The 72,089-nt window shown below is 43.1% G+C and overlaps 1 protein-coding gene and 2 pseudogenes across 4 annotated transcripts in view; all 3 read right to left on the reverse strand.

Moving 5' to 3' along the window:
- Positions 1-38,066: 38,066 nt before the first annotated feature.
- Positions 38,067-38,692, reverse strand: LOC147438986 (uncharacterized; annotated as a pseudogene).
- A 10,798-nt stretch (positions 38,693-49,490) lies between these two features.
- On the reverse strand, positions 49,491-53,794 carry LOC147438987 (uncharacterized; annotated as a pseudogene).
- Positions 53,795-66,413: 12,619 nt separating this feature from the next.
- Positions 66,414-72,089, reverse strand: part of LOC147438988 (auxin response factor 6-like) — a 15,801-nt gene continuing 10,125 nt past the window's right edge. For all 4 annotated transcript variants that reach the window (XM_086484921.1, XM_086484922.1, XM_086484923.1 and 1 more), the window contains 7 exons: positions 70,832-70,996; positions 70,617-70,739; positions 70,357-70,432; positions 70,159-70,282; positions 68,060-70,044; positions 67,796-67,983; positions 66,414-67,426 (listed from right to left, as the gene is read on the reverse strand). In XM_086484921.1, the coding sequence (XP_086341047.1) occupies positions 67,258-67,426; positions 67,796-67,983; positions 68,060-70,044; positions 70,159-70,282; positions 70,357-70,432; positions 70,617-70,739; positions 70,832-70,996 (2,830 nt within the window). In that variant the 3' untranslated portion in view covers positions 66,414-67,257. The remainder of the gene's footprint in view (positions 67,427-67,795; positions 67,984-68,059; positions 70,045-70,158; positions 70,283-70,356; positions 70,433-70,616; positions 70,740-70,831; positions 70,997-72,089) is intronic.

The raw sequence follows: 72,089 nt of genomic DNA on the forward strand, positions 1-72,089 counted from the left end.
GAGAAGCTCGAAGCTTTCCGCAAAGCTTTGGGCTTACTCCCCTTTGTGGACTAATCATGTCCTCAAGGCATGGCACTTCCCTTCCTCATGTGCCAGCTCTCGTTCACCGCATCACTCCAGGGGGGATTTGTTATCATATACATATGGTAGTGATGTGTGTGAACGCACTAGGACCGTCGGGGCATTTTTTCCCTCTTTAGGAGGTTTTTTCCCCCGTGCATTATATATACGTCCATCACTCTAGGGATATATATCTTTTCATAGCACACTAAGTAATACACTCTCAGTTGTGTGCCTTGAGCTTCCTTCGTCTTCTCCAAGCTGTGTGCGTTTCTCTACAACCCTAATTCCAACAGAAGCTTCATGTGCTCGGTGGTCGAAGTCGGCAAGTGTTGTTCGTGAAGTGGCTCGAAAGAGCGAGGGCTTTGTAGAAGAAGGAGCCAATGGTGGATTTCCCATTGAGGTGTGGGCCGGCGGATTCGAGTGGCAAGGGAGGTGTGCGTCCCTCTATGTGAAACAGTGATGGCCATGGTGCGTCCTAGAGCAGACTGTACCGATCTTGTACATGGTGTTTTTTTGTTGAAGGAGATGCTATCATTGCCGATTTTTGCATCGTCTCTCCGCCCTTCCCTCCTTTCTTCTTTGCTCGTCTCCAGGGTGTGGTGCCGGTGTGTGTGAGCGTATGCGCCTCCTGGGGCCCCTATGTGTGTGAGAGAGAAAGAGAGAGAGGTGTTGAGTTGTGAAAGAGCAAGAAGAGGGCAAGATTGGTATGATCACTGTCTGAGGATTGTGCAGGGCGTTTGTGCGAGCAAAGTGCAGGCGGGGCCCTGCTAGTGTGAGTTGTCTTTTGTGAAGGTGTTTTTCGAGAGGACAGGGGTGCTGTGAATACCCTGAGCTATATAGGGGTAGTTGTTTGTGTGTCGGGTGTGTTCCCCATTCCCCCACTCCATCTTTTGGTGCCCCTACTAACGAGCACACTGATTGCTCCTTGGTGATCCAATTGTAAGCGAAAATGCAGTAGAGTGCTGGCCCAATATTCAATGGTGATGAAGATGTGGATGAATGACTGGCAGATTTCAAGTTATTTATGCTCTCATTGCAAATGTGGAGTGATGAAGAAAAGCTGGAGACAGTGTCGTTGGTGCTGTGAGGTAAAGCAAAAGCCTAGTTTGATGGTCTAGAAGCTACGAATAAGCAAGATTGGGCTCGTTTTCGAGAGCGGTTTCTAGACAGGTTTTGAAAAGTGGTGTCGGCTATAGAAGCGAATGCAAAGATTAAAGAGATGCGACAAGAAGTAAGTGGAGATTTTGATGGACTGATCTGGTTGCTGCCACCCGAGTGGTCAATGCAGATGGTTTCAAGCTAGAGAAATTCCTAGCTTGCATGTGTCCTTGAGTTTGAGATAAGGTGGATTATGAAGAGCCAAAGACTTATGATGAGGCAGTCAGAGTTGCCAAGGTGAAGAGCAAGAAACTGAGAAAGAAAGTGGAATTGGGCTTGCTTAAGCATGTAGATTATGTGCTTGTTGAAGCAGCAGCGTGTTCTATGGGCTCGTCGAGGATGGTGCCAGTGATGCGAAGTGTGGAGTCGGCTAGGGTAAGGCCTATGATTGACTATGTTCCTTGGGAATTACCTATTGGTGAAGCGTGTATGCCGATGGTGGAGGAGCTCATCAATGAAGATGGGCCTTTTGTTGAAGAGAGCTTGTGTGTAGAGGAGTTAGCAGATGCCAAATGTTTAGTGCAACTTGAAGAGGTGGAGACTGTTTCTTGTGAAGTGCTTATATGAAAGGGTAACAACTCGTGGTCAGGTTGTAGGTGCCGAGATCTTGGGGTTGGATGACGAAAGTGGGCACGACGATGATCAAGCTTTTGTGGAGCAGCTAGAGGATGATGATGCTAATGCCGAATCAGCAGATGATGAGGCTGCAAGCTCGAGTTTCTGGAGAACGAGCGAGGAGGATAGAGATACAAGTTGGGAGACAGAGTCCGAAGAGCCGGTGTTGGTAAAGGTAAAGCTACCTTGTTATATGCATGAAGATGTGGTGGTTTCCACTATGAATAAAGAGCAGGTGAGAGTATTGGAGCTTGAGAATGAAGACCTGTAGGCGGGGGTGCTATACGGCACCATGCTGATGACGATGCTCATCAAGGTGGCTGTGGTGCTTTGATTGTATGGCAGGAACAGGGGTTTCCCAAGGAGAGAGATGTGATGGCTATGGAAGAAGAACAGGTTGAAGAAGATGGCGGGCAGTTCTACAAAAGAATACTGATCAAAGGGAAGAGCAGTTGCAATTGCCTATAAATTGCACGGGTAGTGCCTTGGACACAGGTTCTTTTGGTCAGGAATGCATGGAAAATGAAGCCGACTGGGGGTTTGTTGACTCGATGGGTGAAATGGATGAACAATCACAGGTACTTGTTGAGAAAACGTTAGCCATGTTGCAGGTTAAAGGTGGCTTTGTGCTTTGTCTGCTACTAGACAAGGAGAAGCTTGAAGAGCAGGTACAACTGGTTGATCTGCAAGAGGTGGTGGTAGACCCATATGAGCTGGATGGTACGGAAGGGATTGAGGATGCCAAAATTAAGTGCATGGCAAGTAAAGAGAAGAGCAGAGAGACAAAGATGGAGCTTTCAGTGTTGCAAGTGTGCTCTATATCGGGTGATAAAGATTCTCAGGTTAGGGGCAAGCTTTTAAAGGAGGTTTATGTGTGGTGGTTGAAAGGTATGGTTATAAATGCGGCTATGCAGTGGGTTGTTGAGCAGGTACAAGATTTTCTTGAGGAGGATCTCACTTTATATGGTTGGGAGGGAGGGCATGCTATGTTCAATTTGAATGATGATGTGCACTCAGAGAGTGGTGATGCTTTTGGTGGTATTTTTTTTGGAAGTGGACATTATGCCAATGAATGTTGGGAGCAGTGGAAGCATGCCGAGGGCAGCTTATGTGTATGATTGTCTATGTACTGGGATGCAGCACTATGGAAGGTTGTTGCAGGTGGATGGGCGAGACCAAAGCCAGGTGTTTGATCCAGGTGGATGATGGCAGGTAATGCAGGGGGTTGGGCAACCCACTTGAGCAAGAGTGGTGGGTGGTAGGAAACGGGTTTTGTACACATGGTTGTGGTTTTGGAGTGCTTTTGCTTGTCAGTTTGGTGTTGACATTTTCTAGGTGTAATAAACATGTCTTTGGTTGAATATGAATGCTCAACTAGGGGGTGGGCAATGATGGTGCAGCCAAAGTTTGTCCGTGCTAGAAAGTGTACAATGCAATGTTGTTTATACTGATAGGTGCATGGTAAAGAGCTAGAGTGGGTATAAAAGCCATGGGCAGGATAGTGGCAGTAGAAATGTATGTTTAAAGTGGTTTTTTAGGCCAAGGGGGCCTACAAAGTGGGATAATTGAGATGCCGTTCAAGGTGTACAAAATGAGGAAAATGTGTCTTGGAATGTAGTGCTTGAGATGCTCTAGAAGCCCATCGAGACAGCATGTAAAACAGGGCCACGGTGTGAAAGTTATGCCAGTTTAAAGTTAGTAGGTCTTCTAGATCCCCGATGGACAAGGCAGGTGATGACAGGTGGTCAGAACTGCGATAAGCAGAAAAATGTGTGGAGCTTGAGTTGTGGAGCATTTCGGTCTTTCCGGATTGTCAATTGGGTCTCAAACGAGCAAGTTATGGCCTGTGGAATATTTGCCGAGGGTCAGGTATGTGCTCACTAAGCCAAATTGAAAAGCATACTGACAAGGATATTTTTGAGCTCTCTAAGGTTCTGGAAAGTTACATGCGACGTAGGGAGTCAACCAAAATTTATGGCTCGTCGATTGGAGTCATGGGCATCGCGATACGCACAGTTCAGGTCGGCAAAAGCGATTGCGGCAAGAAGGGATCGGATGTTCTTTTCTGTTTCTTGAACGGATTGTCCGAAGCCATTGTGAGGAGTTGTGGAGAAGCGCATGGATTTCGGAGCCGGTAGGTGGAGCTCGTATGTGGTGTGATCGAAGAAATTATGCGAGAGGTACAATCGGGTACGAGCATCGATGGCGTGCGAATCAAATGCTTAAATCCTCTTGGTTATAAATCAGAAAGCGAAAGGTGGGCAAGAGTGGTTTTCATAAGACAAATGAAATCTCAAAAGCTAAGAGGGGAGAAAAAATGTGTTTTGGGCAGAGCCAAGAAGCAATAGCGCCAGGCGCTATTGCTAAAAGAGTTTAGTTTAGAAACTTCAAAAAGGGGGGAGAGAAGAAACAAGGTAAAGGTTTACGGTGGTACGGTGGCCTACAGAAGAAGAGAGAGAGAGAGAGAGAGAGAGAGAGAGAGAGAGAGAGCAAGCTACCTCAAATCCAACGAAGTAAGAGAGTGGGGAGGCACTCCCATATGCACACATTAAAATTCAAAAACGTTCAAATGCCACATGGAGAACATCTGACAATTCAATTCAATGGTAAAGGATTGCACCAAAAGTCTTTGTTTTTCCTTATGTCCTTATGTATGAGTACTATATTAATTGACCTCCTGAAAACATAAAGCATATAAAATATTAGTGAGAGTTTATGAATTGAACTAATTCTTGTATAAATATATTAATAAAACAAATTACACAATAAAATGATGGATGTTATTAAATGAAAGAAATCCATAATATGTTTAGGATAAAAATGGATATTGAAAATTTTTTAACCTAATTCCTAATAATAATACATGCACTAAAGTAACAAGGTGATATTTACATATCAAAACAAAAAGTTGAAAAACATTCCTTAGTTGTGTGAAAAAATTATAAAGCTAATTCCTAATAATAATACATGCACTAAAGTAATAAGGTGACATTTGCATATCAAAACCAAAAGTTGAAAAAAAATTCTTAGTGTTGAAAAAAATTCTTTCAGGACAATTTATAATTTTTTAGCTAGAAATTATCAAAAAATTAAGAAAAAATTATAAGAAAAAAAGTATGTTTTAAATCAAAACATTGACAAGAAAGTCATTAGATCCGTAAACAAAGAGACCCATTATAGACTAAACAAAGATTTTTATAAAAAAATCAAGTGAGCATTAAATAAAGGGACCAAATACAATGATAGAAAGAGACACTTACAATATTAAAAAAAACAGCCTTTATAAAACTTATAAACTAAACAAAGATTCAAAAAAGAAAAAAGTTCAAGTGAGCATTAAATAAAGGGACCAAACTACAATGATGGAAAGACCCATTTACATTATAAATATATATATAACCTTTATAAAACAAGAAAGTCAATTGAGCATTAAAAGAAGGGACCAAGTTCCGATGATGGAAAAACCTATATACATTATAAAACAAGCTCATCTTACATGTGTTGCCAATCCATGATTCTTAATCAACGGTCCAGAAAGTGTACCAATTCTCCACCTCTCTCCTATGGCCTTTTGAAAGCCAAAAAAGGAGGAGGAGGCAGTGTTTTTGAGGTGGAGCCTTTTTTCCTTGAGGGGAAGAAAGAAGAGAATTGAAAAGAAGAAAAGAAGCTTTGCGTGCTTGGCGGTCAAAGCCAGCACGCATTGTCCGTGAATTGGCTTGAAAGAGCGAGGGCTTTGCAGAACAAGGAGCCAACGGTGGATTTCCCGTCGAGGTGTGGGCCGATAGATTGGAGTGGCGAGGGAGGTGTGTGCCCCTCTATGTGAAACGGTGATTGCCATGGTGCAGCCTAGAGCATACTGTACCGATCTTGTACATGGTGTTTTTCATTGAAGGAGAAGCTATCATTGCCAATTTTGACGTCGTCTCTCTCCCCTTTCCTCCTTTCTTCTTTGCTCATCTCCAGGGTGTGTGGTGCCTGTGTGTCTGAGCGTGTGCGTCCCCCGGGGCCCCTGTATGTGTGAGAGAGAAAGAGAGAAAGGTGTTGAGTTGTGGAAGAACTGAAAGCAGGCAAGATCGGTGTGATCGTTATCTGTGCAGGACGTTTGTGCGTTGGGCGAAGTGTAGACGGGGCCCTGTTAGTGTGAGTTGTCTTTTGTGAAGGTGTTTTTCGAAAAGACAAGGGTGCTGTGAATACCCTGAACTATATATGGGCAGTTGTTTGTGTGTCGGTTTTGTTCCTCTTTCCCCCTCTCCACCATCTGTAACGAAAGCCAATTGGACACCTTGCAGTGGAGATCCAAAAGGACATAGATTTTTGGAGTGCACAATATTTGTGGACGTTTGTGAATCCGTCCTAAGAGTTATGGGAGTTCAACAAAAAAGTTAGTTGAAATATACTTATATAAAGAGGTTTTTATTTAAAATAGTAAAAAATTTGATACATTTGAATACTTTCTATACTAATAGATAAAGGTGGAGGGAATCCCCCCCCCCCCCCCCCCCCCCGACACGTGGTTGTAGCTCCTGCTTCCGACGAGTGAACGTTACTGCTAGGCCGTTTCAGAGTCACGGCACTTCTCTTGAAATGCTTCAGCGGATTGTTGAAACGGCTTCAAACGGCTATTTTCATAACGTCTCGCTTGAGGGATACGTGGTCCTGGATAACACTCTAGATATACAACCTAGAGCTCTCCCACTCCTGTTGGACCGTTACCTGCTGCTAGCGAGCTACTGATCACTGGGCAAGGCGAGAGCGGAGATGGAAAATCGGCAGGAATTGCGAGCTACACAAGCCTCACTCAGCTCCTCTCCGCCAGGCAGGGTGAGGCCTACAGGAGCCTGTGCTGCATGTGGAGCAGCGAGGCGTGCAGGTTGCAAGGGCAGTTGAGATGATGCCTGGAGCAGAGGGTACTGGATTCCTCCAGCTCAATTTGGGAGAGGATAGCAGGAGTAGCTCTGTCTGGAGGATGCAGGAAGCTTCTTCAAAGAGGGCACATGTGGGTGGGTTTTTTTTGTTGGACTGCTACGCGGGGTGTGCTCACAATTGAGGGATGAAGCCAGGGAGAGGTCCAAGTGCCGCAGGGAGATCTTGAGAACCAAGGAGAAACGCCACGAGGCATTTGCATAAGGGGAATCTCAATGAATGTGCGAGCGTTTACGACTCACAGAAGCAGAAGGGGGGCAGGGCCTGCTGAGCGTGTTTGATAGTGCCTCTATGCAAAGCTCTAAAAGGGAGCTCCGCATCAAGAGCTTCTGCAGGGGAGGCTGCGAGGTGTAGGCAATCAAGACGGATCTTAGACGGGAGAGCTACATGCCGGGTCATGTGTGTTCTTCTTCCTTTCTGTCAGTAGGGATTGTGCATGATGCGGTGGCACATCCCAAGAAGGTTCTATAGATGCAGGTTGAAGAAGACAATGGGTGGCTAGCTACGACCACCTGGTTTCAATTTCGTGTAGCATGTGTAGGGAGGGAGGTTAAAGTTTAGAAGAGAGGCTTGCAGTGTATTGTATCACGCCAGGGCGTCCATGCCGTTGTGGCTGAGGGTACGACCAATGTACAACCGGTGCAACGAAATGTCTATTTCTCCTCCACAGTCAGACCTCTCCATCCTACATGCGCCATCTCTCTCTCCTATGATGTTCTGACACATTCATTCCCATGATCTGCTTCTCTGCAAGGCTTGCTGCGCTGCCCTTCAACCGAATAAACTCTGAGGGGCGTCTCTCTCTCTCTCCCTCTCTCCGCATTACGCACTGACCCACTATCACATACCAATGGGACACATAGCGCTCCTGATTTCGATCATATCAGAGTTGGTGAATCCTCTTAAATGCGTTATTTACGCATTGCGCACACTTTCTATAGCCAGTTTCATAAGACAGTAGAAGAACTAAGGGTGGGTTCAGACAATGGTGCCGGCAGCTCTCTCTGCTTTGAAAGGCCTTCACTCTGCAGTTCACAAGAGGCGGCAGCCTTCAGCAACTCGGACCTACCATGGCTCCTATTCTACGGCTGAGAGCCGCTTGATCAGAGATCGAAGGGTGCATCCGGAATCTCTACTGAAAAGTGTCGTGGCAGTTCTCTCTTCCGACGGGGGTTTTGGGGGGGGGGGGGGGGGGGGGGGGGGGGGGGCTCGCCCAAATTTTTGGTGCGTCCGGAAGGCTCACATTTTCTTTTCACCAATCCTTGAGCGCCACTTTATGAGAACGCCCCTGGCTACAACTTTGTCGCCGCTTTGTCTGAACCCAGCCTAAGTGTGTGTGTGTGTGTGTGTGTGTGTGTGTGTGTGTGAGGAGGGGGTGGGGGGGGGGGGGGAGAGAGAGAGAGAGAGAGAAGAAGAAGAGAGGTGTTGCATGTCAAATCCCATGTATCTAGGGTAAGACCTCCAATTTTGGAACACGTAAACTTTGTGACCAATTCCGGAGAGGGTAGAGCACTCTTTCGAACTTGAAATGGCAGAAATGAACGGTGAACACAACAACTATATTGGCAGTAAAATGAGCGCCGCAAAGGCTACTGAATTTTGTGGGTCTGGCAGTGAGACAAATCAGGGGGTATTCAGAACAAACATGAACCCACAATCTAACGGCCAAAGTTTAATCGCCACACCTCTAACCACGCTATTATTGGAGGATGTTATACTACAAGTGGTGTGAAACCTTATTCAATATGGGGTGGACGGATCCCAATTCAGGAACAATTACAGAGGCAAGAACGAGGATAGACACAAATATACAAGAATTGAGGGTTTAAACAATGGAAGAAGAAATGGATTTAATAATGTACATGATATATACTCGGGTTGTAGAAGAGAGGATGCAATGGCAGGGCGGAGATTGATAGGGGAAGCAACAAAGGGTATGCACATGAGAGGAATTGATGAGTAGAAAGAAGCAAATGGAAAGCTTCAAAATGGCGCGTGAGAGAGAGAGAGAGAGAGAGAGAGAGAGGTGCCTCCCACTACTGTCAACCAGTTCTCCTACCCCGACGTGGCGAAAACGATTTGCTAACTGCGGTGACCTAGGCTTGCAGCTAGGAAAACATAGAGTAAGCTCGGTTTCAAAACGTAAGAGGAGAAGGAATTGAGGCATTGTTATGTAGCTTCATCATCAATGGAGTAGTAGGTGAATAAAGAGAGGGGGAAAGGGAAGCTTAGATGCACTGTTTGCATCGATACTGAGCTCTATCGATGGTGGGACCAGAGTAAAAAATACTAAGGCTTGATATAATCCCACCTACAAATTTTGAGATTTAGTGTATAAACCTTCAGCCCTTATCTATACTCTATACAACATATGAAGGGGGAAGGGATTCCACACCCCTCTCCCCCTGGCACCATGTGTCGCAAGCTGCTTGCTTCGACTAGTGAGCTCTGGAGCTCAACGATATAGGGACACACACACACACACACACACAGATGACTGGCACTGCCCTTCCACAGTCACCACCGGTTCCCCTCCCCCCATGCTGCAAAAGTGATCTGCTAACACGGGTAACTTGGGCTTGGAGCCAGGCAAACACAGAGCAAGCTTGACTTCAAAAACCAGGAGGAGAAGGAGGAATCAAGGCATCGTTATGTAGCTTCATCATCAATGGAGCAACTAACAAATACAGAGTGGAAAAAGAAACTCAAATATGCTATTTACGTCGATACGGAACTCTGTGGATGGTGAAAGTCCACATAGCACTATCAGAGGTGGTGCCGCCGCCGAAGGCGGCGCCGTTGCACTATTATTAGTGACTAATATATGTCAGCAGCTGATATGGTGAGAAATGTTGAGATTGTGGCATCCATTACACCTTTTGATTGTACTATTTAATTAAGTTGATAATATTGGAGATGGGAACCTTGAAACAGATGTTGCTCTTAGTTTTGTTTGTTTAGGACTCGATCAAGATCATGGAATCAAATTGTGAAGTGTTGTGTTTAATCCTATAGAAGCAACATTTTAATGTGTTCAAATGCAAATACAAGTGGTTGTGAAAAGTAAATATTATCTTACTTAAGAGAGAGAGAGAGAGAGGTGCCACAACCAGATAGTCTTCCTCACACAGATAGTGCTCACACTGCACCTTACATTTAGGTCTCATCCCACACCTCCCATCTTCTCTACATCCTCGATCCATGCTCCCCTCCTTGCACGCTACAGTGCCTTCTTTTGTGCTCACATGTCTCCCTAGCTCTTCGCCTCCTTCGCCTACTCTTCTCCCATTTCTATTGTCACCAGTTTTGTGTCCACATAGCTACAGCAAATCCCCTATCAATCTGCAAAAGAAACTATATTTGCTACACAAGCCAAGCACAGGTAGGAAGACCTACTCAAAAGCAATGGGTTTTCCCATTTTGATTGGACTAAAAACATGTGCTCAAAAGAAGGATTTGTACCAAGCCAATCGGCCGATACACATAATTATATGCATTTCACTTGCGACCTTGCTCCCTTACATATGTGCTTGCTCGCGTTCTTCCCCTTCTACCTCATCTCAGTGGTGCCTTGGTGCTCATGTGCCTACCAAAGTGGTGGCTCCCGTGTTCATCACATGCTGCAAGCATGGAAAAATACCTTTCAATCAATAGGAGTTTCACAACAAGCTTGGGCATTGCATCATCCTCGAAGATGCTCTTTTTGAACATCTTTTTGAAGTACAGCAAGCACGATGCAAGAGGGGAGGAAAAGCATAGAGGTTTTGATAGGACATTTTTGACCTCAAGGAAGAAAGTGCCTATAAAACTTTCAAGCTCAAAAACTCAAGACATGTTCCCATCACACCTGTCAACCGATAAATGGCATGTGTCATGAAGTTGGGGGAAGGGATTATGATCCCTCCCCTCGGTCACGTGGCGGAATGTACTTGCTCCGGCCACTTCAAGCAAGTGTGCCTTGCACGAACGGCGAGACAGCGAGAGAGAGAGAGAGAGAGAGAGAGAGAGAGAGAGAGAGAGAGAGAGGGGGGGAGAAGCGGGGCACCGCAAGTCAAATCAAAGCATTAAACTCCAATATTTCTTGCGGCTTGCCTTTCCTCACCCAGTCCCAGACACCTTTCATCAGCCTATTTCTAAAGCCTCGCGTGCTGAGTACTGAGCAAGGCATATCTTGCACCTTGCGCAGGGCGTCGAAGGTTTAGATACCCAAGTCAGGCTGAGTTGTGTGTGTGCATGTGCAGGCAGCAGGGCTCGCACCAGTGCTCGGGATAATATGTCTCAGCTTAAGCTAATATCGTGCCCTTTACAATTTCAAAAACGGCGGTTGAGGGCAAGGGAAAAAGGAAAATTCCAACCCAAAATAGAGAAAAAGTGTTTAAAGTCAAAAAATTAAAGTACTCCTTCTCTCCTCTCAATTGCTAGAAAGTGCCTCTCTCTCTCTCTCTCTCTCTCTCTCTCTCTCTCTCTCTCTCTCTCGCAACACGTTAGTCAGCATGTATGTGAAGTGCATCGCAATCCTCGATGAGCTTGCTATCCGCAATGTTGCCTATGCAGTGCATTGATTGTAGGATATGTCCAACCGGGTCAGTGTCAAGAAGGTCTCGGATCATTTTAATAGATGCAAAGAGAGGGCATTTCTCAATACAATCATGTACACTTGCACCTTGAAGGCATGTGGCATTGCAGAAGATGCTGATATAGTTGTACTTAATTATAGAGAGTACAGAGGCATGTGCGGGTGATTAACACGAGAGAGAGAGAGAGAGAGAGAGAGAGAGAGAGAGAGAGAGAGGGGAGAGCGAGACAGTCTAGAGAGCAAGCGAGACTGTTGTTAGGTAATGCTTTAAATTTTGAAGTTGATGGCCATGGTAGAGAAATGAAATGATATATTGACTTCAAGATTGAGGCCAAAATGATATATTAACGTCTTCAAAGGGCCAAAATGACACAAACGGGTGAATCCGATACCATGTTTGGGTATAAAACATAGAAAATGAAACCATAAGTGCTACTAGCTAGAGAACACACACACACACACACACACACACACACACAGAGAGTCCGCGATAGGAAGATCACACAAGACAGGAGACAAACAGCAGTAAGAGAGAGAGAATAAGTCTTTCTTTTGTGAGCTCACTTAAAGATTGTGCTAAGAAGAAGGATTTGTACCAAGGTAGTATGATACATGCTGATATTCGTGATAGTTGGTTACTTGAAAAGAACACATACTTACGCAACACGTTAGTCAGAATGTATGTCAAGTGCAATGCAATCCTCAAAGAGATTCATATCCGCAATGTTGCCTATGGCATGCGAGTGGTTGTCCACGTGTCTAGGCTTAGGCATTATGTCCAGCCATAGTCAACAATCGCCAAGTGGTCAACATGTGTGTGTGTGTGTGTGTGTGTGTGTGTGTGTGTGTGTGCACGTGCGTTTGTGCATGTGTGTATGTGTGTGTGTATATGTGTGTGTGTGTGTGTGTGTGTGTGTGTGTGTGTGAGAGAGAGAGAGAGGGGCAACATGTACAATAGGTACGCGGACATATAGGGACTCGATCATGCAACATAACGTACATGGGGTCGAAGCCTCGATTATGCACCGTTGGAGCTAAGAAGAAATCTACATAGCACTGTTCGAAGGTAGTGCCACCACCGAAGGCGGTGCCGTTGTACAAATGAACACATGCAAGTATACAAAGAGAAATAGGGGAATGGAGATTGATAGGGATAGACAGAGAGCAGGAAAATATTTAGAAAGAGAAGAGATCACACTAAACCTATGGTAAGAGGGGGGGTTTGTTGGTGGGGGGGGGGAGGGGACACAAAGAGAGCTTTTATTGATCTGCTTTTATGAAATTTGTCAAGAGTGAGGGGTTTGAGGGTAAGAGAGGCCATGCCGCCGCCGGAGGCGACGCCGTTTTACTAGTGATTATAAAAAGTGCTGCATTAGGGGGATTTATTATAAGTAGGGTTTTTTTTAACACCTTTGAGCGCTCTTGATATAAAGGGTTTACATATTGTGACCCTCAGCTATGGATGCATTGTTTAAACTAGTCAAGACAAGTGATAAAATCACTAGGCCTGCCAAACATAATAGAAATTTTTTTTTGACATGCAATTTTTCAAGCCCTCTTTCATATGCTTTGTGTAATGTTATCAACTTATATAATTTTCCATATATAACGTTAACTCAAGGGTATATACACAAAAAATGATAGACAATTTTGAGATTCTAGCAGTCAAATGATATGAGGTGTTTTTTAAGCACTTGTTTTGATAGGCAAAATAATCATTGACAAAAAAAAAATAGGTGTCATCTTTAGGCCTTGATATGAGTCTAGATCCCACTTTAAAAGCTCTACATCTCTAAACTTTTAAAAAAAAGAAACATAAGCAGAGAGAATTGAATTAAAATAGCACTCTTAAGTTCTACCTCCCTAATCTTTAGAGCCCTAAGCTCTAGATCCTACTTTAAAAATTCTACATCTTTAAGCTCTACAACCCCCTTTACAAATTTAAAACTTCAGATCCGTAAGTTGTAAATCCCACCATAGAAGCTCTAAAGTTATAAACCTTAAAACTCTATCGCTTCGGGGTGACCCTTTTCTTGCCTGTGAGTCTATGTAACCTTTTCAATTTTTTTAATTCAAATTTTTAATTTCTTAAAAAAAATACTTGGGTCCTCGTTGGAGACCTTGCTTTAAAAGTGTTGCATCTTTTAAGTTCTAAACTTAAATTTAAAATCTCTAAAAGTAAAAATAAAACATCTTTAGAGATTAAGGCTCTAAACTTAAATTTAAAATCTTTAAAAGTAAAATTAAAACATCTTTCCTTAAAGTTTGAACTAACACCAATGACAACTTTAATCTATTACCTCAAGTTTAAAAGGGGTGAAACGAAAAATCTCTAAAGATTAAAGCTCTAGAGGATACATTTCTTCCTTAAAGTTTAAACTAACAAAAATGATAACTTTGGTCATTCACCTCAAGTTTCAACTGGTGAAAGAACTTTTCAAAATGAAAAGGCAAGTCTTGGGATTTGTGAAGCTATAAAGCTTTATCATTTAACCTCTAAAGCTGTCAACATTTCATGCTTTCAAAGGTAGCCCAAAATCCTTTCCTTGATAAACTAACTAACATTCATTCATATTTCAAAATCCAAGACATGTCTATTCTTCTCCTAAATGGCTCTACTTTAATTCTTTAACTGGAATCTTCGGAGATTCCTCAAGTCACTCTAGAAGAAGCCTAAGCTTTCATTGGCTTTTCTGGCTCACCAGGGCCGCCATCGTCGCTGCCTCCCCTCCCCAAAAGATTCCCTGTCTTTGGCTGCTCGCACCCTCCTATCAGACTCATTGCTCTACGTGCCCTCAAGAGGGATGTCTTGATTGCATCAGAGAGAGAGAGAGAGAGAGAGAGAGAGAGAGACCTGCGCCTTATGGCAGTCTCTCCATCGACAACCCCTTAGGAGGGATGCCTTGATTGCATCAGAGAGAGAGAGAGAGAGACAGATCTGCGCCTTATGGCAGTCTCGCCATCGACAACCGCTTCCCCACCCTAGCCCTGCTGTCCGCCGAACCCCCCCTTGCACCACTGGATGACTTGCTCGCTGCAATATGCCTCCTCCCTTCGTCTTGCGCGCATCTAGAGAGAGAGAGAGAGAGGGGGGGAGACAAGAAAAACAAGAAGAAGAAGAGAGTTTTAACGCCGCACGAAACTATCTAGACGTATAACAGCTGGAAAGGAAAGACCTTTTTTCTTTTTTTTGCCTTTACTTTTCCTCTTGAGCCTCAAGCAAACCAAGGGATCTCTCCAGATTTCGCCCAATCCAAACGTTTGGACTACCTATTCATTAGATTTACACACCCTTGATTTAAATGAGTGTCCATTATCTTATTTCGACCAATCATCTTATTTAGCTTATCAAAAAATGCTTGAAAATATAACTCAATCTTTTTTCTATTTTAGTCAACAAAAAGAGAATGCATCACTATAGCCTTGTTGGGGCAGGCCAAAAAAGCTATTATATTTAGGTAGATAACCTTTTGTTGCATACATTGAAAAGAGTCCCAAGCTTCCTTGGTTGAACCTTATATGAGTCTCTTCCTATAAGCGCAATTCAACAAATTTCATCTCGAGGAAAATCCTTGCTCTGCATTTGCTCAAAACAACCAACTGCTTCTTGATTCTACTTGTGTTGGCATGCATCAATGAATTGTACGAAGATGCATCCTAGAAAACCCATTTGGCACTAGTAAAACAGCGCCGCCTTCGGTGGCGGCATGGCCCCTCTTACCCTCAAGCTCTTCACTCTCGACAAATTTCACAAAAGAAGATCAAGAAAATTACTCTCTCTTCTTCTTTCTTTGTTATCTCCCCAGTGTCCCCCCCCCCCCCTCTCTCTCTCTCTCTCTCTCTCTCTCTCTCTCTCTCTCTCTCTCTCTCACATTCAACTTCAAAATCTGCGCACCTGAGAGCAGTTTCGGAAAAAATGTGTCTCAACTTAATATCATGCCGTTTTCTATCTGCAACTCTCTCTCTCTCTCTCTCTCTCTCTCTCTCTCTCTCTAGTTGTCTTTCTCGCTCTCCCTCCTCCTCTCTCTTTCTCTATCTCCCCAGTGTCCCTCTCTCTCTCTCTCTCTCTCTCTCTCTCTCTCTCTCTCTCTCTCTCTCTCGAGCTGCTAATTATTGATCTTCTCCAAATTGGGCCATGAAGTCTAAGCCGTCGAGGACAGAGGTTAGAGAGGAGGGATGACTCGCAACTCGTGCGCATTTAAAACGGTAGAGAAAGAGAGCTGGTGAGTGCTGAAAATCTCTCTCCCTCCCTCCCTCTCACTCTCTCACTCTCTCTCTCTCTCTCTCTCTCTCTCTCTCTCTCTCTCTCTCTCTTTCACACACACACACACACACACAGTGTTCACACAGAGAACATAGCTGCCTGAAGGCGTCCGATAGAGTAGGTGCCAACACGTGTCAAAGGGGGAAGGGGAGGTGGGGGGGCAGGGGGGGGGGGGGGGGGGGGGGGGGGGGGGGGGGGGGGAGGTCTTCTCCAAATTGGGCCATGAAGTCTGAGCCGTCTAGGACCAAGGTTAGAGAGGAGGGATGAGTCGTAGCTCGTGCGCATTTAAAACGACAGAGAAAGAGAAAGAGAAAGCTGTTGAGTGCTGAAAATCTCTCGCTCTCTCTCAGTATTCACGCAAACACTGTTGTCGCATTCTCTCTCTCCCTCTCTCTCTCTCTCTCTCTGTCTCTCTCTCTCTCTCACTCTCTCTCTCACACACACACACACACACACACACACACACAGTTCACAAAGAGAACACTGCTGCCTGAAGGCACCAGATAGAGCAGGTGTCAACACGTGTCAAGGAGGGGGGGGGGGGGGGGGGGGGAGCACGCTACCTATGAATGGCTCAATCAACGGAGATCTTCGGGCGAATAAGTGACTTGCAACTCCTGCGCATTTTAAAATGGCAGAGAAAGAGAAAGTTACTGAGTGCTGAAAATCTCTCTCTCTCTCTCTCTCTCTCTCTCTCTCTCTCTCTCTCTCTCTCTCTCACACACACACACACACACACACACAGTGTTCACGTAGAGAACTCCGTTGTCTGAAGGCGCTAGATAGAGCAGGTGTCAACACGTGTCAGAGGGGGAGAGAGAACTCTGCCCATGAACAACTTAATCAACGGAGATCTTCGGTGTGGATAATTGCATGGAAGGGACACAGTGTTCACGTAGAGAACTCCGCTGTTTGAAGGCGTCGGATAGAGCAAGTGTCAACAGATGTCAGACCGGGGGGGGGGGAGTTTGAGAGAACTCTGCCTATGAAGGGCTCAATCAAGGGAGATCTTCGGTGCGGATAAGTGTGTAGAATGCCAATTGAGGGAAAAAGCAAAAGGAGAAATCCCCCCCTAAAATAGAGAAAAATAGTGTAAAAATTCAGAAAACAGAGAAAAAATTCCTCTTAGAAAGCTGCTCAGATTTTAAATGTTACCCCTCTATAGTGCAGTACTTCCTTGCCATTAAAAATAGCTAATTATACGATTGAAGTCGGGTAGATTTACTTATCCTCTAATTCCTCACTCTTTTGCGTTTTCATCATGTTTGTCTAATGTTTAAGTGAGTAGCTAACCCGCGGGTTTAATCCCGTGATTACACAGCATCAGCCATGGTTTCGACCTCTGGTTCCTCCAAGTAGAGAACGTTGGACCCCACTGCAAGAGATTTTGTACCTTGTTCGCACGACCCGGTCGTCGACGGCTTCTCCCACTACCCGCAGCATATTAATGCTTCGCACGACCCGGTCGTCGACGACTTCTCCCACTACCCGCAGCAAATTAATGCAACGCCTCCAGATCCTTACTCTTGCGCCAGGGCTAGAAAAATACATTTTTTCTAACCGAAGAAAATAAGGGCAAACTTGAAATTCTACCGGTTTTTAGGTCAAAATTTGAAGCTTTTGCCGGTATTTACACTAAAACTTGTGCAAATTTGCCGGTTTTCTTAAAGTCAAGCTCAAAATCTAACCGGGATTTTATGATTTTAGCGACAGTGTACCTTGGTTTTTTTCCAACACTGTTCAGACTTGTGCATGTTTCTTTGGCAAATTCAAGAAAAGGAATTTCTTATGTTTGGGAAAATGGTTTTTCACGAACACTGGTTGCAGCAGTTTGAAGCGAAAGCGAGCGAGAGAGAGAGAGAGAGGGAGAGAGAATCGTCTGCAACTCGCGAGTCAGCAGTCTCAACACGCATGACAGCACGCAGAGGCTTGAGGTGGAGGGGTTGGGGCCCGTTATGGTACTCGAGCTTGTACACTATGCTTCTCACTCCTCCTCTCTCTCTCTCTCTCTGCGTCTCCCCCAGCGCATGCATTTGCATGTGCTCCCTCCATCTCTCCTGCTGCTCCGGACGTCCTACACCGACGGGGAAGCCATACTCTTCGAGAAGGCCGTCAAACGTGCAAGCTAGGAGTCCATGTCTACGAAGTCTTGAGGCATCGAGGAGATCCACGGCTCGCGAGCATTTAAATCGGCAGATAACTGCTCGCACTGTTGCACGTCGATTTGACGTCTCTCTCTCTCTCTCTCTCTCTCTCTCTCTCTCTCTCTCTCTCTCTCTCTCTCTCTCGGCCGTTTTTTGACCTAGTAGACAGCAGTTCACTCTTTTGACCATAACTTGCTCATCCGAACTCCGATTTAGGTGATCTATAATCTCAATCGAAGAGCACGAAGCCCTCTATGCATTGATGTAAAGACAGAATTTTTCTGTGTAATGGAAGGCTTTGCTGTAACAGCATCTCAGAAGTGAAAAAACTGTCAAAACTTTGCGTTTTTGTTGCCGACTTGAAGGCAATGTCAGACAAAACTCGCAAAGGTGGAAAAGCCACACTCGCCATGGAGAATGATGCAAAATCTCCAAGGAATTTGGATGTTAATCCAACCACATCATCTACAACAACGGAAGCAATGATCATGGCTTACTTGATCTAGTTACAAGAAACCGTCAACAAACAAGGTGAAGAGTTGCGCGCACTTGCAATGGAGAATGGCACTTTAAGAGTTCTCGTTGTGGAGAATGAGCACCTCAAGAAGGTTCTTGAAATGCAAACAACACGCTTGATGCATCTTGAGAATGAAGTTCAAGAATGTAAACGCTCTCTTGTTGACATGAATGTATTGAAAGAGCACTTGAGCAAAGTTGAGAGTGATCATGTATTGAAAGAGGAAACAATAGATACAATACGACATGATGTATGTGAGATGAGAAATGCATCCAAATCATGGGCTGATATATGTAAGGATAATGTGGTTTCTACATCTCCTATCACGCAAGCCGTTGTCCAAGCAAAGAATGTAGAGAATGTGGACACTCAAGAATTGCACAAACGACAAAAACGCTCAAAGAACATCGTCATTCGTGGAATCAAGGAGGAAAGCATGGAAACACCCCAATCTCTTGCAGTTGCTATTGAAGAGTTTTTTGCTACACACTTTGGCATGTCAGGAATCATGGCTTATGGTGCACATCGAGTTGGAAAACAAGGAGTCCCTCGCTCGGGACAAAGACCTATTGTATGTACCATGGCTGATGAGGTAAAGAGAAAGATCATCCTTGACAAGGCTACCTCAAAGGAACAGGTTGTAATGTATATGAGGATCGCACTATTATGCAACAAAATGTACGTCGCAAAGCATATGAGGAAAGAAGCAAGAAGGTTAAGGTATCACCTCAAGAAGAAAAGCCACTTAAGGAGGATGCAAGTCCACCCAACAAATAGGGACACATGATCTATGAGACCAACTCACGCTTGCGAATAAGCTTTTGGAATTGTAACGGGTATTAATGGAATGCGGGAATTGGCATTGATGAGCTTACCAATGACTCCGATGTGATACTTCTTGTCGAAACATGGGAGCATGATGCACAACGAATTCTTGGATTTGCATGTGCTTTCTCTTGTGCTAAAAGAAGTTGTTTTTCGACTTCCCACCTTCTCCTCTTCTTTTGAACAAGTGCTTTGTATGTGTGTGAACATTCCAAGTAAACTTCCTTGTCTTTGATTGCATCCAATCTTAGCAAGTGTTTTCGGGCTTGACTACATTCCATGTCAAACCATTTCTTCTTGGTGCTACCCTTCTTAGACCTTTTGCAAGACATGTGTTTCACCGAAAAGCATTCCTTCGCACAAGAGAAAATTACTTCTTTGAAAACTTTCCACTTGCATTCTAATGTTGGGCTCTCTTGATGCTCTATCATGCTTAACATTTGGTCCACCATATCAGCATATATAAGTGCTTGTTTGAAGTCTAGACGTAGGTACAAATGATTCACATCATGATTGGAGGCTACATGCTCGGGCCGTTTACCACACTTGAGGTCAATACATAACATCCTATGATCCGATTCCGGATTCCATTCACCAAGTGTAAAGCTTTGTATGCATTCTAGAGTGGCTTCCGAGAACAACATATAGTCAATCACGCTAGCACCGTTGTGCTTTCTACATGTAAAGTCATTGGTGCCTTGCCATAGAGATACACCATTTGCAATGAGCATTCCAGTACTATTGCACATATGTAGAAGTGACTTTCCATAGTGATCCACTTCTTTTGCATCATTAGAACTTCGATTATACATGTATGAGTCATCCATTCTTCTTGAGACATGCGGCATGTCTACTTGTTGTGTGTCGTGTTGTAACATATTTGTGCGAGCATTCATGTCTCCAAAAACAATGACTTCACCTTGATTCTTGTAATGAGCAATGTCTTCCTCTAGTTCAACAAAGGGCTGATCTCTATCCATATTCAAGCAAGCATAAAAGTTGGAGTCATAGTGAGGAATGTAGCAACCGGCCACAAACATGACTTGACCATTTGGTGGGCTGATTTTCAGCCATAAGTAGCGTTTATACTTATCTTCTTTGACAATGGAAACATCTTTCAAACCCTTTTTGGTCATACATGCTACGCCTCCTTGGCCTCTTCGTTGCTTTGCATTTTTGGCCCACATCAAAGAATGCACATCGTATTTGTCAGAGCTTTGGTGACTTGACTCTTGAGGATATGTATATGCATTGTAAGAATCTCTATGAGCAACCCAATGTTGATAAGATGAAGTGTTGTAGCTCCCTTCCGTTTATGTCTCCCTTCTTTACCATTGAAGATGTATGCCGCGCACTTGAGAAACTTGCTACTCGTAAGGCAGGTGACCTTCAAGGTGTCAAGGCTGAAATGATTAAATGGACAAGCAAGAAAACACGATATTGGATATGCGATATGTTTAACCTTGCACTTCAGTATGGCATGCCTCATGATTGGAGTGCAAATTGGATCAAACCTTTGCACAAAGGAGGAGATGTAAACAATGTGAACAACTATCGCACTATAATGATTGGTTCTTTAATGGCAAAGTTATTTGGATGTATCATGGAGATGAAGATAAGTGAATGGGCTGAAAAGAATGGCAAACGTGCACTTGGCCAAGCAGGTTTTCGAAAGCATCATAGCACTATTGATCACCTTGTCACTCTTCGAGTTCTTATGGAAGCGTCTCGATTGAAAGGAAAAAAGTTGTATTGTTGCTTTGTGGATTTTAAGAAATCTTTTGACATGGTACCGTGAGGAAATCTTTGGAGACGTATGCAAAGCCTTCAAGTGCCGAGAGAATTTATGCATGCAGTCTTTTGCATCTACCAAAAAGTGATATGTCGATTACGTATGGGAGATGGAATTTCAAAATTTTTTGCAAGCACTATTGGTGTCAAACAAGGATGCCCACTTTCCCCAACCCTCTTTGGGATACTCATTGATGAATTGGAATGCATGGTTCTTAACTTTATGCAGCAAGAAGGCATAGAAGAGGTTAAGATTGGAAATGCGGTGATCATGCTTTTGCTTTATGCCGATGATGTAGTACTCTTGGCACATACCTTAGAAGATGCACAAAAGCTTATGAGTGTCTTGGAACGCTTTTGCCTACATAGCGGGCTGATCGTGAATGGATCCAAAACCAAGGTTATGCTTGTAAAGACCCTCAATGATGAAAATCCATGCATTGTATATAACAATGAGAAACTTGAAGTGGTAGATCACTTCAAGTACCTTGGCCTTGAGGTTCCATCCAATCATAAATGGAAGGATTGTGCAATGTGTCGCTTGGAAGCCGGAAAGAGGGCCTATTATGCATTTGAGAACATGTGCAATGCAGGAGAGATCAAGTATTGGGCTCTCAAAAAGTATCTCTTTGACACATTGGTGACACCGGTGCTTCTTTATGGAGTGGAGGTGTGGGGTGGAAGCATCGGGAAGTCTACTTGGAAAGAGTTTGAGAATGTCCAAAAGCGTTTTCTCACCAACTTTCTCCAAGTCAAGACACAAACACCCTACATGCTCTTACTTCTTGAGTCCGGATACATGCTCTTACTTCTTGAGTCCGGATTGCTTCCCATTGAGGTCTTGGGCATGCAAAGGGTTGTGGAGTACATGCGTAAGACACAACGTAGCCCTTTGCATCGACTTCCTAGAATCGCATATGAAGCAAGTCAAATGGTTCAAAAGACATGCAAGAGCAAAATACTAAGTTCGGGGTGGATGCTTGATATCAAGAAATGGTTTGGAAGATGGGATGCATGTCACTTGGTCAAGGATGCGTCGATCGACTCCCAAGTTAATGAGGCCTTCTTACAACGCCAATGTATCACGGCTTGGGAGAAATCCGGAGGTTCTCGCTTCAACCATTACACCACACACGTTGCCCCAAACTACAAATCTCTCTTCTTCTCGGAACGAGGTAACCGAACCCATTCCTACATCCTTGAGCCCATCCCATTGAGTGCGATTCGCACCATTGCCTCCATTCGTCTTAGCTCCCATTCTCTACGCTGCGAGACAGGATGTTGGGGCACTGGCGAGGAGTGTCATCGACTTTGCACCTTATGCCCTCGTCAAGTGCGAGAGAGTGAGTACCACACACTACTTGACTGCTCAGCTTTTGACCACATTAGGTCCTCTTTTCCCCATATATTCAGCCATGATCTCTCCCTACATACCTTCCTCTCCCAACCACGATGTGGACTCTCTATTGCGACGCTCATTTCAGCCATTTTTGAGCATCGAGAGTCACTTATGAACTCCACTCAGACCACGTGACATGTTCATTTGGTCCCATAGGTCATATTTGACCTCCCAGGATGATAATAGAACTCTCTCTCTCTCTCTCTCTCTCTCTCTCTCTCTCTCTCTCTCTCTCTCTCTCTCTCTCTCTCTCTACACAGTCAGTGAGTCTACCACCCTATGTTGCCGGGTTTGCAGGCGCCACTGGCCGGAGCAAGCAAATTGCGCCACATGTCAAGAGGGGGAGCCGGAATTGGCTCCCCCATTATCTATTAGTATAGATTTACTTATCCTCACTCTTTTGAGTTTTCATCATGTTTGTCTAATGTTTAAGTGAGTAGTTAACCCGCGGGTTTAATCCCGTGATTACACAGCATCAGCCATGGTTTCGACCTCTGGTTCCTCCAAGTAGAGAACGTTGGACCCCACTGCAAGAGATTTTGTACCTTGTTCACACGACCCGGTCGTCGACGGCTTCTCCCACTACCCGCAGCATATTAATGCTTCGCACGACCCGGTCTTCGACGACTTCTCCCACTACCCGCAGCATATTAATGTAACGCATCCAAAGCCTTACTCTTGCGCCAGGGCTAGAAAAATACATTTTTTCTAACCGAAGAAAATAAGGGCAAACTTGAAATTCTACTGGTTTTTAGGTCAAAATTTGAAGCTTTTGCCGGTATTTACACTGAAACTTGTGCAAATTTGCCAGTTTTCTTAAAGTCAAGCTCAAAATCTAATCGGGATTTTATGATTTTAGCGACACTGTACCCCGGTTTTTTTCTAACACTGTTCAGACTTGCGCATGTTCCTTTGGAAAATTCAAGAAAAGGAATTTCTTATGTTTGGGAAAATGGTTTTTCACGAACACTGGTTGCAACAGTTTGAAGCGAAAGCGAGCGAGAGAGAGAGAGAGAGAGAGAGAGAGAGAGAGAGAGAGAGAGAGAGAGAGAGAGAGAGAGAGAGAGAGAGAGAATCGCCTGCAACTCGCGAGTCAGCAGTCTCAGCACGCATGGCAGCACATAGAGGCTTGAGGCGGAGGGGTTGGGGTTGGGGCCCGTTATGGTACTCGAGCTTGTACACTACACTTCTCACTCCTCCTCTCTCTCTCTCTCTCTCTCTGCGTCTCCCCCAGCGCATGCATTTGCATGTGCTCCCTCCATCTCTCCTGCTGCTCCGGACGTCCTGCACCGACGAGGAGGCCATACTCTTCGAGAAGGCGGTCAAGATGCCACTCAGGCCCGTCAAACGTGCAAGCTAGGAGTCCATGTCTACGAATTCTTGAGCCATCGAGGAGATCCACAGCTCGCGAGCATTTAAATCGGCAGATAACTGCTCGCACTGTTGCACATCGATTTTACGTCTCTCTCTCTCTCTCTCTCTCTCTCTCTCTCTCTCTCTCTCTCTCTCTCTCTCTCTCTCTCTCTCTCTCTCTCTCTCTCTCTCTCTCTCTCTCTCTCTCTCTCTCTCTCTCTCTCTACACAGTCAGTGAGTCTACCTCCCTGTGTTGCCGGGTTTGCAGGCGCCACTGGCCGGATCAAGCAAATTGCACCACATGTCAAGGGGGGGAGCCGGAATTCGCTCCCCCATTATCTATTAGTATAGATACATGTTGGTCGGGGCACGACAAAACATGACAAAGAATGATATCTTTTTTCAAGAATCCCTTTCTAGCATCCCACGTAATATTCTTGCATTAGCTTTTGTTATGAAGAGTGACATGAAACCCTAAGAGATGGCGCAAGGTCTACACAGCACCATCTCTTCATTGCCTCTGTTGCCCCCTCGGGGAGATGACCCCCCCCCCCCCCCCCCCCTCCAAACAGGCTTAGGCGGACACTCCTCTTACGGAGAAACAATCCAACGAGAGAAATAGATTTATGATTCTGGCTTCACTACCTGAGTGGGAAGACTCTGAGGTTGCTAATTCAATCGGTCAGGACTCGGGTGAGGAGGAGGACTAAAAGTCTCGGTTAGAGACATAGGTAAATAAGGCAGACAAAGAAACTATTATTGATCTCAATAAAGCCTCTCCCATCCCTCGCAACAAAGAAAATGTTTTCCCCAAACAAAAGGGGACCTCTAAGAAATTCCCCTACCCCATGGAGGTGCACAAGGATAACAAGAGAATGCACAACTCAGTGATGAAGGCATCACCGCAGACCCATAGCAAAAATCGCAAAGATCATCGTAATAATAGATGAAAGCTCTATCTTGGAACATAAAAGGGTTGTCTGACCCTAACAAATCCAAAATAATCAAGGCATGGCTAGGCAGCTACTGAGTAGAGGTCATAGGCCTCCAAGAGATCAAGACAACGGGGGCAGCACTCAACGAGAGGCTCCTAGTTATTTCTAAATAGCACCGTTGGTACTGTTCAACCCACACTATAGGCTTTGGTAGCACTGCCCTAGGGATCCCTAAAGATTGGAAGGTTAATCCTCAACTCTCCTCAATAGGAGGTTATTGGGTGACCGTGGCTATCGAGGCCCTTCACCACTGCCTTCTGGTCTCAGTGTATGCAGGTGGATCTGTCAAAGACAGAACTCAACGTTGGAGCCACCTCAGCCGCCTACGAGGGCAAGTCATCCTCTTTGGGGACTTCAACATGGTAGAAGCCACAGAAGAGAGATATCAGTAGAAGGGGCAAACGTAGTAGCCCACAGAACAAAAAGATTGGGAGCTCCTCAAATCCAATCTAGAACTATGGGATGCAGGTACACCTGCGGATTTTACATGACAAAATTATTCAAAAGGGGAAAACGCTAGAAAAGCAAGGCTGTACAGATGCTACATTAGTGTCCCTCTGGCTAGGAATTTTAATCGGATTAAACTCAAGCCTAGGAACTTAACCTCGTGTGCGTCTTACCATTATCCGTTAGTCATCACCCTGGACGACAAGTGTAACAAAATACGAAAGCACTGGTTCCACACAGACACCTCCCTCTTTAAACTAGGGAGAGTACAAGAATGTGTTAACGCTGTCTGGGTTAAAGAGTTTTCAAAAGGCTTCACCCTAGCCAAAGCCTGGGCGGCGGCGATCTCCAACACCCAAAAGACCCTTATAAGATACAGGAAAAAAATCATGGAGATTAGGAGAAGAAGGAAAGACAACATCTATAATGACTTCATCAAGCTCGAATCCTCCAATAGAGAGGACATTCACACCCAGGATAAAATCTCCACACTACGCCATCAGCTTCGTGTGGAAGAGGACCTTGCCATGCAGCACACTGCAGAATTCTTTAGGGAGTGGTGGGCAGGGAAAGTGGACAAACCTACTAAGGAGATGTTCAGACCTCAGAAGAAATCACCAGAGGGAAGCCATTCCTCTCCTGGTAGGCCCCAAAGGTAAAGCAACCTCAGAGAAGGAAAACCTAGAAATTGCCAGGAACCACTTCTCTGACCTGTTCAGCCCCCCCGAAAAGCCCGAAGAGGCTATCTCCTCTGCTATAGAGACCATCAAGAGCTGCAAGAACAAGATTATCCCACCCCAAGTGGCCTCCCAGCTTGACTCTGACCTCTCTATATGGGAAATTAAATGGGCTATTGACTCCCTCAAACCAAAGAAAACCCCTGGGCTAGATGGGCTCCCCGTAGAATTTTAGCAAACCTTCAAGGATGTGATTGCCCCCATTCTGGTCAGGGAAGAATCAATCAATTAGGGCACTCTCCCCGTCCAAATGAACACCGGGGTCATCAAACTTCTGCATAAAAAAGGTCCCAAGGAAGAGTTATCCAACTGGAGACCCGTAACTGTGCTTAAGTAGGCCTACAAAATCTTTGCCAAAGCAATTTCACTGAGGATATTGCCAAGACTCACAGAATAGTTGTCCTTAGAACAAAAGTGCTTCATCAAAGGCAGAAGAATAATGGAAGCAGTCATTGCAATGTGGAAAGGGATTGAATATGCTGAGGAGTTTGGGCAGGACTTTGTTTTTGTCAAGGTGGATTTCGATAAGGCTTATGATGACAAGTTGGAATGGTCTTTTCTACTTGACTGTCTAGTAATGATTGGGTTTGGCCCCAAGGTGGTAAATTTGTTCAAACCCTGTTGGGGAATGCTAAAGCACGAGCTGATCCCTTTCTGACCCCTTCCCACTTAATCGGTTCGTCAGGCAAGGCTGCCCTTTGGCCCCCTTATTATTTTCCACAGATGCTGACTCTCTTAACTGGCTGGTCAAAGCCAAAATTTCCGAAGGAGTTATAAAAGTGATCTCTTTGCCAAATGGTAGACAACAATGTCTCTCTCAATTTGCAGACGACACCAATGGTTTGCTGCACAACGATGATCAATCCCTTAGCCAGTTTTGGGAATGCCTAAGGATTTTCTACACAGCATCAGGATCTACAATCAATCACACTAAAACAAGTATCAGAGCTTCACACTCCCCCCTCCCTAGATGGATCTCAGATCAGGGATGTTGCTATCCTGCAAGATGGTGTCATGTTCAGCCTTCTAGGCATACCATTTGGCTTCAAAGTCACTATGACGCAGAGATGGAAATGGTTCCTGGAAAAGTTCTTATCTATAATAAACGGATGGCTTGGCTTCTAAGCCAACCTAGTAGGAAGGGTGCTAGTTATCAAACATTTCATCTCGTGTTATGTATTATACTCCCTCTCATGTTGAAGACCTCCTGATGAACACCTAAAGGACATCAATAGGATCTGCAAGAATTTTCTATGGACAGGAGACCCTCTCAAGAAAGGGATAGAAAAAGTCAAGTGGGAATTTTTTTTCTCCCCAAAGAACAAGGGGGACTAGGGCTCACAAACATTAACAACTGGGGCTGAAAAGCTGATTGTTAAGCTCACCCTCAAAGCCCTAGACCAACCAGAGGAAGAATGGGCCTCCCTTCTGTTTTGCAACCTGGGTAAGTTCCAATTAAAAGGAGTGCAAGGGGTAACCAATACCCCATGGACCACCATTTCCTTTGGACCACTTGAGTCAACAGCAAGTGGGCCTGATCTCCTTAAATCACTTTGGAAAGCCTGGAATAGATATAGAGACCTACTATGGATTAATTGGGATTCAAAGTACAACCTCCACCTCAGAGCCCAAGAATCGTTATGGTGGACTTTCCCCCCTATACCCCCACCCTCCCAGTGTCAGACTCGGACAGCTAGATGTATTCACAACAAAGGAAGAACGGGTTGGCAGGACCTGTGGAACTCAGCTAATTCCAGATGGCTCACTCACTCTGAACTCCTCATAAGGTACCAAACTCCAACCGTGGGAACTAACCCTTATAGATTTAAGGAAGTCTTACTTCCCGAAGGAACTGGAATGGTCCCTGTCTACCTTTCATGATCCCTCTCCTAAGGCTATCTACTGAGAAAATGGCAGCTCACTGCATAATCCCCCCAATCTGCCACCTAAGCTCCAGGTACCCATGCACATCACTTTCAACAAAAAGTGGAATGTAACTCTAACAACGAAATAGTGGCTTTTCAAGTTCCGAGCCATTTGGAATAAGGGAACTCCCGCTAAACACTCTGTTCTTCTCTGGATAATCCTTCACAAGGCTGTCTGGACAAGGTACAGAATGAGGTCTCTAGGACTGGGCACTAGAGCTTGTAGCAGGTGCCATCAAACAGAAGAGGACATCCCGCATCTTTTCATGAGCTGCCCCTCTAATTCTACTATACTGTCCCCTTTAATTAGTGCATTGGACTTCACCCCCAACTGGAAACAATTTCTACTTGGTGATTCAATTGCAATTTTCTCAGTTGTTTGGAACAGGATCCGAGGAGAGTTCTTCTGGATCATATGGTGTGAAAGGAATGAAAGTATTTTTAACAATGCTTACCAAACTAAAAGTCTGAGAATATTATTTTCCCACTTTTCCTTGCAGGTAAACCAGCTCAAGCTTGATCGATGCAAGATCTGCGAGGCCAATTAGAAAGTCCTTACCGACTGCATGGGCTTCTATAACAATGCAAACATGAACAAACAGCAGGAAGTTCTACTTGATGGCTCGTACACCCACCTCCAACGAATGATTGACGACTGCAGGTCTGAAGAGGAGAAACTTAGAAGGCAGCACTTCAACGGCCTTTGCCTAATCGCCCACCTCCAGGATGTCCTTCGTTCCTAGCCGAGTAGTAGCCGGTGGTGATTGCAAAGGGTTAATGGAATACTGGTGCTATAATTTTTGGAAGACTGCTATAATATTTGGTATCTAATGACCATTGTAATCCCCCTTGGATAATTGCTGTAAAATTTGGTATCGAATGGCCATTGTAATCCTCCTAGGAAAAACAGGTTTTAGCCTATCCCCATCACCCCAGATACATGTAATGTTGTTTCTTTTCTAATACAATCCTCCTATCGCCTTTTATAGGAAAAAAAAAACTTGCATAATGTCAATGCCTTCCAGATGCGAGCATTTGTGATTGCATTGAGATAATAACATCAAGCATAGCCTGCCATACATCCTCTCAATATAGTACTGCTACGAGACTACAACGTACAACCTCTGACTCATTTTAGACTTAGTGCTCTCTCAAAAAACTATAAGGGAAACCCCTCTATGAAACAAAAGTGAGACTTACATTGAGCAATGAGTTTGTGTCAATGCGGGAATAGAGAGAGAGAGAGAGAGAGAGAGAGAGAGAGAGAGAGCGCACAACATTTTTTATAAGCTTCCACTTGACTCCTCAGCCCACTTGCAACAAACTTCAAAGAAAGAGACCCTAAGTGTGCACCCTACAAGCTTCAATAAATATGACAGTACATTCATCTAAAGACTAAACTTCCTTCAAATGAAAATTTTCCTCATACCAATCAAATTTTCTTGCCTCCCATGTGGCAATTTCCTTGCTGAACACCTTTATCTCTTTATGATGTATGTTAGGGCATGGTCACACGAGGCATAGTTATCTGTTGCGGATAATTATGCCTACTAAGGGTTTATCGTTAATAAAGGCTTTGATCTGAAGTCCATTGTTGTCGCACAAGCAAAAGTAATCCGCAACACTTGCAGTGGTAGATTTTGTGGGCACTACTGACTGTCAATAGCCAGTTTGTAGACATGCGGGGGAAGGAGAAAGAGAGAGAGTGAGTGACATTACAACCTGCTAGCCGGATAAAGCCAACATTCTAAAGCCACCTGCAAAGCTGTCAATGCGTAAGCTACAATCATTCCTCATTTTTTATGATTTTCTTTGGGTTGTGTTTTGCAACTATGCCGATTTTGGCATAGTTGGGAAATGGCATGCATAGTAGAACTAAGCATCCTTAGTAACTGTGTGTGACCATGCACAAGGCATAGTTATCATTTCAAATAACGGATACCTAAGCCTCACGTGATCAGCACCTTATAGTCGTATCGAGTACCATTTTTTTTGCCAAGGCAAAACAAAGTAGACAATCTACGTTATAAGATGTATGTGAAGCGAGGAAACCCTAGCTCTGTCTCGACAGCCTTGGCCTATGCGCGCGAGGCGACTGCGTCCAAGGGTTGGGCTTTTGACAGGCATAGGAAAGACGATGTGTTGCGCACCTTTCTCGACTGCCGAATAGAGTCAGACAATGATCGTGAGGGCAGGGGATTCTCCTGGGGAGGGAGACCAAATTGCTTTTTGCTTTAGTTCGGTGGCTCCACCTCATTCGCAATTCTCTTTTTTTTTTTGGATCAGAGGCTTGGCGGTGGCCCCCTCTCCATGCATGGAGAGACTCCTGCGGGCCCAGCCTGTTTGCGGTCAAGATTCGGGACTTATGTTGGTTTAGGTCTCATTCAGTTGGTGCCAATGGAGTGGACTGTTTACAGGCTAGTGTGTTGGGGGGTTGTTGAAGGAGGTGCAGATTGGTGGTGATAGTGCTGAGCTCCATTGTGGGAGCCTTAGCATCACCCCCTTTGTTGGGTCAGAGTTTGGTGGTGTTGTTGGGCTGATTATCTATGGTTCAACTCTTACTTCTACTCCTTTTTGAGGTCCTGCTTCATTTCTCTAGGGATTGACATCGACAGTATTCAAAGATACGAGTCTTTGGGCATATCATCTGTTTGTGGTAGAGGCGAAAATATGGTGGAACCCGTGAGGCTCTTCTAGTGATGGGGACTAGGGCCCCACCCTCTCGGCTAGTAATGCGGTGTTCCGTGCTTCTAATGTTTCTAGGTGATTCTTTGTATGGGGTTGGCCTCCATGTTCTGGCCCAATCTTGCATGTATTAGTGGTTGATGTATAGGATGGTTTTGTTTTTTGAGTTGGTATGGGATGTTACTGTCACGTGAAGATGTGGCTCGATGGGAGCATGGCTAGCCTTGTAAGTTTTTTGTCATTAATCTATTTTCCTCTCATATTTTGTGGGTTTGTCCAAAAAAAAAAAGGATGTCATTCGATGTTATAGCCCATATTTTCTACCTTCAATCGAGAATTAGTACATAGGTGGTGGTCACGCGAGGGCTCAATTATCCATTTGGGTAACTAAATCTACTGAGCCTCCTATGCATTGAATGAGCGATAATTGAGCCTTGGTCACGGTCACACGCGAGCACAATTATCAGTGATTACCTACATGTGGTAGTCAACAAAAGCTGCACGGAGGATATTACCTTTGCTAGTAAGTAGAGAAGAGAGAGGATCTAAAAAGAGAACATTGATTCTTTTGAAAGTTGCCTGCATTAAATGTATTACAAACTCCCCCTAATGCAACTGTGCCAAGGTCGGCAGAATATGTGAGCACTTTTCATCACTTAAAAATATACATTGCCATTTTTCTATAGTATGGCCTTACTAGACATACTGGGTCTTTCTCGCCAAAACTGATTAATTTTGTTGATTCGATTCCATTTGGAATCTTCCAAGCTGAAGGAAAACTCGATAGCGCGCATTCCTGCCAGCGTATTCCTGCACACCGCCCAACCTCCTTCATCCCTTCCCCCCCTTTCATGTCGTCCGCCTCTACGATCCCTCCCAGTCCCAATCTATTCAGTACTACCCACCGGATGCTCTGAACACGTACTGATGAACACCACATAGCTTACCATCTTGTTCAAAATAGCAAACTCTTCCCATTCCTTTATGTTGCTCTCAGTAATGTGATAGCGAGAGACTGCAGTGTCACAGCATGCAGGAAAAGGCCACACAGTGCGGCCTCCCTTGTTGCAAAAAAAATCGCTCTGTCTGCGCACACATGATGACCCACATTTGAGGCACGAAGATCTCCTATCTCTATGGATCCTCATGGTGCAGAAAATCTCTCTCTCTCTCTCTCTCTCTCTCTCTCTCTCTCTCTCTCTCTCTCTCTCTCTCTCTCTCTCTCTCTCTCTCTCTCTCTCTCTCTCTCTCTCTCTCTCTCTCTCTCTGCCATGGTGTTCCCACAGAGAAAAACTCTCTCTCCACCCACGAAATGCGCTCCCTCACGATGCCATGCAAGGCCCAGGTCGTGAAAGAGAGGGGCAGAGAGTGAGAAAGGGACAGTTACTGCCCTGCCTCCAAAACACACAGAGACACAAAGAGAAAGAGAGAGAGAGAGAGAGAGAGAGAGAGAGCGATTCGCACTATTCATAGCCTGCATCTGGTGGTCCTCGAGTCCTCGTCTCCCTCTGTTACGCGCACCAAACACCTAGAAAGACGAAAGGAAAAAAAATCTTTTGCCGTCCCCCTGCCTTCCCTTTTCCACGTCCATTCAAGAAAGCATCTTTCTTCATTCCTTAAGAAAGAAATGGAAAAAACGTTTGAACGTTCGAATCTCTGGAAAAGAATGATGGATGCACCACTACATACTGGGTGTAGCCTCGTTTCATTAATTAATTTTTTCCAGAGATTCGTTCGCAGCTTAACTTTCAAATCAAACGCCTGACTTGGATGCGACGCACGCGCGAGGTGGCCTGGAAGGGAGCTGTTGCGTCCCCGGTTCCGTGCGGCCCGTCTCGCCCTCCTGCAGGCGCCCCTCTCTGTGGTACCGCCACAACCCCTCCGCTGGTCTGCGCTACATGTGGGTACTGCATCTACTTGAAGGGGACACACACACACTGTCCACATACTGCCACCCTACCCCACAAAACGCGCCGGCATGGAGTCCTCAACCCTCCGCCTGCTCCCCCCGAGCTCTCTTCCTCCTAGTCGGCCATTGCACTCGCTTCTCCTTGCCTCTCGCCGCTTTTTGTGCATGACAAGGTAACTCCACCGGCCTCCTTGCTCACGACGAAGAGCCTCCTCCCTACTGGCTCCTCGCAGTACCTACACAGCTACAATACGAGTCCTTGACTCTCCGCGCTACTGGTCCTGATCCATATGCAGCCGATCTCTCTCTCCTCTTGTGTGCACGACTATGTGTGTCTATGCTGCTCACGAGCCTCGCCATCAGATCTCTCTCTCTCTCTCTCTCTCTCTCTCTCTCTCTCTCTCTCTCTCTCTCTCTCTCTTTTTGCTCTCCACGTTCCAGCTCATAGCTTGCAATGCCTGGCATGTCTCTCTCTCTCTCCACGTGCCGGCTTTTTGCCTTAAACTTTTGGGAGCATCTCCATAGATTCCAATTAATCTGTCGTGCTGCCAAGATTGGGACAACATACTTGGCCTTATTATTATGTGTTATCTTTAAAATTACATTAGATTCTAGCACACATGGAGACATGTATGCTAGAGTCTAGTTGTCCATGTGAGACACGACTTTAAGATCGAACGACTATGTAGTCTCTTTTTGCTTTTTGTCTTGGATACAACGGATTGGATCCTATTTGGCCCCTTCTCGCATGATGGCACATGGGCAAGGCTCACCAAAAACCTTTTTTCCAACCCTAGAAAAAATGGGCACACTTAAAACGTCAATTTTTAGGTCACAGTTTGAAGGATTTGCCGGTTTCTACATTAATGGTTGTAAAATTTTGCCGGTTTTCTTCATGGTAAGCTTAGACCTCGGCCCGAATTAACACTAAAGTCCGATTTTGTGTGAACATTAATGATGGGTATTCTTGAACCTCCCATAGACATAGGATGGAGATATGATACATGCCATGAATATATTTCCCACAGCGAGTTAAGTAGATTGTTAAATAATGGGATCACATTGGGCAATGAGGATACTTACCGGGTCTACGATGCAAACATTAATTAATTAAAGCTGGAGATTCATTCTGCCACTCTTTCAAAATTAAGATTGCGACTTTCGCCCCAGTTTCCGAGTCCATATCTGCGTCCAGGTGCCAAGTCCCATGGCAGCCTCCCTCTCTCTCTCTCTCTCTCTCTCTCTCTCTCTCTCTCTCTCTCTCTCTCTCTCTCACAACACGCAGCGCCGAAAGTTGTGTGTCCATGACGCACCGCTCACGAGCCTTCTCCAGCAAGTCCACCTGCGTCTCGAATGAGCTTTTCACTCAATGAATGAAGAGAGAATGAAGCGTGCTCCACATTGTTGATGGCCTCCCACACTCGCGCAGTGCCGAAAGCGAGCCAGTGGAAAGCGAACCATGACCAAAAAAAGCACTCTGACGACCATGCAGCTCATTTCTCAGCGTAAAAAATATCACCCCATGAGAGAGCAGGAGACTTGGCTCTCTGTCTCACCTCATATCATCCCACCTTTCCTCGCATCGTGCCTATGCCCGACCTCCCTACCTCCCTGTCCCTTCACAGCGAGAGATGCCGCTCCATAAGCTGCGTGCCCTGGTCAGTCGCCTGCGGAATTGCCTCTGCGTTGCAAGTTGAGAGAGAGAGAGAGAGAGAGAGAGAGAGAGAGAGAGAGAGAGAGACAACACACGCTGTGCAGGGCACCTCGGTGCAGGTCAACAGAGAGCACAACTCCATAGGCGTGCTCCGGCTCGACTGCCACGTCCGCCTCTCGCCCGAGTCCACAAAATGGACAAACTTCAGCGGCTACGTACCTACAAAAAAAATCTCCATATTTCAAGCAGGTGCTGACACGCGGCTCTGTCCCCACCAGTGTCGTGCAGCTCCGCTGCCATGTAGAGAAAAAGAGCAAAGAAATGCAAGCTAAGCTTCTTTGAAGCCTACACATTAAGTGAGCAGTGATCAGCGCTTGATAACAGGCCAAGCTTAATGATTAATGTATGCCAGATGCGGCTTATAAGGACCAATAGATGCCTCAATGATGCCAAAAATGAGTATTCTTGAAGTGACCACAGATGAGAGATTATGATCTAGAACTGTACTGCTTGAAGTGCTCTACCGGCCTGTCTTTACGGCTCGTCGATTGGAGTCACGGTGAAGAAGTTATGGCACTTTGAAGTTTAAGTCGATTACAGATTTGTACCGGATTGGGCAACTGCAGCTGAGTTCACAGAATTGAAATGAATGCACGGGCATGAAGTGCTCACTTTGTGGGGCACGTCAGTATTTTCAGATCAGTGATCGGAGTTCCGGTTGCCAAGATATTAACCTTTAAAGATTCACCGGGGGCCGGCTCCATACCAGTTTGATCCGCTCAGTCGGTGTGCCATCTGGGATTTTTTTTACTTTGACCGAGTTTTGGAATGTCATGCAGCAAAACTTTGGTTGATATGTTGTGCCTGACAAGAATATTATTTATTGGAGGTTGCTGATAGCAGGAAATGCCCAACACGGCTATGGCTTAAGCAGATACAAATCGAGGGTCATTGTTCAAATGCAATCACTTATACTTGCATCTAGCTAGCACGCTTGTGGCACTATTCAAGAACATTTTAAGGGCATCAAAATTCACGATGATATTGTTAATCGAGGGCTACTGGAGAAAGTTGTTGTGCTTGGCAATACCTCGATCGGCATGTATGCTAAATGTGGTACCCAACAAGGGCCAAGGGCCACCCAAATTAAACCCAAGTGGCCGCCCAATGGATAAGCTTGGTGATACCTTGGCCAATATGTATGCCTAATGTGGAGCTCGAAGGCCGACCGCCCAAGCTAGGCCACTAAGTAAAGCCGCCCAAGCCAACCCAGGAGCCCAAAAGCTATGCATGCCACCCTAGGGCCGCCCAAGTGGGTATGGTTGGTGGCCGCACGTCCAAAGGCTCACTAAATGGCCACCCTAACTTAATAGGGGTGTGAACCAAAGCAAAAGAAAGAAAGCCATGGCGTGGAGAAAAACGGGCAGCAGCGCAGTGGGGCAAAGGGGAGCTCGCGCCCGCCAGCAGAAGGCTCAGACGAGCACGCATGTGAAGCGAAAATTCCTCGGCAGCCCAGGGCGACCACTTTCGGAGCCTGTCTCGGCGAATTTCAAGTTGGTCGAACCCCGGCTCTGCCACGTCATCACAGCGGTTCCCATGCCACGTCAGTAGCGGCGGCACTACTGTTAAGGGGGGCGCAAGCTATTAATAGCTTGGGGCCTCTTGCATGCGGGTAGGGGAAGTTAAAGAAGAGAAGGAAAAGCCAACGAGGGCAAGAGTTGGAGGAGAGGAACAAAAGGGAGCACCAAGGCGAGCAAGTGAGGAGCACCAAGACGAGTAGGGCATGAAGACGGGTTGTTGAAGACAAAAGGAAGGAGGAGAGGCACGAAGCCAAGGCAAGGAGGGCTCGGAGCATGGAGAAAGCTCTCTCTCTCCATCATATACCCGAGAAGAGTTCTTACTCTCTCTCTCTCTCTCTCTCTCTCTCTCTCTCTCTCTCTCTCTCTGCCCTTGAGAAGAAAAGGGAGATGGAGAAGGGCAACGAGCAAGGAGGATAGCAAGCATCAACGAAGAAAAAGAAGAGTTGTTCGAAGAAGAAGAAGACGAGAGCTTGGGCAAGACAATCCCTCGAGGCTTGAGCAGGTAAAGGCAAGAAGAAGGGATTCCAAGCAAAGTCGATAAAACAAGCAACCAAGATCGGAGCAAGCCAAGGCAAGAAAGACAGATTGAAGGGCAAAGCAAAAATGAAGTCTCTCTCTCATCGAGCATAAGATGAGCGACCATGATTAAAAAGGCAAGGAGAAAACAAGGTTAAGAGCGCCCTTGAAGGCAATTGAAGCAGATAATTCAAAGACAGTATAAAGCGACAGGAGGACATTTCCACAACCGTCATCATATAGAGATTGAATTAACATTCTTTTAAGTCCGGTGTCGTTAACGGCCCGGTTAATTCTGTAAAGCGGGAGCCTAAACTCCTAGTTAGCAGATGCTCCAAGTGACGGCGTTGTTAACAGCCCGCCTTGGCTAAGGATTAAATTGTACTCAAGCGTTAATCAATTAATTGATGATTACGGTGATTTCAAGATTCAGCTACATCTGTTGTTCTTGTTCTCTCTCTTTCACACCTCCCACAGCTAGAGGCTCGGCACCTGCCCGACTCACATAGCGAACATATATCCCCCGACGCCGGCTTTGTCACGCACAGTTTTTTTTTCCTTTACTTTCTGGTCGGTATCTCATGAGATACCCTCTAATTCGAGCTGCTTGCAGAATTCGGACCACATATATTAGAAGTATATTTTCTTTCCAATATTATCACGAGGTATGTACCATGATTCTTGTTGTACCTTGGTTTTGTCTTACATGCTAGCTTGGCCTCTCTAGGCATCGACATCGAGAGTAGCCGAAGATACTTTTTGGGCATATCATCTGTTTGTGGCAGAGGCGACAATATGGTGCAACTTGTGAGGCTCTTCTAGTGATGGGGACTAGGGCCCCGCCCTCTCGGCTAGTAATGCGGTCTCCGTGCTTCTAATGTTTCTAGGTATCCCTTTGTTTGCGGTTGGCCTCCATGTTCTGGCCCTATCTTGGATGTATTGGTGGTTGATGTATAGGATGGTTTTGTTTTCTGAGCTGTATGGGATGTTACTGTCATGTGAAGTTGTGGCTCTATGGGAGCATGGCTAGCCTTGTAAGTTTTTTGTCATTAATCTATTTTTTGCTCAGATTTTGTGGGTTTTGGCAAAAAGAAAAAAAAGGATGTCATACGATGTTATAGCCCATATTTTCTACCTTTAATCGAGAATTACTACCTAGGTGGTGGTCATGCGAGGGCTCAGTTATCCGTTTGAGTAACTAAATCTACTGAGCCTTCTACGCATTGAATGAGAGATAATTGAGCCTTGATCACGGTCACACGCGAGCACAATTATCAGTAATTACCTACATGTGTAGTCAACAAAAGCTGCACGAAGGATATTACCTTTGCTAATAGGTAGAGAAGAGAGAGGATCTAAAAAGAGAACATTGATTCTTTTGAAAGTTGCCTGCATTAAATATATTACGAACTCCCCCTAATGTAACATCATATGCAACATATTGGGTCTTTTCGACCAGCCATTAATTAATTAATCGCAAAGATTCGCTTCGCACTTCTCTTTGAAAAGAAAAGTCTGGTCGGCGTACCTCGTCATACTTGCGTCAGTCGTGTCGAGATCGCAGCTTGTTTCTCCCCATCTCCACGCAACGGAGATGTTTGCAATGGATGCACAGAGCATGACAACCATAGTGCAATGAACACAGAATTTGACAGCAGAGATTTTTGCAAGCATCATTTGTTCATGGTGAAATAGGTAATCGCACATCAGTAGGTGATGAGACATGATGCACAGAAACAGCATGAGAAAGGGACTGCAAGGAACACAAAGTTTCATACCACAGACTTTTGGAGTTCTACAAAACTGAAGTATTGCTTCATTACGTCAACAGTAAAGCGTACATGATGACACAGATAACTATACATCATCAAGTGATGATTTTCAAGCAAAGAAAAACAGATTATGCACACACATATTTTAAGTATTGATCATAGATGAAGACAGACATCACTGTACATCAGCAGGTGACTGGTTTGTGTGTAGCCATATTTCAAATACCAATCCTTGCAAGTAGATTCGAAAGCCTACATGCTATTGCATTTAGGCAGTTCAACTCCGTCTTCAACAGACCAACTTCTTTCTGCAACAACAAAATGCGCTCTTCCAACTTTGTCACTTGGACATCAGCAATATTAACGTCATAATTGTCGATCACAATTTTGATGCTAGAAATCGCTTGAAGAAGTTCAGAGCGTAGCGACGGCTGACTCCTCGTCTGGTCACCAAGAATTCCTTCAAAATGTTCACCAACACATCCTCAATCCTTTCAATTCGTCCATCTTCCACTTGTGTAAATGACTCATCTCCTTGCGTCTCCTCCGATGCCAGTAAAACTGATCTTGATTTTGGTCGTCCATTGTATGCCTGATAGAATCAGCACAATACTGTTAGTTCCATTCTCCAAATAAAAAACAAACAAATACGAGAGTACAAACAACCAGAATCGCTACGCTAAGCAACTGTTGTTACACCAATCTCATGGACAAGCGGGATATATTCATCCCCTATTTCTGCATCTGTCACATATAGATCCATATTGTCATTATTAGCATCTCGCACATGCGCGTCAGCAATATCAGCACAAGGAACATTCGGGCTGCCAAACACACTAAGCATCAATGACAGTTGTGTTTGCCAACCATTATCTCAACGAAGCTCGTGTTTTACCTTCCTCTTTCTTGCCAACGCGATAGAAACCAATCTGACCGCGGGTGTGTCATGCTATATGTATCACTGTTGACAAAGATATTAGTGATATCTTGGTACGAAGCAGTTGATAGATGCACCATGCACCTCCAAAGGGCCTTTATTTTGCCCAACTCCATCCCTTGCCCTTGGTGCGGAGTTATTCATGACGAAGACGGATAATACTTGCCACTTTTAACCATTCTATGTAAATTTGACAAGAAATCGTTACCCACAAGATGTCTCAACCTATACTTTCAAAACATCAACACCCTATCAAAAATATTCCCCGGCGTCAAACAAACCTTGTTTTTGTCCTCGTCCGCACCATATAAACTATACAATTCTATCCTTCTATTGACATCATCAGCACTTATATTATGCATGGTTTTTTTTAAAATACGGCTCACCACTCTCCTTCAAGCAATACCCTATCATACCCTCGAAAGAGTGCATTTTGCGTTGCTTGAGCCCGCGACACAACACCATGCCGCCCGCAAGCAATGCTTTGTCCCATCCTAGGTATTCTTTCACTTTCTTGTTGACAGCAATTAGTGAAGACACCCAGAGTCGCACCACCATTTGTAGATGCAAATGGAAAAGAACACCCCCCCTCTTAACTGCACACACCCCAGCTACAGTCTCATTTTGAAGGAATCGCTCCATCTGCTGTAGCAACCCTACATCCACATCCCCACCCCCTATAGATATAGTGACGCTAACCTCCATCATCTTACTAGCTGTTCTTGATGGTCTACCCTTTGCTGGCTGCATATCATCACGTTTTCTTTTCTTAGAAACAGTTGACGGCTCTGCCTCCCCCCTGCCTCGAGCTTGAGACTTTAGGCGCACTATGACACACAGACGGATAGAACCCAACACACTCACAACACAATACGAGCAGCAACAGCTAACGTAGAGAACTTACAGTAACCACCCGCTGGTTTGTCGAGAGCACCCACCACACTCATAGCAAAGTAGGAGCAGCAATAGCTAACGTAGAGAACTTACAGTAAGCACCCGTTGGTTGGTCCAAAGCATCGCAGACAAAAAAATCGCAAGGACACACGCATGAAATACAACCTAGAACCACCTCCCAGATGTCAACGGTCCCGACACGTCCGTTGGCCACGTTGCACCACATCAATAAATGCTTCTCTTTCTCTCAACTTTTCCCCCAACATCTCCACAGATTCGCATCGCTTCCACCTACTCCAAAAATTAGAGGGACATACTTACGAACTCCCCCTAATGTAGATGTGCCAAGATCGGCAGAATATGTGAGCACTTTTCATCACTTAAAAATATACATTGCCATTTTTCTATAGTATGGCCTAGTGAGTCTAGTTGTCCATGTGAGACACACTTCAAGATCCAATGACTATGTAGTCTCTTTTTGCTTTTTGTCTTGGATACATAATGGATTCGATCCTATTTAGGCGGGCAAGGCTCACCAAAAAAACTTTTTTTCCAACCCTAGAAAAAAAAATTGGGCACACTTAAAACTCTTTCAATTAAAACTCTTTCAATTTTTAGGTCAAAGTTTGAAGGATCTGCCGGTTTCTACTCTAATGGTTGTGAAATTTTACCGATTTTCTTCATGGTAAGTTTAGACCCCGGCCTGAATTAACAAACAGTAAAGTCCAATTTTGTGTGAACATTAATGATGGGTATTCTTGAACCTCCCATAGACATAGGATGGAGATATGATACACGCCATGAATGAATTTCCCACAGCGTGTTAGGTAGTATGTTGCTATAATCTTTTTCGTGTTTCTTTTGATAAAAATCTATTGAGATGTTGTGGTGGCTTTGAGGTCGAAAAAGACAGAGGCGACACATGGGGGAGAGAGAGAGAGAGAGAGAGAGAGAGAGAGAGAGAGAGAGATCCCATGTGTCACGATGAAGGATGATTTTCCGCGATGGTCTGGATGCTGTGTGTCGAAGCCAAGGCAGTAGAGATGCAGTTTCTGGCGATTGCGTTTTTCGCATGAGGGGGGCAAGGCCAAGCAATCTGCGCAGGAGCTGATATGCAGAGCGAGATACATGAGAGCAGGAACGAAATGGGGGGAGAGAGAGAGAGAGAGAGAGAGAGAGAGAGAGAGAGAGATGCCGTTTCTCATCAAGAACGCTGAGGCAGAGGTAGCATTGCCATCTTCATCCCAGGGGATGCCGAGGGAAGAGAGCAGAGAATCAGGGGATTGAATTGGGAGTGGCGAGGAGCAAGGAGCCTCCATGGCGAATGGCGATCACAGGTTCCATGGGATGAGGGGTCCGTGACATGGAGGGTGCCTTTTGCTTTTGAATACATGATTCGAAACGAATCAAAGTTGGAAATAAATTAATGAAACTGGCAATAGACCCAGTATGCTCTCAACATATTGGCAATAGACCCAGTATGCTCTCAACATATTGGCATAGAAGTATAGAAGTATATTTTCTTTCCAGTATTATCATGAGGTATGTACCATGATTCTTGTTGTACCTTGGTTTTGTCTTACATGCTAGCTTGGCCTTTCGAAAAGATTAACACCCCCCACAAAGAAGCCAAGGATGTTGAGGTTACCACGAGATCTATTCTCCTCATGTATGCTCATTGTACCGACTTTGACCTTTGCAAGGACGAAGGGGAAACCGGTTATTATTTATTATAGCTACACGATAGCTTGATGAACATTAGCACTAAACAAAATATTTTTCTTTACATTCAATTTCCCACTTCTAAGAGTTGAAACCGAGCAACCTTAATACAAGTGCACTCCTCTTAGTCACAAACTTAGATCATGCACCTATGATGACATAATCGTGTCAAAAGAGCTTGTCCTTTCTAGAGATAACAAGAGGATATCAACGAGTGCTAGCTCAATTTATAGAGCAAGAGCATCTTGTGTCTAAAGTCTTGGGTTCAAACCCCCTTGACGGCTCGTGTGACATGTAGCCCTAAGGGGCTATTCCCCTCATCCATATGATGGGTTGGTCAACTTTATCCGGCTAGGATGCTCCACCTCACGGAGTTGGGTGTGTGAGTTGTAATTTCAAGTTCCTACTCTCTCTCAAAAAGAAAAAAAAAAGATAACAAGAGGATGCCTTGGCCCTTAAGAAGTTGAGATATGAACACACCAACTCTAGATAAGAATTGGATTGATTCTCATAATTTAAGTGAGGATCTTTGATATTTGAGGAAAGAAATCAGCGATACATTTGTGTGTGTTTTTGTCTCTATATAAAGATATTCATATTCTTTTATATATAACCCATAGACCTAATGGCTTTCTCTATTGTACTACTACCTACTCGGTCCACTCCAGTTATTAACACGAATCTCAAAAGATTCACTCTCTCTCTACTTTCTCCCTTTTGCAAGCGTTGTGCCTTGCACGCTTCACCCCCCTTCCTCTTGCACTCCATTACAACTTCTATAATCCACACCTCGTCTGCATTGTCAAGCTCTCCCACACCTCTTTGGCTCTGTGATGCCCATTATAGAGGGCTCCATGAAAAATCTCCCCCCCCACACCTCCTCGCATGTTCTTGGCACCTTCTGTGCTGGCCATTGTAGAGTATTCCATCTAGAATCCCCCTGTTCATGCATGTTTTGCTACGTTGCCTCACCTCCTAGCCTGCCTACACTACATCACCCATTTCACTCCTTGCTTCCGATTGGAGGTGCTTGCAGATCTCCTGCCCTTGCCATGCGCGTTCTGGCCTCTCCATTGGGGCTCTCGGATGAAAATCACTTGCCCCAGCTTCCCCCACATCAAATCAGTACGAACCCGAAAAGAGGCACCTGCAACATGAAAACAAGAGAGGCAAGCCTCGCTATGGCAAAGCTGCATTGCTTCTTGTTAGAGAGAGAGAGAGAGAGAGAGAGAGAGAGAGAGAGAGAGATGTAAAGCGCACATGAGGCCGTTTGTTCAGCCATTCGTTCCTGAAAAAGTGCAGCAAATGGATGCAAACTTTTTGCCATTTCACGCACATGCATACGTTCATGATTTCATTCGGTAAAAAAAAACAACCTGCTCCATCCGGCCACGTCATGTGCGCACATGTGACCGTCCGTTCAAAAAGCGCATAATAACATTGTACAAAATGCATGAAAAAAATGCATGATGAACAATGATCTCAATGTTCGACAACCATATAAAGTAGTGATTGATAGCCATCAATAAAGTTGTTCTAAGTACATCAAAAAAGGATCATTGACAACGATACAAAAGCTTTGGCATTCCTGCTCATTTGTAGCCATAAACGAAAATGCTAAAGAATCATAATTAAAACACTGTACCCATAAACCAAGACACATGAAAAAAATTGCAACCCTCAGGACGTGACTCAATCCTCGGACTTTGAATCATCATCAATCCCTGCAAAACACAACTTCATGAAATTAGACATAAGCTTTATGAATACATAATTCGGACATTAGTTGAAACAAAAGAAAGAATCAATCTCAAAAATAAGAGTAATCACTGAATCCACAACCTTCTACACCTGGACCTGATGCGTTTTGAACCCTCAAGCTACTATGGTGGAATAAGGCTGCCCTTATCCGCAAAGCCATCTCGCGGTGAGCTGGATTACTCCCATCATTGTGAAGCAGCACTTGGGAGTTGGGATACGGATCTCTTTGATCTTGAGGCTTCGCCTCGCCTTGGATCTGCACAAAGTTGTGTAGGAAACAACATGCTCCTATCACGCAAGGTGTGAAAACAAGATTGACGTTGAGATCTCGTAAAATTCGCCACCTATTCTTCAAGAGATCAAAGGCATTTTCCACCAGCTTCACTCTCCCCTTACAGAGTTTCCTATCAAACTCTCGCTTTTCACGTAAAAATTGCCTTGTCTTCACTCGATATGGCTTTACCAAGAACGTCCTCGCTTTGTAGGTTGAGTCTGCAATCAAATAAGGCTCTATTGTTTCCCCCTGAATTTGCAATAGTGGCCGATCAAGTGCTTCTCTCCGTTTAAGCTGACCATACAAGCCGCATTCTTTGAAGTGAGAGGAGTCATGCACCCCTCCTGCAGCCCTACACACTGCACTCCAAAAAAGTTTTTTTGAGTCCATAATACCCTGTAGGAGGATGCTCGAAAAATCATGCCTATTTTTTATGTATTGTGCTGGATAGAACTCTCTTGCAGGCTTTCTTTGTAGCCGGATGTGAGTCCCATCAAGTGCCACAGAAATATGCAGCAAACTAGAGATAGCCTCAAATCCTGCCATTATCTGCTCAAGACAGTCTCCATGCGGCACTCTAATGTCGACCCTATGAAAGAAGTCAGTATTGCTCAAAATGCGACAAATGATCACCACATATTTGCAAATGGTGCTCTCACCCAAGCCAAAAAGATTTGTCATGCTTCATGAGGAGTGTCCATGAGCGAGCTGCCAAAGGACGCAAGAAAGCGTGGCCTCTAGAGAAATGGGCTCTTTGACAAATCTGTCTCCGCTTGTAGGTAGATTGGACTAATCATGTTTAGAGGCACATGAAAGGATCTGCGAAACATGCGATACGCAAAATAGTAGGGATCTTGATTTGCCAAGCGAGCCGAAGACCAAAGCACACTGTGCACAGTGCGAAAGAATGTGTGTTGGCGAGGAAAATACCACCATACTCTTGGTGCAAAACACCATGCCACTGACTCAAGTGTCCCCCGCCATCCTGCAACACAACAATGCATAAGCAAACATAAGTATGAAGAAGTTGTTATCCTCCAAATCCTCAAAGCATTGACCATGTGATGTAGTAGTTAGTCCTTGTGTACTTTCACGCAATAATGTCATCATCCCAAAGAGATGTACCCACTCTTCCATCCTATGATTGGAAACAAACATATTGATTTGGAAAGGCAAAATAATGACAAGCAAACAAATATCCAAACTACGAAGTAAGTTATAACATACCTGAGAACAAGTAGGGACGCTCACGTGCGGACACAATGGAATGCGGCTGCAAAACCTCACCTACATAAAAGTAAACATGTCTATATATCATTTCTTTTGCAATGTAATGTGGCAGTGCTCAAAGAAAATAGAGATTTTACTATGATTAGGTATACATGAACTTACTACTCTGGCTTCTTAGAGATAAGCTTTGCAATCTCCAAGAAAATCTGGTGACGCTTGGTATCTTCCTCCGCGAGTCTCTCCTCATGTAGCATCCTAGCCGTCTCAAGCTCTCGCAAGGTGCTTGTCTTCTTATCTTCTGCACGCTCGTAGGCTTCACATATTTGTTTCATCCCATCACCACCATCGTCTTGGCCACTGTGCCAAAGCTAGATTTTTTTGGTTGCTTGACTTTCTTACCAAATATGCAGTCCAACCCATGTGTGTGTGTTTTGAGATGCAGTAGAGCTGCCACCCATTGCTACCATCAAGTACCCGTCTTTGTTTCTTGCAGCGTTTTTAAAACGCCCACCAAACGCCCTGTCTACGCAACATTTTAGAACGCTTCTCTACCAGCGTCTGGAGCCCTCGCTTGTCCGTGTGGTTTCTGATACCAGCTGATAGGGCTGCGAGTCTAGGGACGATACCAATGGGGGAGAATCACCATGGCATGCAAGTGCACAGAAACATGAATGAGATGGATGGAGAGAGAGAGAGAGAGAGAGAGAGAGAGAGAGAGAGAGTAGCATGACACCAAAAAATAAAAGGACATGCTATGAGATTGTATTATGTGAAAGCCTTTTATTTTACAATATATATAACTGCTTTGGACATGCACACTCCGCTAGAATTGGAGGTTCAAAATGTATCTACATGCCTATAAAAGATGTTCCCACATGCAATTGGGCTTGAAGCTCAACAACCTACGGCTCTACTTAAAAAATAATCTATTAGCTAAAAGATTCTTTTAAATGATTCCCTCATCCTTCACCCCCTCTTGTCGACTTTGAAGCCTCCTCATGCAATTTCTTGTTGCTTCCTTCTCCCATCGCTCAAGCAACCTTGATACTCACCCTGTCGCCTCCCGCATGCAATCTTGTTGCTCCCTTCACCTATTGACGAGCAATCTCCTTGTGACTTCTCTGGAAAAAGGCAGAGAGAGAGAGAGAGAGAGAGAGAGAGAGAGGCACTGCATCGCAATCCCCTTTGGAGAAAGGCCGCTTATAGGAACAATCTCCTCTGCAAAAAGTGGTATATCATTGACAACTGAATTCGCATGGAGGTAGTGATTACTTGCTGCTATACAAGAAGCCTAATCTAGTGTGTGTGTGTGTGTGTGTGTGTGTGTGTGTGTGTGTGTGTGTGTGTGTGTGTGTGTGTGTGTGTGTGTGTGTGAGAGAGAGAGAGAGAGAGAGAGAGAGAGTCGCATGCAAACATAGAGTTAAAAAAGGAAATTTACGTACCTCAACAAAGCAACGATGAGAGAAAGGATCTAGGAAGATTCCTCACCTCATATCTTTTCTCAAATCGGTACTGCATGCAATTGGATTTCTCTCAAAAAAATATAATCAATAGTACTAAGATCCCCTCCCAAATTTTTTTTAAAAAAACTAGTTTGCCTTTATTACTTCACTATGTATATGGTAAGAAGTAAAATAGTGATAGTGGTGTGGATTTTACCGCGTGGCATAGCTCGTGATGATGGCTCCATAGCATCTCTCCTTGAAGATTTTGCCAAAAGCTCTATGACCTCCCATCACAAATGAGATTTTGCATGAAAAGATGTATGAATGTAAACATTTTCACATTATAATAAAGACGAAACGAAATGCATTTCGTGCATTTACGATGCTCGCGCCCATAAAAAAAGAAAAAACCATACATATGTATGGTGTGGAGTTGCACCGTTCTCTACATTTATAATAATACCGTAGGGAGAGTGCCCCTCCCCCGCCACTTTTTATCCCCTTCAGTGTCAAAGGGGGACTTATGATTCTCCTCAAATGTTAGAAGGACTTTCTTATTGTAAAAATAATACAGCTTTACAAGGAAGAACTCATTACCAATGTTCTATGAAGACATGTATCATTCCACGTTGCCTTGCCGTGGCGTATTGTCAACGTGTCCCTTAGTTGGCCATCACAAAAATTCTTCAGCCTTTGTCACCCTCATCTACAATGTTTTAAATAAAAACTTGGGGCGGTCACTTTTTAGAATGTGTATGATATCACATGAGTTAACCAGAGAGGATTATTAAAAGACCAAAATGTATAAAGATGTATACATACAGAGAGGGGTGGGGGTTTTTTAAATAGGCTCACAGTGTAAGTATAGTATGTATATTGGGGTATTATTAATTACCTCTTGAACGCACGTGATATAGGGGTCTTTTGATAAGTGACTGCCTTGGGAATAAAAATGATGTTAATTTATTGTTTTAATGTATACATGATTTAATCTAAGTACTTTTGAGATCACATAAAGGAAATCAAAATAAGGAATATAAGTGTACCTTTGGTATCGATCGTGTGGATCAACGCACAATCTTGGATGGAGCCGCTTGTAGACCTTCCTTACATTCTTCCGCCACCTTTCCACCAGTATACATTCTACCATCGTCATCCATTCTGCAACTTCTCCAAACATGTCGATTGATGTTGAATTCTCTATATTGTTCGTCCGTAGGCTCACATGCAACATACACAAAGTCGTAGTCTTTGGGGCACCCCATTTGATATATGTATTAATACGGCCAAGCATGACATCTTTCTCCAAGATTCCTTGCTTCGCATCTGCTGAAAACAGCCTAGAGCTTTCTTACGCTGCCCTTTTGGAGAAAATCTTGCAATCATGAGAGAGGCCATCGATTCTAATCTGCTGAGAACAGACCAGAGCTATCACTTCAAATATGTTGAAAACAAAGTAGAGCTTTCTGGCCTGCCTCCTTTGGGGTAAATCCCACAATCAGTCCACACTCTGGATAGGAATATTTTCGAGAAGTTATGGTGTTCTCTGAAGTGCACGACATTTAGCAAACATGTCAACCAAGGCATTGCCAAGCACGATATCTTTTTCAGCAAACCTTTACCAACAATATCAACGTGAATTTTTATGCCCATATCAGCATCTTGCGTAGAACCATGTGCCTTCAAGATGCACACGCATGTGATTGCATCAAGAGAGAGGCCCTTGCTTGATGCAATCAAGATATGCACTCGCAGGTGATTTCATCAGGACAAAGGCACTCTCTTTCCATGAGTTGATATCTGTTTTCCTGTCCAGTGACACAATATTTGCCCAAACACCCCGCAACCCTCTTTTTTGATCGGCAGGATTCACAAGATACATTTAAACAAATTCTGGTTTGTCCAATAATGCGATGTTGCTCTCAAGGTCACACTATTTTAGAATAAAGCAATTACCATATGGTCCCATGGCCAGGTATTTACAATGTATGTGAAAAGGAGTGCAAATATGAACATAAAAGCTTCTTTTATGTAAAGAGACATGTAATAGCCTTATTGATAGAGGCACAATATCTTCTCTTGAAGCTTTTGAATATTACTCTTATTGCGCACACACAGAGTAGCTAAGAGCAACTTGTGTTGTTTCTAGATCTTTTAAAACATTCACACCTTGCAACATAGCCACAGAATTCTCATTCTAAATACTAGCACCTCCATCACATTCAAGTATTAAGATAAAAATCAGGTATCCCAATGCAGAGCATATTTGCAGAATAATCGTACAGGAGAATCCTCTTACCCTTACAACGATCCCATGTTCAGCTAGAGCCAAAATAAGAAAATCAATTTCTGCTTCAGCATCTGCAATTGCTTGATGCAGGGGACTTCACCAACTTCACCCCATATGTACTGTCAACGAGGCAATCAAAAACCTTAAATATGTTGACATGATAGCAAGTAGTAAGCAGAAGGAAGGAGGGCCTTACTGGAGTCATAACAGCATACTTGTTGCATACGCATGTCTGTCAGATCATCCTACACTAGCATTGGGCCTAAACGACATTCAACACGAGGAAACAAAAGAGCAAACCTACAGCTCATGTAGCAGAGAGCCACACGTGGTATCAACGGGAATCTCCACGAAGTTCGTGGTATTCACTAAGTTAGAGCCAAATGAGCTGCTATCAAAATTCTCTAAGTGATTGAAGCACTGGTAATGTTTAGCAAAGGAGTTAGCTAGCTACGAGAAGAAGAGTGATGGTCTTGTCCTTCTCTTACTGATAATCTCAGATGCCTTCAAGACAAAATTATAGTTGACTGAATGGTGAGAGATACACTCACTTTGCATCTCCTGAAAAAAGTCTAGAGATTTTTGTCCCTGCTCATGTTGCGCATATCCCGTAATCAGTGCGCTCCAAGAGACGACATTCCAGACAAGAAGCAACTCAAGCACTTTTGTATGCTTTCTGAAGCGTACTACATTTGACATACATATCGACCAAGGGAGTGCCAACCACGACTTCTATTTTCAAAAGCCTTTGACGAACAAAGAAATTGTGAATTTTTGTGCCATATCAGCATCTTACATAGAGCCACATGCCTTCAAGATGCATGTGTAGGTGATTGCATCTGGACAAAGGCCCTCACTATGCATTTGCTGAAAATAACCTAGAGCTTTCTAGCCAGACTTCTGTTGTGCGTATCCCGCAATAAGTTCATTCCAAGAGATGTTGTTCCGAACAAAAAGCTCCTCGAGCAGTATTTGTGCTGTCTCAAGTGCACCACATTTGGCATACACATTGACCAAGGGAGTGTCAGCATGACATCTCTTTTCAATAGCATCTGAGTAACAATATCACTGTGAATTTCTGTGTCCATATCAACATCTTTCATAGAGCCACATGCCTTTAAGATATACACGTAGACGATTGCATATGGAGATATCTCTCGCTTCACATCTGCTGAAAACAGTCCACGGCTTCCTAGCCCTGCTCCTCTTGTACATATCCTGGAGCAGTCAGTGCATTCCAAGAGATGCCGCCTCGAACATTAATCTCCTCAAGCACTTTCTGTGCTTTCTCAAGTGCACCACATTTGGTATACATGCCAAGACAGTGCCAAGTACCTCGTTTTTTTCCAACAACCTCCGGCTAACAATATAATCGTGACTTCTTTTGCCCATATCAGCATCTGCATAATGCCACATGCCTTGAAGATACAAGCGTAGGTGATTGCATTTGGGAGAGTTGCCCTCTCTTTGCATCTGCTGAAAACAGCCCAACGCTTCCTGGCCCTGCCTTTATTGGGCATATCCCGTGATCGGAGCAATCCAAGAGACAACATTCCAGACAGAGAGCTCATCGAGCACTTTTTTTTGCTGATTCTGTGTGTGTGTGTGTGTGTGTGTGTGTGTGTGTGTGTGTGTGTGTGTGTGTGTGTGTGTGTGTGTGTGTGTGTGTGTGTGTGTGTGTGTGTGTGCGTGTGCGTGTGCGTGTGCGTGTGCGTGTGCGTGTGCGTGTGCGTGTGCGTGTGTTGCAGCTGAGGACTGCGCACCAAGGTCTGGTCCACTCCTTTATGCTCACCTTTGTAAATAGCCGTACTTGGCGTCTCCCATATCGTGCTACAGTAGTCCTCATCTTCCAATGGAGGCTCGGTCGATGCAAAGTGAGGGCCTTTGTCCGGATGAAATCACCCACGTGTGCATCTTGAAGGGATGTGGCTCTATGCAGGATGTCGATATGGGCTTCAAAATTCACTCTGATATGGTTAGTCTCGGGTTGTAAAAAATTGTCGTGCTTCGCAATGCCTTGGTCGATATGTAGGCTAAATCTGGTGTACTTTAGGGAGCACAGAAAGTGCTTGAGGACATTCCTGTCTGTAATGTTGTCTCCTAGAGAGCATTGATTACGGAATATGCGCCACATGAGCAGAACCAAAAATCTCTAGGGTGTTTTGAGCGGATGCAAAGAGATGGCCTCTCTCTCTTTCTCTCAGACCTTGGTTGCCGTTTGGCACCTGCTAAAGACGGCGCAGAGTTTTAAGCTCTATCTCCCTCTCTCTCTCTTCGACTTACAGTGACCCGAGGAAAGTAGAGAAGATGTCTGATGCTCTCTCTCTCTCTCTCTCTCTCTCTCTCTCTCTCTCTCTCTCTCTCTCTCTCTCTCTCTCTCTCTCTCTCTCTCTCTCTCTCTCTCTCTCTCTCTCTCTCTCTCTCTCTCTCTCCGACCTGCAGTGAGCCCAGGAAAAGAGAATAGATGATGGCAAAGTAGAAAAAAAAACAAAATTACCTGTGCTTCCTCTGCAAGTGCTCTCAGCTGTTTGCGGCAATAACTGGTCTCTCTCTCTCTCTCTTCGGCCTGTGTGCTTCCTCTGCAAGTGCTCTCAGCTGTTTGCGGCAATAGCTGCTCTCTCTCTCTCTCTCTCTCTCTCTCTCTCTCTCTCTCTCTCTCTCTCTCTCTCTCTCTCTCTCTTCGGCATGTGCTTCCTCTGCAAGTGCTCTCAGTTGTTTGCGGCAATAGCTACTCTCTCTCTCTCTCTCTCTCTCTCTCTCTCTCTCTCTCTCTCTCTCTCTAAACACACACAAACAATGATTACGCAGCCCGACCACTTACTTTTCTCACTCTATTTATGCACCTTCACCCACTTTATTTTCAAAATTTTACAAAAAAAAATTACTTCCCTGCCTTTTCTCACTCTATTTTTATGCCTTTCCTTTTCCAACTTCTCTGTCCAATTAAACCCATCCACGTGGACTGCCTCTCCTTTTAGAGTTTCCAAAATCGCTCTTACATAATCAAGGTAAGTAGATTGCTTCGTTAGCTATGTTCCATCGAATTGAGATCGAACAAAAAATTGGATACTCGGAGAGAGAGAGAGAGAGAGAGAGAGAGAGAGAGAGAAGAGAGAGAGAGATTTCATGAAAGAGTGTTAGGTTTTTTTACCTGAGATTGTTTGGGATACTGATCGTCATGGTTTAGTCATGTAGCTCTGCATAAATTGGTTACCGATCGTAGTGCTTCAGAGGGATACCTCGCCAAAAACCACAAGGAGTGTTAACACTAGAATGGTAACCTAACAGGACATAAAAGTGTCCTTTCAGGGTTTTGGGAAAAATTTCCAAAACCATAGTAGATCCACTCATGTTGAAAAATCCTTTCATGAGCTTATAGTTCAATAACTACTACATATGGAAAAAATGAGAAACTTGTAATTTTTCTCATCCCTTGGTCACTACAAGCCTCCAAAGTTGATGAACCAGTGCATTTTGCCCAAAACAGCAATTTCTTACGGTTGATTGCATATAAATAAGAGCGGAGATTTTTGTAGGACATGAGATAAAATGCCCCGTTAACTTCAATGGGTTGGTGACCAAAACATATGGTTGCTTTTACCTCACCATTTTTTTTTTGGGCAAAAAAAATAGGTACAAAAAAGTTGCATTTTTGCCATTCTACGGACCTATCATCAAAGTTTCTATAGTCACGCTCAATACAAATGCTATATACATGTTTTCTGAGTTCCCTTTGGGCCTGTGGATTCAACAGGAGCCATGGAGCATGTCAAAAGGATAATGGATCTCTTACAATTGGAACCTTGGGGGCAATGATAAAGTGCTAAATACAACAAACATGAAAAAATTGGGTTTAGCATTGTGACCTCTAGAAACCCATAGAAACTACTCAATATCTAGCCAAGTTTGTAGTCTATGATTAGATATGGTTACTACCTACAAAATACACACAATTGGCCTAGGAAACTAGCAATATTGAGAAAGTTATACTTGCTACTCTAAAATGAATCATATTCTTCAGTAATCAAAAAACTCAACCATCATCATATACTATGCTATATAGCATATTAGGTCCCCCAAAGCTCAAGGAAGATTAGCTTTATGTTATACATTACACTTACACAATCAAAATTGAATTTGGATATCAAGAAAGCCAACAAAAAAATCATAAAAGTGCTAATTTTGGCAAAAACACAGGATTATGCAATTCTTGTAAATTGGTCATAACTTTCAAGTTAACACTTAGCTCTCCCTACAAGCATCAAAACATGTTGAGAACTATGAAGGCCTAACCTCTAGCCATCTAAACCTCACAAACATGAAGTTTAGAGTGGTATAGTTGCCAAAAATTGAAAAAAAGCCAAAAACAGGACCCGTTTTTTCACACAGTTTAGGTTCAAAAATGTTGTGCAAGAGTAAGGTTAATGGTGAGATCAATACTCAAAAAAAAATGCTAAGTTTTTTTCAGCTTATAAGGCAACTTTGTGGATATATAGCACCTAAAAATTCATTTTCATACTGTTCAAATAATTCAAGAAAAATGGTCACTTAACAGGACACAAAAGTGTCCAAGGACATAAAAGTGTCCTGTTACCATTCTAGTGTTAAGAGTTTTGTCAAGCTCAATGTTCATGATCATACAATGTTATTAATTGTTTGTTGTTCCATTTTTATGTTTTTTTAAAAAAGGAAACATGCAAGTCTCGTTGCATGGGGGGTTTTGCACAGCCCTCCCCAATTTTTATAATACGAGGGAACGTGCCATTCCCATGGCAGCGTGCAATTTTCAGTGTGTTCATTAACTGCATTCTGAGTGTCAAAAATCAAAAAATAATAATGTTTACTCACCGCGCGATTGAATGTCTATCGCCAGTGGACTTGCTTGTATCAACGATGTTGGACATCTCCTGCACTTAACCCGCTGCTGCAAGAGACGACATCCCTGGGAGGATACCCTTCAAGAAGATTTTGTGCTATTGTGAGAACACCACATTTTGTATACATATCGATCAAACCACCACCAAGCATGAAATTGTACTCCCAACAAACGTTGACTAGCGATCATATCGTGAATTTTAATATCTATGGCTGTGTATGTCATTGCATTTGCTGACCCGCATGCCTTCTAGATTCCTGTGTAGGCGTAGTTGATTGTGTCTGGATAGAGACCCTTCTTGCGATCTGTTTTGCACAACCTGTAATCAATCCATTTCAAGAGGCGACATTCCGAAAACGAAACTCCCCAAGCACTTTTTCTGCCCATATCAGCCTCTTGCGTGGAGCTACATGCCTTCATGCATGTGTACGGGATTGCATCTGGAGAGAGGCCCTCGCTTCGCATCTGTTGAAAACAAAATAGAGCTTGCTGGCCCTGCCCTTGTGGAGCAAATCATGCAATTAGCACATTCTAAGAGTCGACACTTAGGACACGAAGCTCCTCGAGCACTTGCGCAAAGCCACATGCCTTGAATGAATTTGGAGAGATATACTTGCTTTGCGTCTGCTGAAAACAACCTACAGCTTTTCCGTAGCACGTTTGGCATACATATCAACCAAGGCATTGCCAAGCATGGAAATCTTTCTCAACAGCCCCTGACTAACAATTTCAGAGTTAATTTTTAAGCCCATATCAGCATCTTGCGTATAACCACATGCAGTAAAGATGCATGCTTATGTGTGCCATACATGGCCAAAAATGCAAACCACATCATGCTCTGCAATGTAGGAACCAAACTGTCAAACTTCGATATGTCGAGATTGTTGTAGACTGCTGCAAAAAATCAGCGATAAGAATTTCAAAATTTTGACATGACCAGCGTTCTTGAAACGTGCCAAAACCCCAGGATAAACTCCTGGATTATATCTATCCGACTCCGTATGGCGGAGATATGCAAAAAAACGTTGTTTCGGGAGCCAAAAGCAGCGAAAACGAGTTGCAGCTCTTCTTGTTCCTGCTATTTCTCTGCCAAATTCAACAATGACTTGGTACACAAGCTCTATACAAGCTGAATATACATGCCTAAGTTCAGATCTGTATTTTGGGCTTCTCTTGAACTACTATCGTCAATGCCCTTGTCGTTGTGGAGTCGTCGACTCAATCGTCACACTAAACCTGCGCAAAACCGAAGCTCTGATACCACTTGTGAGGTGCAATGTGGAGCGTGTGCATGCGAGTGCAAGTGTAGAAAGCAGTGCTGTAAGACACGAGGTGCGGTGGATCTTTGAGTTAATAAAGTATCAATAGTCCCTTATTCTCTTTGTATTATAAAATTATTTGGGTTAGTAATGGCCAGCGCCCGGCCAGTATGGCATACACCCTTACATCTTCATGCCCCATTACAATCGCTTCCTTCAGTATTGACATGAGATTATGTTAGTGCCAAATAGTTATGTTATAGACGTCCATCATTACAATCCGCTAATATTGGTCCTATGAAGGTCGAGTGACCTTGTAACGTGAGATTATGTTAGTGCCAAATAGTTATGTTATAGACGTCCATCATTGCAATCTGCTAATATTGGTCCTATGAAGGTCGAGTGACGTTGTGACTATACTTGCGTTAATCCAAAACTCCTGAGAAAATCCATTCCATTGCATTGTTAACATAGTGAAAAATTGAGGTTTTCTCACTTGATAACGTTTAAAAGTAGAGGAATGGCTAGGCCTATTATTTGCTAGCAAAGAGTATTTGTGATTAAGGTTGAAACAAAGCATTTCAATAGCCAATTTTCTCATTGCTTTCAGAGTGTTGTGCATTCCACCACCATTAAGTTTTTATTCAAGTTTTTTTCATTTTGTGAAGTAGACCATAAAAAGTCATAGGAAAATTGGACCAAAACCATATTTGGGCAAAAAAGACCATAAAATTTTACAATTGTAAAGTAGTGTAAGGAACCAGGGAAAATTGAAACCAAGCTACAAAAGGTCAACTTTATAATATCTTTATATCTGGAAATTTTGGTTGCAAATTGGCAGAAGCATGGATTAGATCCATGTATCTCAGATCAACAACAATAACAGTTGGGCTTACCTTGAATATTTATCGCTTGTTGGTACCAATACTAACCATTTGGATGAAAATAGACTCCATAAAAGCACATCAAAACCAAGGAATTGGGAAAAGACCTTGAATTTAGACATAACAATTCAAAATATAAGGGGATACTGAGATTTTGACATCCAAATCTGAAATGATTTTGGAAAACACATGCCATTGACCTCCTCTACCGGTGGTGAAATCCAAAACTCAAGTCCTACGAATAATGGATTGTGACCCATCATCCCTGAAGTGATTTTTGACCAAAGAGATATTCACTACACACATAACCACCACAAAGAAGTGTAGCTGAAACATAAAAAACCAAGTAGAAGTTTCAAGGTTAGAAAAGAGAACAAGAACCACAATACACACCAAAAAGCTTGGGTTTGGCCCATCAAAATAAACTCAAATTGAAAAAGATTGTAGAGATAATTGGTAGACATAGAGAGTGGTCAACTGCCAGAGGTCAAGACCAAATGTTGAGGAACATGGATCATGATCCATGGTTGGCAAAAGAATTGTATCATCAATGTCTAGATACAAGGGGTAGTCACTTGACAAAAGTATTGTATCATCAATGTCTAGATAATACAGGGGTAATTACTTGGCAAAGTTTCAAGTCAAACTCTTTCTCAAGGTTGGATCGCACGATCCATCATTTTTCACCACCTCCTATAAGAGTTATACCATAGATTCCCTAGTGAAAAAAGAACCCATTAATAATTTCCAATCTGAATTTTGATAAATAAAACTGTATTAACAAAGCTCAAAAGTGTTTCAAAACCTAGAACCAATAAATCGACAAAATCTAGTAAACTCACAATGTACATAGCATAGAAGTTAAAAACGTTTGAGTACTTTTGGATTTCAAGTTGAAGACTCAAGGATTGCCATTGAGCTTTACACAACCAAGAGGAGGTATCCAGAATCATGAAAATCGGATAACGGGTTGGGATTTTATATTGTCCTCCCATGGTAAAATTTTCATGTTTCTAAGATCGGGACGGCTTTATCAGTCTAGGAATCCAATCCAAGGGAATAGAGTTAGAACCATATCCACAAAAGAGAGCATAAAACAATGCTTTTTAATTGTTAGAGACTATTCAAGAAGGAAGCTTGTTGAGTACGTCATCTAAAAATTCCTATCACATCATGCCTGAGAGTTCTATTCGTGTGAGTTTTAAGACCAACGACGAGGTCATTGAAAATTCCAATGCCAAACCCAATATAAAACTCCAAACCCAATATAAAACTCATGCAACTGCAATACTATTTGATTGATCAGGGAGCCAAGATATACAAAGACTTGATGGAGTGTTATTACATCATGGTAGATGATAGACCCGATCAATTCAAGGATGTAGTGCATGTTTATTACAATGGGGGTAGATATTTCAATGATGACAAATTGAAATCGAGTATCAAATTGTATTTTCCTCTTACATAGTTGATAAGTGGGGCGTGACAGGCATGAAATCCACATAATATATTGCTATAATGGGGTCAAAGAGGACTAAATTTGTGGATAGAAACCTAGTAAGAATGTTAGAGAGGACTTCACCAATATTTCGTCCATGAGTGCATGAAGTAGGAAGAGACTTCTTCGCGAGAGACCCAAGAATGATCACATATGTGGTGGAACCACAACAAATGAGCATCACAAGTAGCCAAGTGTGTGAGCAAGAAGTATGGTGAATCTAAGAATCCTCATGCACATGTATTTAAGCAAATCTTAAGAGTGGAGCAAGTGTATGATTTCCATATCCAATACAAAGGATTTGGAACAGTCTTGACATGGTTCCAACCATTGTATCGAGAAGTTTTCACCACAATAAAAAATCTCTTAACAAAGTTTGCAATGGAGTTTTCAAAAAGGGAGATAAACATAATTAATATTGTCTTGTAGATCTAAAACAAAAAAACAAGAAAAAGGTGAACTAAGCTTCACTACAATTCAAACAATATCTCAAGAGATGCCCACTTAGAGAGGTACCCCAACAAGACGGACTAGTAGTATTGTTCGTTGAAGGTCGAAAAAATGAAACACTTTATTAAAAAAATCTTCACTTGAAGGGTTTTTTTTCTCTAGAGAAATAACAAAAGAAGCAATGTACCTTGTGAACACCTATAAAACTTATGGCGAGATTTTAGAGGAAACACATGCCTGAACCAATGTTAAAAGTTCCACTACCAGAAACTACAACTCGGAAGGCAAACGCAGCTTATGTCAACTAAATCAATGACAAAGAAGTCAAAAAAGATGAATCGGGTCTTTAGACAAGCACAAAATGTTAGACAACCTCAAACCTAGAAGTGTGACATTTGTGTAGGTGATCATCCTACCACTCAATGCTATCTACAACCAAAACCAGTAGTTGCAAGCATGCCATGACAACCAAAATGCTGCACAATCAAAAAAAAGTGGATGAACCATGAGATGAAGGAGTGCTACTACAATTGCAACTATGTTAGAGAGCGACCATACAATCCTCAACCCATGGATCAACCACCACCGCCACCGAAATATCCAATGGGATAAAACAACGTTACACTAGAACGTGAGAAGCCACAACCAGTGCTAGGATAGCAACTGCCACTACCTAACGACAACAAAGTTTCTATTAGATTCACTTACCCTATCAAACCACAAGAAATCCAAGCACTTTGTGCCAATTTCAACATATTACAAAGAATTTAATGAAGCTTATGGAGTAGCTTAAGAGACTATTTCATACAGGAGAAAATTTGATCTTTTATTGAAAGATACCAAGCCAAATAAAGAGTCATGTGTCTCATCCAATGAGAGATCACTACCTAACAAGCAAGAACACTTTGATGTTTATAGCCAATTTGAATGACAAACCAAAGGTATATCAACCTAGACAAGGGCATCCACTACCATCACTGCAACAACCTCAACAAATAGGACCATGCTATGAATTTTGGATTGTCCCAAACATCCTAATAGAGTAAGAAAGACACCAATGAACATGATATATATTCTATCAAGCTCAATCGATACAAATTTAGTAAATTATGCTAATACATGTGGTAACAAAATCTTTAGTCCATGAATAAAAAAAACGATGAAGAGAAATTGTCTGAGTTAAACCAAACAAACAATACAGCTGACAAATCCACTAGGACCTTACGAAATTTTGGACAGCCAAAACAAAAACTGAAAGCCAAATTAGAGTGTGAGCAAGCAACTATGGCAACAAAGCTTTCTCAAGGTCAAGATCAATTGAAATAGCACCAAGAGAGGGATACTTCCTTAGTGAAGCAAAACAAATTCCCAACAAAATTCCTTAAGGGAGCAAAACAAACTCCCAACTATGAGCGATCTATATCGGTAGATAAATCTTGTAGCTGCTAGACACTTTATTGCAATCTTATGTGGCTAAACTAAAGTCTAACTAAACATTAAAATAGACATGGGTGACCTATTCTTATCCAAAGTTGAGAAACAAAGGTTGGAATTGCGCAAAAAATTGATTGAAACCACACAACCCTTGATAGAGCATGTATCGTCTATTCCACACCTTGAATAAAATAATAGAAAGTTGAAAATGACCACCAAGGGAGGAAAGTTGTATGTGTGTGTGTGTGTGTGTGTGTGTGTGTGTGTGTGTGTGTGTGTGTGTGTGTGCGTGCGTGCACGCGTGTGCACACATGTATCACCCTTTTGCAAGCACCAAAATCAATGAGGTACTAAGCCCATTGTGTATGGACCCACTACCTCACCAGTATGATGACTATGTTAGTAAAGCAGAACGTCAAGCTAGTGGATATCTCTAATAACAACCTTAGTGTGAGTGTTACTTAGTTTCTCCCGATACCTATATAAGAACAAACATTGTACTCCAGTAGGAGTTATAAGACTTTGTGGAGATAGTGGACATACACATCGGATCGTGATAGAGTGTACTCAGTTGCCATTGTCCCGGCTAACTCAAGAAATTTAAGTTTACTTTGTGTGTATGTGTGTTTTGTATTGATTACATTACTTATCCACAAAAGAACATTTTTACATGTTCAAAAGACATATGATTCTCGACCTCAAGATAGTGAGTACAAAATTTCTTTTGTATTTCAAAATTTTGTACTTCAAAGTAAGAGTGGAAGGTGCACCCCAATTTTTGTATATATCACGAACTTGAAATTACAAAAGTAGATGGTGTTCTTCATCTTCAATGTAAAACATCAATTACTCTAAGCACGTTTAAGAAAGAATAGAATTGTCACTTGCATCCATGTAAACAAAACAATGAACGAATTAGCTTTAAATATGTTTGTCATTGAGTCAATCATTTGTTATCCATGTCAAGCTAAAAAAACATCTAGACTCACTAACATCCTAAGCACTATAGATCTTTTGTGATCTAAAGTGCTAGGTATGAAATCTACTTTATTTATGATAAGCCATCAAGAGGCAATGACTTCCTCTTCATGCATATTGTGATTCCAACATTTTTCAAGTATTCTTTGCATTGCATCTTTTTTAGTCATATATATCCACAAAAACGTCTTACAACAATTAAAAAGCTAGACATATATGTTTGTCCAAGCCCACGTCACTCGCAATTCTTGTCGAAAAATAGCATAGTTCTTTTGTCCAAACCTTTGAGTTTAGAATGCTTGAAGGTAGATGATACATATGTATGTATGACATAATGTTTGCATGTGTTTTTGTGTGTGCATGCCATTATTGTATGGGTGCTACACAAATGTTATGTGTGTGTGTGTGTGTGTTATAAATATACTCAAGATGTTGAATCCAAAGTTATAACTTTTGTATTTGGTGGGGCCCTCATCTCCATAGCCAACCATGCCAAGACCCTAGCTAGAAGCATCAAACTAGCCTAGCTACTAAGATGCTAAAATTAAATTTCATATTTAATAAAGAGCCACAAATAGCCATATGTACTAATTTTATTTTGCTCATAAATGGTAATCAAGTTTGAAAATTTCTCTCTTTTTTTCCTAGCATGCTTTCATGGTTCACCCATATCCTCAATAGGTTATAGGTTTTAAAAGTCCGCAAATCAAGGCTTATCATAGTCTTGTTGCCTGCCTATAAAGAAAAGTTAGACTACATATACATTTAGAAGGTTGTTTCCTTGTTGCTAACCCAAACTAGAAGCTAAAACTATGCATATCATGAATTTCCTACCATGTCACAAGATGAATTCATGGTCTCTAAAACGTATGCATTTTTACCTGATTTTAGGTAGTGAGAAACCACTATGTTTGGTAGCAAATCAAGGATACCTCGTAGAAGAACCTAACATTTTTTTCAATGTCCATCAAGGAAAATATGGAAATTTTTCAAACCTATAAAGAAGTCAAATCTGCCCCCAAGAAATTCACTATTTTTCATTTTTTCCCTACCTAGCAACCAAGGAGTACCCAAGTATAGCTACTCGGACTTGCAACTAAAAGTATATCTAGTATATCACATTGTGCTATAAACTTGCAACAAAGGAGTACCCAATATAACTAGTCATAATAGTCAATTCCTCATAAATACATCCTTATCAACCTAAGTCAAGATAAAACTAGGTATTCGATTACAAAATGGTAAATATAAAAGTAAGCATACATATATATACACACGATCTACTATAGGTTGCATCAAATCATAATAAGAGGTTAGCACCCATACACATATAAGAAGCGTCAGTCAAACAAGATACAAACTACAAAAATTTGACAATAATACACTAGCTCAGTTGCCAATCGAATCTCATTCAAGATTCAAAAACAACCTTTGGAACTAGAATTTCTATACTTTGTCAAGTTGCAGATTTTGCATTTTCTTCCAAAATACATTAGATCAACAATCAAACAGCTATAGGTCAAAAAATAGAAAGCTAGGATTCTAACATTTTCTCGTTTGCATCCAATAAGAATAAGAGGTTGCATTGTAGGTTGCATCAAATACGAATAAGAGGTTAGCACCCATGCACGTATAAGAAGCGCCAAGCAAATAGGATACAGACAGAAAAGATTTGTCAGCTTCCAAAATTCAAAGCTCTTCTCATTCAAGATTCACTCTAAAGTACAATTGTACTTAAGATACACACCAAAACTAGAAGAAGCCAAAACTATGCATATTTAGTGTTATCAACATATGTAATCTATCATAGGGATATAACAAGGTCATAAATGAAACCATTATTTGAGGGAGTCAGACCCACAACCATGATGTCCTTTACCACCAACTAGTGGTAATTCACATTCATTAGGTACAATATTCTACCAATCCGATGAGCAAACTTAACCAAAGTAAAGAGAGATTGGATATTAATCTTCAAATTTTGCTGAAAGAATAGCTAGTTATTCGAACCCAAGAAACAATAGTGCATCAGTAACTAGTCCACTTCATTTAGCATAAATCCTACAGTCATAAATACTAGACTTGTAATAGTTAGCCCTATACCTCAATAAGGTATGAGTTAGCAAAACTTCCATGAAGGTTGAACGAAATACATATTACGTTGTCCTAGTAATAAGCATCAAAACAGACATATTCATGGCCAAAATCTAAGACTTAGCCTAGAACTTGTAACCAATAGTTTTGGGTCAGCACTTTGAATGATAGCTTGTTTATGTTAATGTCCTAAACTAGCGTGAGTGATCCAATTTCCACCTCCATAGTCTTGTTGCAAATAATAGTAGCCACGTGGAACCCACCCAAAGTACATTATTGCCCCTATTCACCTAATAATCAATAATGTCTCTATTGAGATAATAACCATGTTATGTGGTACATTTTCATGCATGCCATAACCTAGGACATGAGTTTGTGTACAGTGTAGTGCTCATATGCCGACAAAATCAACTTAAGAGTTTTGTGGTTTTGATAATCCATTAGAGATCAAGCTCCCTTCAGTTTGGGGGATGTTTCATTTGTATATGATATCAAAGAGTGCAAGGTATCATATATCCAATGGGCCTACCTTAAGTATTTCCCTCAATAGAAAATAGAAGAAGATTTCTCACATGTGTGATTAGATAGCCATCCTTTACCATGACCTCAATTGTCATTTCTCATCAAAGAAAGCTAAAATTTACATAGTAAAGCAAGATACACGAAGTCTAATTATGCCAAGTTATTACGATTCTACAAACTCGAGCCAAGTTTATGTTTGCAAATTAGTTTATCATTCAAAACAAAAAATTGAATGCCAAAGTCAAGTTATTAACAATTAGAAAATGGTGTTTTAGGCAATTGGGCATCAATGCTTTAAATTTAAAAGAGCATAACCTTCCCAAGTACATTTACCTCAATATGATCAATGTAGAGATGAAGTCAAGGTAGCCACATCCATATCCCCAAAGTTTGCCATAATTATAGAATAGTCTTAAGATATATCATATTCATACCTTCCCAAGTCCTACATAAGCAAGACAAATTCATTCAAGGATTCTAATTCAAGGTTCATCTAACCAGGACACCAAATCATGAAGTTTATTTACACTCAATTTCACCTTACCATCCATAAAGAGATCTTTCCTATGGCAAGGTAATATATAAATTTTATAAGATCGATGTTTCTACTTATGTGATTGAGTAAATTGTCCACACTATTCATATTGTAGGCTAGAGAAAATTAACATCATTTGTAAGTTTTGGTAGAGGACCATTTAATTGCTGTGTGAGGTCCCCAACCTTGAGAAGATTGGGGCGACTTTTATAGATGGCCTTCCGTTATTCTCCTTTTCCATTGACGACACCCTACTCTGTTTCCACAAAGTAGAGATACGAACAACAGAAGAGAGGAAGTCCTCTATCCATCGTCTACGTGGTTATAAAGGTCATACGCCACAAGCCCGATTGATAATCTAGGATTCTGATGAAACTGTTTCCTAACATAAAGATGAAATCCCATTGACATATTTAAAATCCATAAACGTCTTTTTCCCCACGTTTAAGAGGCACGGCCGTCATCCATAAACCATAAATATGATATGAAACTTAGCTTAAACTAACTAGTAATCTTGTGGGTACGTAGATTTGGGACATCTCGACTTTTGACACAATGAATCTCTAATTTTACTTCTCTTAATAAGAGGGAGTGGAGAGTTTCTCGACTAATCGACCCATCTTTGACTGGCAACCTGAGCCAGTCCCCCACTTTCCACCCCACACGCACACTTTTTACCACACTGTTTTACATATACAAACAGTGTTCCTTAATTAATTCCAAACACAGGTTCATTTATACAGCCCTTCAAACAATACCAAAAACAATTCAAACAAGACCTTATGAAAACAGCCCTATTATTCAACGAAAATAACTTTTCCAATTTCTCATGAGTTGTCGCTACCCGCGAACTTTCTCTGTCTAACCAACAGAGCCTTTGTAACCACTTATCAAACAATAACAATTTATTGAGCAATTACAATTCAACAAACAGTGACAATTTATCAAACAATTCTTTTACTAATCTATGAAAACATATGTTTGTTTTTTGTGATAGAATCACGTTTCTCGAACATTTTAAGGAGTTCCCTATGCTTAGCTTCACAGGTCAAGCATGAATAGTAATGCAGAATTATAAATTTGTTTTACCGGATTTGGAGCGTGTACGGCTAACTCCTGTGGTGGAGGTTGGACGACTTCGACTTCTTCTTCAGTTGATGCTTCCGCATGAGCTACGTTCGGAGTAGACACCTTTCTTCCCACCTTCCTTGGTGGTACAACGGCATGGGCATCCTTAGAGCTTCGCGTTGCACGCTTCGGAGCCATAGCTTCGCAATGGAGAAAAGAAAAGCGCGTTGTTGGAGAGAGAGAGAGAGAGAGAGAGAGAGAGAGAGAGTGTTCACAAACCGAGGGACGTCACGTCGACGATTGGAGATGACTTGAAGGTGAGAGGTTAAGGGAGAGAGCCTTCCTCCGACGCGTCAATGCAAGAAAGCTTCCGCTTCTGTAGATGTGTGTGTTCAAAGTGAGAGGAGAAAGGTCCTTTATATAAGCCCTAAGAGGGTGCTAAGAAGTTTCAAAAATAGGAGAAGAAAAAACTCACGGCTTACAAATTCCTATGCGCGATTTTTAAAAAGCTCTATACTTACAAGTTCTCATTCTATCTTGAGAGAGAGAGAAAGAAAGAAGTATCTTAAGTTTAACTCCTTTTTTTCTTTCCTCAAAATACTATCTTTAAGCTTTTTCTTCACACATAGATTAGATTCTCACATAAACCTATTGTTCCACATAAAGAAAGATCATAAATAAATAGATTCTGAATCCGATTTCAATCCGATTGCTCTGGTAAACTCATGATGACTCAAAAAATTGAGAATCTCAATTACTTTGCAAAATAATTGAAATGACTTGTATGGATAAATGTTGGATACATTACATGCTCGATTTCATTATAACAATAAAGAGAAAATATCATGATGTAATTAGTATCACAAACATACAGTAAGAACCCGGCTTTGGAAGGATTGGCACCTGATACTCCATGGGGAACTAGATTAAGCAATCTACCACTTGGACAAAAGAAAGGTTACTCTAGTTTCTTCTTATACATACACACACATGCACGAGAATAAAGTTCATGGAGCCTTCTTACACACACACATACACACACACACACAACACACACATGCATGAGAAGGAAGTTCATGGAACCTTCTTGAACATAGGGCTTGTGGGAGAGCCCTCTCCCCGCTAAAGACAAGCAACAAAAATATACATTCATGAATGCCAAGTCCAATCTCTTGGGCTGAGGAAAACCGATAAAGCTACCTATGGGCATAGTGTTCCTTTAGTACTAAAATATGGTTTACCCATTTCACAAAGATAAATTCTAAAATAAATAGCCATTTCTTTTTTAGCTCCCCCAACATGCACCCACACAAAAGTTGAAGAGAAAATACCCTTTCTACAAATCAAAGTCATAACCCAACATCCTCTATAATGCATGCAAACATTTCAAGAATTTAAGACCAGCATTGCATTGGCAATGCCAGGTTTGTGACTCAATGGAACATAGGTTCCCCCATCTTTCGTGAGACAAATCAAAGTTAAAACCTTAGCCTGATATTGCTACGCAAGCCTCTTAAACTTTCATCTTATTACTCATGGGCATGTGATAGCATTAGGCTGAAGTGAAAGCAATCCTCACTAAATAAGGCCAAGCTATGCACCACTCCACACTTCTACAAAATCAGATAAACCATAGTAGCCAATCCCAAGAATATCAACTAGTCCACCGGTGGCAGTGGGTCTCAGGTTAAACTTTTGGGGCCTGCTTCACTTGTGGGTACTTTTAATGGCCATACAAAAAGGTTTAGCTTGCTCCCCTTGAGGGCACTTTTGCTATACCATGACACCTTAAACTAGCAAGGCTGTCAAGGATATCTTCCAAAGGCTAGCGCCACTTCTCAATAACTCTTGATCAATATACTTTGATATGCCATGACACCTTAAACTAGCAAGACTGTCAAGGATATCTTTCAAAGGCTACTGCCACCTCTCAATAACTCTCTTGATCAATATACTTTGCACTCCCTGGTTTAATGGTACAGCATGCTTAACTGCACGTACAATTTGAAACACTACACATTGCATGGATGGAAGACTCTTCGGTTTTGATTCCTCATTTTTATTCCCGATGCACACAAAAACATGTCTCATGTGCCTCCTTGAGACGACGATGTAAACACTTGCACACATGGTTGCACCTTACAGATGTAACAAAACGTGTCTCATGTGCCTCCTTGAGACGACGATGTAACTCCACTTGCACACATGGTTGCACCTTACAGATGTAACAAAAAGAGGCGGTTTCTCCTCCTGTTGAAACTCGAAAGAAACAGGTGCATGCCTAACAAAGTCAACTATGTCACAGTGGCCTACATAAGACAATGCCCAGTTGATGCCCCTCTTACGAGAGAGAGAGAGAGAGAGAGAGAGAGAGAGAGAGATTAGTGCCGTGTTGCACTAATCGATGAGCTATGTATCCAGCAGTTTGCAATTGCTCCGAAGATCATGGGCTCAATACAGCTTGAAATGTAATCAGAGAGCTTCCCTTGACTATTTGATGACTAATACCAGTGGGAGAGCCATATGCCTGTACCCCATAGATTACAAATTTGCAGACTGGAAATGTTATTGTGTCACCAGGGACTTTTCACATTTCTTATTAATCTGCTGTCTAGCAGACTACAACAGTCTATCGACTTCTGGACGACCTCTATGCCAACACCAAGTTAGATTGTGCCATCTGTGAACAATTACAACAAGCACTGCAGCAGACAGCTTGTTCCCTGTGCAAACAAAATCTTCAGCTCTACCATCTACACACAACCTCCTCAAGTATCTGGGATTCCGCAGCTTCAATGCTTCTTGGTTCACACCTTTCTCCGAAACACACATCTGTGCCAACCCGTGGCAGCTTCCCAGCAAGCTCTGAAACTGAGCTAACACTACCCTTAGCAGCCGTGTTACACAGTTCGCATGCCCACTTCGTATGTAAACTGAGGTACACAAGGGGACTGAACATGCATTTTCCTAGAGTTTCCAGCCTCAAGATGATTCACCATAGTGGGCACTCAAGTACAGGAGATGTTTCAAGTCTGCACAGGCTCAAAGGCCCTCCAGAGCAAGTTATGTACATACCAAGGTACATCAATATACAAACCCATCACCCATTATATGGGAACGTAAAGATGCAGGTTCCTAGAGCATCTACTTCAAAGGAAGACTCCTGCATCATCGATATGGTGCGCAATTTTAAAAAACAGAATGGGAAAATGACAAGCTCTTTGTACTGCATCCAAGGTCATGCAGTTGCAAAAACGATCAATATTCAAAAGAACATGCTGAGGTGATCACAGACTGCTGCCTTGGACCATCCTCAGAACTGCTGTTTGTCTGTTTTGGAACTGAAAGCAAGCCAATGCCATCTTGCATCTGAGGAACTTCGGATGGTGACAAGATTGTGATGGAACGCACATTATTAACAAATACCCTGGAAAAATTTGGGCGCGTCAGGATATAAACATACAAAATGCGGAAACAGAGACCAAAAAAACGATCAAATGGTTACTAAATGCAGCGTCACAAGATTAATGACATGCACACATACATTCGTAACATTGGCTAGCAAAACAAGTGAAAGCACTTACTCCCATGGAAACAATTGTGTCCATAAAGATATACCCCCAAAGACTGAACAAGAGATTCTTTAAATTAAATATTCAAAAACCCATCATGAAAACAAAGGATGCAAGCACAGACCCTCCCTAAGAATCAAAAGATTATGGACATACAGACAAGAATAACAAGAGGTACATGCACATTCAAAATATTGGATAGTAAAACAAGTGGAAGCACTTACTCCCAAGGATCATCTCCAAGAAGAAGCCAATCGTTCTCTTTGTCCACAAAAATGAGCTGCCAGCCCGACCTTGCATTCTCCAGTTGCCCCTCAAGACCAAACATTCTCGCAAGCTCGCAACGAAGCTCATCATAATTGTTAAACCGGTTGACATCTAGAGATCGACCAACAGAACCATTCTTGTAGATCTGTGTACACATGCAGTTGGATCTTACAAAACGAAAACTCGTACAAGCCTCTAAAAGACAAGAAAGGTCTTCATACCTTTGTATAGGTCCGTACTGGAGCCAAGGCTTGAAGAAAGTAAGGGTCTTCCAAAGCTTCCGTGAACATGCTTGAGCCGAAGGGAATATCAATGTCAGAAATTGGGACCTGATTGAAGTGGCTTGAATATTCGCTTTGAAACTCATTGTTGCAACTGTAAGACCTGGATTCTTCCGGCTCCACTATCGATGAAGGAACACCCATGTTCTGTAGCTGATCTATATTGATCCCAAACAACGTCTGCCCCTGCAGGTTTGCCTGTAGATCATGCTGCTCTTGAGAGCTCTCTCTGAAAGCATCAGAAAAGAAAGGAGGAGCTGATGATGAAAAACTTGGCAGCTCAGCCTCTGAACCGACACAAGAGCTTTCCAGATCTTTCGTCCCTGGGGGCAGAACACTTGATACCTGACTTGCTGCAGTAACCCATGCAGATGGAACACTGGAATCCTGATGAGCCTCAGAGCTGCAGACTACGCCTACCGGTTGTATTGATGATTGAGAAGATGAAATAGTGTTGGAATGAGAAGAAAGCCCGTCAGCTGAAAAATTACCAAATATGGATTGCAGTGCATGAGAACCCGTTGTGGAACTCAGAACAGAACTGGAGTCCGTTGATGTAGATTGTGGAGTGGAAACAGAATTATTTGGCAAAGCTTGAGGTTGAAAAGCAGAATGGAGAATAATGCCCTGAACATTTGGAGATGAAATTGACTGTTGGTGATGTAGTTGTTCAGGATAAGAAGGCTGAACTTGTGATTGTTGAAGAGTATGAAGGTAAGAAAGATTTTGGTGCTGTTGTTGCTGCTGCTGCTGTTGAGATGCAAGTTGCGGCTGTTGACCTTGTTGTACAAGAAGGTCATTACTCCTTGGCTGCTGCATAGCCAGTGGAGAAGATAGAGTCGAAAGTGTCGATTGTGACTGAGTGGAAGGAACATGTGATTGAGATAAAATCTGGTGGGTAAGCTCAGTCGCTTCTTGTTTGGCTGGTCGAAGATGGTTCTGAGCCAGTAGCGACAAAGCCTGCTGTTGCTGTTGAACATTATTCAATTGACGTACTTGTTGAGAATATGGCTGTGGCAACACCTGTTGCTGATGATGATGAGCGGGTTGCTGTTGATAGAGAAGAGTATGAGAGAGAGGAATATGTTGCTGATGTAATTGATGTAACATCGGTTGCTGCAATTGCTGTAAAGACTGTTGATGTGGCACCTTCAGGGGCTGAAGTGGCAGTTGTTCCAGCTGCTGTTGTTGCTCAAGACGCGGTTGCTTGTGTTGCCTTGAAAGTTGGAGCTGTTGAGGTAGCTGTTGGCACAGCTGCTGCTGTGGCTGTTGGCATGGCTGCTCATTTGACGGTTGCAATAATTGCTGATTTGGCTGTTGGGATGGTTGCTGATTTGACGATTGAGACAACTGCTGCTGGGGTAGCTGCTGCAAGGCATGCGGGTATGAGTGATGTGATAGCTGTTGGGCCTTCTGCAACAGCTGTAGTTGTGCTGATGGGTGCTGCAGAGACTGTTGGCATGGCTTCTCAAGTGGTTGATGCAAGGCTTGCTGTTGATGTGCTGGCTGTAATAGTTGCGGCGATCGTAATAGCGGCTGTTGCTGCGTCACTTGCAATAGCTGCTGGTGGTGAAGTGGCCCCAACAGATGCTGAGGCTGCTGCTGCAGAATTTGAGACACATGGGAAGGCTGCTGAGGCTGTTGCTGACGTTCAGTTTGAGGTTTGAACATCATCTGATCAGGCAGGACAATCTGTGGCTGCTGCTGAAAATGCAGCTGTTTCGAGGGGTAAGTTTCATGTAGTGCTACCGCACCAGCTAGCACATTGAAGGCATCAGTTTCGACAGTAAACTCCGACTTTGGCTGCACCGACCCCAGCCAGGAGTTCATCCCCATTCCTGGAGCCACCAAACCTGAGGAGCTGCTGTTGCCATTTTGAAATTGCAACCATGTTGAGGATCTTTTTAAACTCTCAAACTCCATATCTGTGAAAAGCAAGGATAGGAACGTTCCCACCAGAATGTTACGCCGTGTCTTTTTTGAAACAGTACCAAAATTCCATATCAAATCCAGAATGATGTGAGGCTTTAAAAAATTACCAAGAGGGTGATTCAACCGCCAATTTGTGGTTGGAGGGTAAACTAGAAAAGTCGTGAGTGGTTCAATTTCCCACAGTGAGACACGCCGTTGACGCTCACCAGCTGTTGATTCATCCCATCCTACCTGCATCCCTAAACACATTGTAAAGCTCCAGCACGTACAGGCTGAAAAATTATTTCCTGCACCCCCCCACTTACCTTAATTGAGCGCCAATGTGAATTAGGCCAACGAACAGGATCCAGATCACTAACACCAGTTATAGTTCCCATATACCTATATTGCAGAAATTGCACTTCAGAAACGTGCACAAAAGAAGCCAAAAAATTATACAAGCAATAGGCATATAATAAACTTAAGCAGAGCCTCCGACAACATCAGAAGCATGTTAACAAATGCTTTGCTGCCTCTGCAATGTGATTACTAAAGCCAAACTGCATAAAAAGAGCAGGTCATTTACCTTCTGACAGTGGATTCTTCAGTTTCAAACAGCATGCGAAACCGCATACCGACAGAAACACGAGTGTGATATACTGCCTTCTCAAACTTTGAACAAGCAATCACAAATTCTGAAGGACTTGCTCTGGGCATTGACCAAAGATGAAACAATAAATACATAGGTGAGGAGTCAATAAACATTGATAATAGACAAAGCATTTGGAGAAGAATAGGCACCGGGGGTTATAAAAGACGGTAAACCGACTCCCCGTGTTTGATGCATGTGCAGCAGCAGCCAGAACTCCTATATGCATGCTGTCACTTGACAAAACAGACGAGGGCATTACAGTCTGAGGCCTAGTTGCTCTGCGAATTCCCAGTAGAAGCTGCCCTTTGTCATTCCTACAAGCAAGGTCAACGTAAGAGATAAAAAGCTAGTTCGATGCAACGTTCACATGGTGAAAACCTGCACACAGCTCATTCATGCGACAAAAAAATAAAAGAAAGGCATGTTTATTATTAACATTACGAGAGAGAGAGAGAGAAGAAGAGAAGAAGAAGAGAATTTTAACATCGTAGGAAACTATCCCAAGAGACTTTAAAGATCTATCAGACGAGGAGAGTTGAACTCAAGGCCTGTTATTCAAGAGGAAAATGGCATAACCAATCTACCACACTTGGGTGATAGATACGTTATACCATTTCCTCTTCTTACTAGCACACACCCACACACACACCCGAGACGGGGAGAGAGAGAGAGAGAGAGAGAGAGAGAGAGAGAGAGATGACATGTTATCAAAATGACCTATGAGACGAAATTGATACAATCTTGGTGAATCCAGTACACTGTCTGGGTGCAAAATAAGATAAAATTGAAGTAAAGTGAAAAACTAAAATCATCCTCATCATCATCATCATCATCAATGCCCGAGGATGCCCGGCATCGCTCGGGCGCTGTCCAAGAAAGTATAGCATCGTCAATGTCTATCTCTGTAAATAGTCATATTGGACGTCTCCCATGTCATGCTATAATAGTCACGATCCTCTGATGGAACCTCTCTTGATGTCGTGGTCGCCGTCGTAGATGTGGGCGTCTAGCTCTCCCAAGCTCAATGGCTCTGTCAACTAATATACCTCTAGTATAGGTGGGCTCGAAAGCCTGTTGTGAAGCTTGCTCATCTGATTGCCGAGTCCTTGCTCTAAAGAAGTCAGTGATCTCCCTCTGTGAATGTCTCCCACTCTTGATCTAGCTGTCGGAATGACTCAAGGGCTAGCCGAGCATATCTATCTCTGGGGAGGTCCCATAAACTGTGCATGAAGGATACTGATCTATGTGAGAGTGCGCGTGTGCGGAAGAGAGAGAGAGAGAGAGAGAGAGAGAGAGAGAGAGAGTAAACAACCCAAAACGTTGGTCTATGGAAGAGGGGGCCCATTGAGTACCAGAACAAGAAGCCCGTACAATGATCAGATGATAATGAAATGTGTACCCCCCTGG

Source organism: Adiantum capillus-veneris, chromosome 16 (genome assembly GCF_014529385.1).
Source record: "Adiantum capillus-veneris isolate H3 chromosome 16, ASM1452938v2, whole genome shotgun sequence".
Classification (NCBI taxonomy): Eukaryota; Viridiplantae; Streptophyta; class Polypodiopsida; order Polypodiales; family Pteridaceae; genus Adiantum; species Adiantum capillus-veneris.